The sequence below is a fragment of the Zingiber officinale genome, chromosome 2A, assembly GCF_018446385.1.
Source record: "Zingiber officinale cultivar Zhangliang chromosome 2A, Zo_v1.1, whole genome shotgun sequence".
Classification (NCBI taxonomy): domain Eukaryota; kingdom Viridiplantae; phylum Streptophyta; class Magnoliopsida; order Zingiberales; family Zingiberaceae; genus Zingiber; species Zingiber officinale.
Genome location: NC_055988.1, coordinates 146,678,459 through 146,750,547, shown reverse-complemented (window position 1 = coordinate 146,750,547; position 72,089 = coordinate 146,678,459). Strand labels below are relative to the sequence as shown.

Below are 72,089 nucleotides of genomic sequence, written 5' to 3'. Positions count from 1 at the left end.
AAGCGACCTTCGAAAATGAACCAATTATATCTTTGACATCTAAGGCTAGGTTATATTAACTTAAGTAGGATTCATTGGTAGCTGATGAACTTTTGGGTTCATTAGTAGTGGAAATCTTTCCTGTTGGTGCAATATCCCTCAGGTCAAGGTTGACCTGGGTAACCAAGCTGAGTCTTGGTTTGGGTTTAGATGTTTGACAATAAGATATTGATTGAAGAAGAGTCAAGTAGGTCAAGGTTGACTGGATACTTGACTGGGAAGTCCTAACTGGGATGTTAGGTAAAATGAAAGACCTAGTGAGTGAAGCTAGGCAGTATGAAAGTCCTGGTGAGTGAAGCCAGGCAGAAGAAAAGTCCTGGTGAGTGAAGCCAGGCAGAAGGAAGTCCTAGTGAGTGAAGCTAGGCAGATGGAAATCCTGGTGAGTGAAGCCAGGTGAAAGTCCTAGTGAGTGTAGCTAGGTAGATGGAAATCCTGGTGAGTGAAGCCAGGTGAAAGTCCTAGTGAGTGAAGCTAGGCAGATAGAAAACCCTAGTGAGTGAAGCTAGGTGAAAGTCCTGGTGAGTAAAGCCAGGCAAGGGAAAATCCAGATGGATCAAGGATGATCGGACATCCGGTCTAAGGAGGTCAAAGGTCAAAGGATTGACTGGATACTTGGCATGAAAGAAAAGTCCAAGTAGGTCAAAGGGATTGACCGGATACTTGGCACAGAGAAAAGTCCAAGTGGGTCAAAGGGATTGACCGGACACTTGGTAAGGGAGTCCTAGCAGGTCAAGGGAGTGACTAGATGCTAGGCATGACATACCAACAGGTCAAGGTTGACCGGATGTTGGTTTGGGAGGTTTGGGACTTGGTTTTGGACAAAAATCAAGTGCTGGATCGATCAGTGGATCGATCCAGGCTCTGGATCGATCAGTGGATCGATCCAGACCTGTCCCAGCGAACAGAGAGCCTCTGGATCGATCCGTGGATCGATCCAGAGGTCCCAATCGATCAGTGGATCGATTGGGACGCGGCTGCTTCGCGCGATAAGCGCTGGATCGATCCAGAGCACAGAGGCGCTCTGGATCGATCCGTGGATCGATCCAAAGCCTCCCCGATCGATTGGGAACATTCGAATCGATCGGGATCCGACCGTTGGCATCGTTTATAGCTGCAGGCGTTCGATGGCTGCGGTATCCCTTCACTGATTCACTCCAGAGCTCTCGCCAACTCCTCCACAGCGCTCACAAAGCTCAGATCGCCAGTTCTTGAAGGATCTTGGAAGCTCTCCAAGTCAAGAGGCGGATCAAAGCCAAGAAGAGAAGCTAGGGTTAGGGTTTTGTACTCATTGTAAGCTTGTAAGCTTGTATTTCTTGTATCCTTTCCCTCTCTTCTTGTATTGAGTATTGTAGGGCTTCTCCGCCCTTGGTAGTTACCATAAAGGAGAGTTTTATTTAGTGGAGGATGTGTGTGTTGGTGTGGATCCTTGGATTAGTCACCTCTTGTGAGGTGGATACCAAGTAAAACCAACCGTGTTAGCGTTGTGTGTTTGTTTCTGTATTTTCCGCTGCACATCTTTGAAGGAACAAGCAACGTCGAGCGACGAGCTATTCACCCCCCCCCCCTCTAGCTACTTTTGGTCCTAACAAGTGGTATCAGAGCGAGGCCGCTCTTCACCGGAATCATCGCCGGAAGGGTCAAGCATAACAAGAAAAGCTAGAGGGTGAAGAAGTTGGAGCAAATTCTTCAAGTTCAAGATTTTATCAAGCTCAACTTCAAGATGCAATTCCAAGATGGACTTGGATTTGACACAAGGGTGGATCCACCATATTCATCTACAAGCTTCGATTCTTGGAAATCAAGAATCAAAAATTTTCTTATGATGGAGATAGAGCAATGGTTTGCTCTCATGGAAGGTTTTGAAGCTCCCACAAATTCCAAGGGCAAAGTACTCAAAAGGAGCAAGTGGAGCAAAGACCAAATCCAAAGATGTGAGGCCAATGACAAAGTGACCAAGCTATTGGTCAATTTATTGCCTAGCCACATTTTGGCTCGAGTTGGAGAATTCGAAGATGCCAAGGAGCTTTGGAGCAAATTGGCCAAGCTTCATGAAGAGATCCCCTCCAATGTACAAGATCATGAAGAATCCAAAGAGGGTGACTCTTTGGAGCAAGACCAAAAGGAGGATTCCGAGGTTGATAGATGCTCAACCTCCGAAGAAGAGGAAATCCAAGATGCTTCATCCTCAAGGGAATGCAACGAAAGGAACAAGGAGGGAGCATACTCCTTGTTTCATATTCAAGATGATGAAGCCTCCACCTCTAGGATTGAGGGGGAGCAATCCTTGGTGACACCGGATCAAGAAGAAGGAGAAGCTTCTACATCCGGGTCAAGAGATGAAGAGGATGAAGAAGCTTCCACCTCCACAAGTCAAGAAAAATCAAATGGAGGAGCATCACTATCGGATCAAGAGGAAGCCCCTACATCCACATCACATGGAGGAGAAAGCACCACCCCTACACAAGAAGGTATAAGTGTTTCAATTAAAAATAAAAATCATATAATATGTTTTGAGTGTAGGGAAAGTGGGCACTACAAGAGCAAGTGCCCCAACTTGGCCAAGAAAAAGTGTCAAGTGACACAAAAGGGCAAGGAGAAGCCCAAGGAGACCAACCCCGGGACAAAGAAGAGCAAGGAGCACATTGTGTGTTTCTTGTGTCAACAAAAAGGGCATTACCGAAGTCAATGCCCCAAGGGGAAGAAGATGGTCAAGGCTCAAGGAGGCACTAGTCAAGGGGGAGCCTCCAAGGTAAAAAGGAAGGTAACTTTCGTTGAGCCTATTCCCTTGCAAAATGGTAAAAAGCATGCTAGGTCAAATTTTTATCATTTTAATGCGATTTACCATAAGAATAGGAAGCATGAGGGCTTTAAGGAAAAGCATGTGGCCCTACATGCCAAAACTACTATCCCTAAGGCTAGGAATGTAGGTAAAAACCTAGGCGATAACTCTAAGGATGTAAGATACAAGCCTAGAAACAAAAATACTCATGGATCAAATGAAAAACCAAAAACTAAGGACTTAGTGATAGAAAATCAAGTCTTGAGATCAAGGCTTGATAAAATGGAAAAGACCCTAAAAAGGATGGAAAATATCCTATTAGGGCAAAATGAGCATAACCTAGGTTTAGGGGTACAAAAGTCATCCAATGGCCATAGAGGTTTGGGATATAAACCAAAGGCTAAGAAGGATGTGCCCTCTTACCATAGAGTTCCATATAGTTATGGAACAAACCCTAGGTCTAGTGGTCAAGCCAAGAATACTAGGGAAGTCATCCCTAAGAGTATTTTTGCAATAAATGTGACTAAGACTTCTAAGAAGTCTAAGAAAGTCACAAACAAGGTCACAAGGGAGGTTATCCCTAGAGTTGGCCTAGAAAATGTGACCAAGGCTTCTAAGAAGCCCAACAAGGTCACTAGGAAGGTATCTAGGGAAGTTATCCCTAGTGAGTACCTAGAGCATCCAAGGAGCACCAATAGGTGTTGGGTTCCTAGGAGCATCTTCTCTACCCCATAGATGGGTTAGAGAGTGTCAACTCCGATTAGAAGGGTAGTTAACCCAACTTTGAGGAAATTGACACTCAAGGAGCATTTTCAAGGTTTTAGTTAACCTTTGAAAATGAAATGGACCTATTATTTACTCCTTGAAAGAGTAAAATGTGCCTAATGGTGGAAGAATTGATTTTAATCTTAAATGGCACATATTGAGAAATTCATAAGAACTATCAAGTTGGGATTTTGGTATGTTCTTAGGCAATTTAAGGCAATCCGGGCCTTAAATTTAAAAGTGTTACTCTTGAGGAAAAATGGAATATGCCAACATTTGAGGACATGTTTATTTTCAATTGGCATACATTAAATCAAGGAAATTAGAAATGCCAAAGTTAGGTTTTGGCATTCTCTTGTAGCACTTTAGGGCAATTTAGGTTTAAGTTGTAAGTTTAGCTAAGACTTTAAGGATACTTAGATAGTTAATCTAGGTATATTTTATTTATGCTAAATCTTGTCATGATTGTTTGCCCATAATATGCCATGACATCATGTCTAGTTTTGCATTCATGTTTTATTATGAAAAATCCAAAAATACCATGTCATGACATTCATACATCATGTAGTAATAGGATATTTTCTTTTGAAAGTTATTTTATTTTGATGTATGTCATAACATAATCATGCATTAAGTTTAATTCCTTGTAATTAAGGACAAATGGCATTTAACGACACTTATTGACAAGTGACATCCTAGGTGGATGTCTAACATTTCTAAAATGCCTAGATAAATATGCATGATCCCTAGATTAGGGCAAAAACCAAAATCTACATCTCACAAAGACTATAAGGTGACTTGTATGTGTTTTAGTGCATATTATATACAAGTGAGATGTTAGGATGATGAACAAAACTCAAGATGTTGATTTAGTGCATTCTTTTGAGTTTTAGATTCATCAAAACACATAGTTATGTGTTTTCCCATCATTGGGAAAGCTAATGTACAAGTCATGTGCATTATGCCCAAGGAACATGATGGGATATTGGTTTTGAAAATGTTTTTAAAATGCTTTTGGAAAACCTTGGTGAAGGCTATCTTTTGATAGTAATCACCATTGAATAGTTAGACACAAACTTGAAGAAAAACACTAAAGTTTTTGCAAGTTTTCAAGTTTGTGTCAATCTTTGAAAATATGATATATTTTCATAGAAAGCTATTTTTCCATGATTAAGTATGCCCTAAATAATGTCTACACGAAATTTCATAATTTTTGGATTTTTGTAGAATTTTCTAGGGGTTTCTGAAGTTGACTGAAATGGAATTTCAGCAACTATCAGAGCTCCGATCGATCCATGGATCGATTGGAGTTCCTGAATCGATCCATGGATCGATTCAAATGGCAATTCCCGCGAGCAGAAGCTCGCTGGATCGATCAGCCGATCGATCCAGGGAGTCTGAATCGATCAGTGGATCGATTCAGAAAGGTTCAATCGATTGGAACCCAACTCCAATCGATCCAAGTTGCTGATTTTGACTAGGAAGGCTTGATTTCAGCATCTTTGAACCTCTTTGAGTCTAGGTAACCATTCCAAACCCCTTTAATACATTTGTATACATACAAAGGGTGTTTTCATGTTGAAAACAAGGATGGATTGGTTAACGAAGACTAAGTAGAAGTTTAGGTTGAGGTTGTTTCAAATTTTGAATATTTGAACCTCAAAACTTCTAAATTTGGGTTTCCTAATGGTTTAGGGATTCCAAGTCATTGTTGGTGCAATGACAGAAGTTACCACCATGTCTTTAGGGGGAGGGACTCTTTAAAGACATGAAAATTATTTTTCATGAACCTTGGAAGGTGGTTAACCTTCTGTTGTGAACTTGCTCAAGGTTGAGCATTTAAACTTGAAATGGGGAGAAATGGGGAGTGGATATCCTCATTATTTCAAGTGGACACTCAAGTAGTAGATAATGCTCAAGGTTGGATAGTTGTCTACATTGAGGGAGAAGTTAAGGATAAATGAAGGGTATGGGACCTTCATTATCGTGTTGATCACAATGAGTGATGTTGTGAACAACGATGAGCAACTCTTCAGGGGGAGAGTCTTCAACAAATGGATTTGTTGAAGTGTGCCCGAATGGAGCATAGGTTGATGTGTGTCCAACGATGGGTTGATGTGTGCCAATAGGGGGAGAATGTATGGTTAAGTTTAGGCTTTCATTACCTATGGGAAGGTCATAGGGGGAGAATGAAAGGACTCATGAAAGGGAGTAAGTTAGGCTTTCATTACCTAGAGGGAGTTTGCCCTCTTAGGGGGAGAATGAAGAGCTTAATTTATGCTTTCATTACCTAGTGGCATGAAGAAGGAGGCTATGGGATTAGCCTAACTTACATATGGGATTGTAAGTGTTATTGTGGTATTGTCAAACATCAAAAGGGGAGATTGTTGGTGCAATATCCCTCAGGTCAAGGTTGACTGGGTAACCAAGGTGAGTCTTGGTTTGGGTTTAGATGTTTGACAATAAGATATTGATTGAAGAAGAGTCAAGTAGGTCAATGTTGACTTGACTGGGAAGTCCTAGCTGGGATGTTAGGCAAAATGAAAGACCTAGTGAGTGAAGCTAGGCGGTATGAAAGTCTGGTGAGTGAAGCCAGGCGGAAGAAAAGTCCGGTGAGTGAAGCCGGGAAGGGAAGTCCTAGTGAGTGAAGCTAGGCGGATGGAAATCTGGTGAGTGAAGCCGGTGAAAGTCCTAGTGAGTGTAGCTAGGCGGATGGAAAGTGAGTAAGCCGGTGAAAGTCCTAGTGGTGAAGCTAGGCGGATGGAAAACCCTAGTGAGTGAAGCTAGGTGAAAGTCCCAGTGAGTAAAGCGAGGCAAGGGAAAATCCAGATGGATCGAGGATGATCGGACATCCGGTCTTGGGAAGTCAAGTAGGTCAAAGGATTGATTGGATACTTGGCATGAAAGAAAAGTCAAGTAGGTCGAAAGGATTGACCGGATACTTGCACGAGAGAAAAGTCAAGTGGGTCAAGGATTGTGGGACACTTGGTAAGGAGTCCTAGCAGGTCAAGGGTGACTAGATGCTAGGCATGACATACCAGTAGGTCAAGGTTGACCGGATGTTGGTTTGGGAGGTTTGGGACTTGGTTTTGGACAAAATCAAGTCTGGATCGATCAGTGGATCGATCCGGACTGTCCCAGCGAGCCTGGATCGATCGGTGGATCGATTCAGAGGTCCCAATCGATCGATGGATCGATTGGGGGTTGCCAATCAATAGCTGGATCGATCCGTGGATCGATCGGCAGCTAGCAGGCGCTCTGGATCGATCCGTGGATCGATCCAAAGCCTCCCCGATCGATTGGGAACATTCGAATCGATCGGGATCCGACCGTTAGCGTCGTTTATAGCTGCAGGCGTTCGATGGCTGCGGCATCCCTTCACTGATTCACTCCAGAGCTCTCGCCAACTCCTCCACAGCGCTCACAAAGCTCAGATCGCCAGTTCTTGAAGGATCTTGGAAGCTCTCCAAGTCAAGAGGCGGATCAAAGCCAAGAAGAGAAGCTAGGGTTAGGGCTTTGTACTCATTGTAAGCTTGTAAGCTTGTATTTCTTGTATCCTTTCCCTCTCTTCTTGTATTGAGTATTGTAGGGCTTCTCCGCCCTTGGTAGTTACCATAAAGGAGAGTTTTATTTAGTGGAGGGTGTGTGTGTGTTGGTGTGGATCCTTGGATTAGTCACCTCTTGTGAGGTGGATACCAAGTAAAACCAACCGTGTTAGCGTTGTGTGTTTGTTTCTGTATTTTCCGCTGCACATCTTTGAAGGAACAAGCAACGCCGAGCGACGAGCTATTCACCCCCCCCTCTAGCTACTTTTGGTCCTAACATTTCCAACCTGCGAGTCTTACTTGGAAGGAAATTAACCAAGAAGCTTTTAAGTCTAAGGGGTATGGAGTCAAAGATATGTTGAAATCGGTTCATTCTGATTTGTGTGATCCTATGACTATCCAGACAAGAGGTAGTATTGAATATTTCATCTATTTTATAGACAACTATTCAAGATACAAATAAATTTACTTAATGTACCGCAAGACTAAGTACTTTGATTAGTTCAAAGAGTACAAGGCTGATGCGGAGAAATGTTAAAGTAAATGTCACTATGGTAATATCGTAGTGGCAAGTACCTCTTGGGAGAATTTAGGAGTCACTTATCAAAAGTAGGGATTCAATCCCAACTAACTGCACCTGGTACACCCCAACAGAATGGTGTAGTAAAAAGAAGGTAAAGGACTCTTATGAAATAATTAGATAGATGATGAGTTATTTAGAAAATTACCAAATTTGTTTTAAGGATAAACTCTGATAACGAAAGTGAACATAGTACCTTCCAAGTTAGAACTCTCTACTCATATAGAATTGCTGAATAGGTGAAAACCTATTTTGAAGCATATTCGGATTCGGGTAATCCAGCACATATGTTAAAGAGAGACAATGATAAGTTGGATAGGAGTTCACTTGTTTGTAAGTTATCCTAGATAAACAAAAGTAGGTTTATAGTCTTAAAAATCAGAAGGTCATTGTTAGCATCAATGACTGATTTTTTAGAAAAGGACTATATAATGAACCACGTGCTCATAAGTAAATTTGTTCTTAAGGAAATAATAAAGGACATGTCTAACCTAGTACCAACTGTACAAGATGAGATATCACAAGAAAACTGCAACACGTATCACAAATTAATACACAATTACAGAAAGTGTCTTATTGTAGTGGGAGGGTTGTTATGCAACCTAAATAGGTTCATGTTTTGGGAGAGTTTTTGGACTCGATCCCTGGAGGGCATGAACCTGATCTCCGGTCATATGATGAAACACTCCAAGATAAAGATGCAGCATCTTGGCAAAGAGTAATGAATAAAAGAATTAGAATATATGTATTCTAATAAAATCTGGAAGCTTGTAGAATCACCAAATGGTGTAAAAGCCGTTGGGTATAAAAAGGTCTATAATAGGAAAAGAGGGATAGACAGGAAGGTAGTAACTTTCAAAGCAAGGCTTGATGAAAAAGGAAACTTTTTCACTGGTAGTCATGCTTAAGTCTATCCGGATTCTTTTATCTATTTGGCAAGAGGATGTCAAGACATTCCTTAATGGAAGTTTTGAAGAAAGCATCCATATAAAGCAACCAGAATGGTTCATTGCAAAGGGCTAAGAGCATCTTGTGTAAGCTCAATCAGTCTATGGACTGAGGCAAAGCTTCAAGGTCTTGGAACATCCGGTTTATCAAAGTAATCCAGATCTATGGATTTATTTAGTAACTGGATAAGTCTTGTGTATACAAAAGGTGTGATGGAAGCGTGGTGGTATTTCTTGTACTATACGTAGATAACATTTTTGGTAGTTGGAAACAATATCAAAATGTTGTCAGAAGTAAGGGTATGGTTGTCCAAATAATTCGATATAAAGGACTTGGGAGAATGTATATATTTTTGAGATCAAAATAATAAGGGATCGAAAGAAAAATATATTTTACATATCCCAAGCTTGATACATCGGAAAATCCTTGTTCGTTTTAAGCATGCAAAACTCCTCGAAAGGTTTCTTACTTTTTAAGGATGGAGTAACTTTATCTAAAGATATGTCTCTGTAGACATCAAAGGAGATAAAGGAAATAAAGGCAGTTTTTTATGCTACGGCTGTTGGAAGCCTAATGTATGCTATGTACGAGATCAGAAATCTGTTTTGCCAAAGGCATAGTTAGCAGATATCAAAGTAACCCTGGACAAGGACAGTGGACTGCAGTAAAGCATATATTGTAGTACCTTAGAGGCACTAGAGATTATATGCTAGCTTACAAGACAGTTAATTTGGTCCTTGTGGGTTGCATGGATTTTGACTTCCAATCGGATAGGGACAATAATAAGTCAACCTCGGGGTTTTGTGTTTACTTTAGGAGGTAAAGTCATAACTATGGAAGAGTGATAAGCATATGTGTTTTTCTAGACTCCACCATAGAAGCTTAGAATATGGCAAGCCTCTGAGGTAGCTATAAAAGCTGAATGACTCAATAATCTCAAGATAGACTTAGATATGATTTCTGGTTTGTCCAATATTATTACAATAATATTGGTGCAGTAGCAAACTCGAAGAAACCATAAGTCTATAAAGGCAAGTAAACACAATAGAGCGCAAGTACCACCCAATACGAGAAATCGTATAAACGAGGAGAAGTTGTTGCTGCCTAGATTGCATCAGATGATGACCTATAGATCCTTCCACCGAGGTCCTTAAGGCAAGAGCTTTTAATGGACATGTTGAAGGGTTAGGAATCAGATATATGGCAGCTTAGACTTTTAGTATAAGTGGGAGATTGTTAGGGTGTATACTAAAAGTCTAGCTTTTGGTATAAACATTTATCTAGTAATAAGAATCACATTGGTCAAATGTCTACATTTATGATAAATGTAGTTGTTTAATTAATTTATATTGTAGATAACATGGTGTGTGGTGTCACACACAGAGGATCATGTTATCAGTACCTTATAAATTATAAACAGTAGCTCACGACCAAAATGGAAAGGAACAAACCATTAGAAGGTCGTAGTGTAATTAGGTATCAGTTTATCTTGACTGTATAATTACACTAGTACACTTAGAGTGTATTGAGTAGGACCATTTGAGGTCGTTTCTTTTGTACTGATTTTATAAAGAAACAAAAACCTCGGTTATTATGGAAGTGTGTGCTCTTAATCCTAATATAATAACAAGCACATATATTTGATATTTATTTCTTTAATTTATCAATGGGTGAGATTTAGTTCGATGAATCAATAAGCCCGATAAGTTGGGAAATGGTATCACTTATAGTGTGTGTTGTTGATTATAGAAGGAAACTGTGTCCTAGAGATACTAGGTTGATAATGTCCTCAAGAGGAGCTCATAAGGATTGTCATGTTAAACCCTGCAGGTGGACTTAGTCCGACATGATGATAAGGTTGAGTGGTACTACTCTTGGACTAAGATATTAATTAAATGAGTTGTCAGTAACTCACTTAATTAGTGGACATTCGATATCTTAAACACAGGGAGACTAACACACTCATGATAAGAAGGAGCCCAAAATGTAATTTGGGATTGGTGCGGTAGTTCAATAATAGTTCTCTAGTGGAATGAATTATTATTGATAAAATTAAGTTGTGTGTTCGGGCGAGCACGGGATGCTTAATTTTATCGGGAGACCAAAACCAATTCCTCCTCTCGGTCCCTATTGTAGCCTCTTGTATATAGAGATTTATACCACCACATACCCACCTTCTTACAATAGGGGCGGGCCAAGCTAAGCTTGAAGCTCGAACTTAGGCCGGCCAAGCCTAAAGGTTGGCCTTAAGGTGGTGCCAAGCTTGGAGCCCAAGCTTGGGTGGCCGGCCACATCATAAAAAGGATTTTTATTAAAATTATTTCTTATGTGGATATCATAGTTTTAAAGAGAGTTTAAAATTAAATCTTTCCTTTTAAAAGCTTTCTAAAGATTAAGAAAAGATTTGAAATCTTTCCTTATTTGTAGATTGAAAGGAGATTTTATTTTTAAGAAAACTTTCCTTTTAACCATGATAATAATTTAAAAGAGAGTTTAAAATTAAATATTCTCTTTTATTAGTTTCTACAAAAGATTAAGAAAAGATTTGATATCTTTCCTTATTTGTAGATTGAAAAGAGATTTTAATTTTAAGAGATAACTTTCCTTTTTATCCACATGTTTAAAAGAAGAATTTTAATTTATAAAATTTCCTTTTTATTAACCATCATGAAGGGAAAATTATTGGAGAAATTTTTTATAAATTTTCGAAGACAAATTAGGAAGTTTTAATTAATTAAAACTCTCCTTGTTTATAACATTGTGGTGGCCGGCCATGTAAATTGAGAATAGGAAAATTATTTTTAATTAAATAAAATTTTCTTTTTCATGGCAAAAGAATTAAGGAAGTTTTTAATTAAATTTCCTTATTTGCCAAGACCAAGGATTATAAAAGAGGGGGTAGAGGTGCCTTCAGGGGTGATCAACTCTATTATTCTTCTCCTCTCTTTTCCTCCTTGGTGGCCGGCCCTAGCTTCTTCCTCTTCTCTTCTTCTTATGGCCGGCGGCAACCTCTCTTGGAGCTCTTGATGGTGGCCGGTTCTAGCTAGGAGAAGAAGGAGAGAAAGGTGGTTTTGTTTCTTGCATCCCTTGGAGCTTGGTGGTGGTGGCCGGACCTCTACTTCTCTTGGAGAATTGTGGTGGCCGAAACTTGTAAGGAAGAAGAAGGTGCTTGGTGGTTCTCATCTCGGAAGATCGTTGTCCACACAACGTCCGAGGTTAGAAGAGGAATACGGTAGAAGATCAAGAGGTCTTTTAGAAGGTATAACTAGTAATTTTTCCTTTCCGCATCATGCTAGTTATTTATGGAAATAATACCAAATACAAGAGGCTTACGATTCTAGTATTTCGAATATGTTTTTCGAAGTTGTGTTCTTTTGTTTTTTCTTTTCCTTGTGATTTGATTGTTCTTTTCGGTTAACCTAAAGTTATTTTAGGAAATTAAATATTACCTTTCTATAAAAGGTTTTGTCTAGTCGGTGGTGGTTGCTCCCATATCCAAGAAGGCCATGTGCCTCGTCACGTCGAACCTTTTATGGAAATTAATATTTAATGGAATTAATAATTTAAGGAGACTTGGGTCGAACGTGTTAAGTTCCGCAGGAGATCCAAGTCAAAACCTAAAAGAACAAATAGATTAAGTTTTGGATCAAACGTGTTAAGTTCCGCAGGCGATCCAAAATTTAATTTAAAAGAACACATGGTAGCTAGGAAAAGGTTCAGACCTTTGTACAAAATTTTTGTACAGTGGAACCTCTAGGTTTTCCGAGTAGCAACCAACAATTGGTATCAGAGCTAGGGTTTTGCCTCTGTGTATTTGGTATTAGTTTAATTATGCACATGTCATACATAATTTAGGCAGGATAATAGTAGGATGTGCTGATTTTGTGGATGCAGGATCCAACTATTATGGCTTATAGTTTTATGTGTGATTGGACCCTTGGACATGTCAAGGGCATTTATATGTGTGTGCATGATTGTATTATAAAATACAGCAGTTGTATTTAGTTTTATTAGGATTTTATTTTGATCTAGATACATGTACATTCCTTTTATGGAATATAGGATCAAAATTGTAAAATTCTATTTATGTCATGGATCGAATCTTGCAAAGCGTGGAACCTTCTAAGGACCAGAGGCGCAGTGGAACAAGGAGCAAGATGGATGCGCTAGACCCGGTGGCGGTGGCCAAATATGGCAGCAGCTTGGGATGACAACACATGGAGGACAACTAGAGATAAAAGCCATAATAGTTGAAAATTAGATTTTCTATTTATTGCTTTTATATTGTGCTGTGTGTGCATGTTAGTTTACAAGTTTAGTAGGCTAGCATAGTTAAAATTCCTCATTAATAAATAACTAAGTGGGAGAGGGATTTTTAAGTAAATCCCATGGTCTCCATTACTGGTTTGTAAGTGACGCAAACAAGCTTGCGCGTTGGCTCTGAGTGCCTTCCTCCATAACGGATGAGCTTGTTTGCGGATCACTAGAACAGACTTCCATTTTTGGATGACTATAGGAAGTTAATTAAGAGCGTGTGATCTTCCTCAACGGAAGGGGCATAATCTTATTAATGGACTTAGTGTCAAGTAATGGTATACACTTAGACACATCTAATAATATCCTCCCCATCGGAGTCACTGCTATTATTTGTGTGACCAAATGAAACCAACTATTAATTTGTCATAAAACTAGGTTGACAAGATAATAAAATTAAAGGGTTAAAACCCCTCTTACAAATGATTGATTTTGTATACGTCCACACTAACGTGGCATACAAAATTAACGGTGTTTGAGATAATTTTATTTGTCATAAAGTTACGTTGACAAGATAGTTAATGGGTAAAACCCTCCTCTTACAAATGTTGATTTTGTATACGTCCACACTAACGTGGCATGCAAAATTCACGGTGTTTTGAGGTGTTGGTAAATTTAAATAGTATTGTTAGAGGAATCAATATTATTTTAAATTTAGAGTCTTGACCAAATATTTGATTAAAGATAGACCAACTATTAATTTTATTCGTCATAAAGTAAGGTTGACTTATGTGCTCTTAATCCTAATATAAAGTAATAAAATAACTAGACCTTAGTTATTATTGAAATATGTGCTCTTAATCCTAATATAATAACAAGCATATATATTTAGTATTTATTTCTTTGACTTATCAAAGGGTGAGATTTAGCTCGATAAATCAATAGGCCCGATAAGTTGGGAAATGATATTACTTATAGTGTGTGTTGTTGATTATAGAAGGAAATTGTGTCCTAGTAATCTAGGTTGAGAATGTCCCCAAGAGGAGCTCATAAGGATTGTCATGTTAAACCCTGCAGGTGGACGTAGTCTGACATGACCATGAGGTTGAGTGGTACTACTCTTGGACTAAGACATTAATTAAAATGAGTAGTCAATAACTCAATTAATTAGTGGACATTCGATATCTTAAACACATGGAGACTAACACACTCATGATAAGAAGGAGCTCATAATGTAATTTGGGATTGGTGTGGTAGTGCAATAATAACTCTCTAGTGGAATGAGTTATTATTGATGAAATTAAGTTGTGTGTTCAGGGCGAACACGGGATACTCAAGCTCGTCGGAAGGCCAAAACCAATTTCTCCTCTAGGTCCATGTCGTAGCCTCGTTAAAGCCTCAAGTCCATCCAAATAAAAGCCCATCTTGGTGTCCAAGAAGGGGGTCGACCCAAGGCTTGGTGACCAAGCCAAGGGTCGACCACCATCTCCTCAAGAGGGTCGGCCCTATGCTTGGTGTCCAAGCAAAGGAGGGGTCGATCACTATATTTCAAATTAGGAGGGGTGTTTTGAATTTTTAAAATCTTCTCTTTGTAGATAACTACAAGTTTAAAAGAAGGATTTTAAATGTACAAAACTTTCCTTATTTGAATTAGGCCACATGGTTTAAAAGTTTTAAAACTTTCCTTTTTTAACCATCCTCATGGTTGTTGAAAAAAAAGGAAGAGAGTTTTAAATTTGAAACTTTCTATTTTTGTAACCATGTTAAAAAAGGAAATTTTAGAAGAGAAGTTTTAAATTTTAAAACTTGGTTTTAATTTTTAAAACTTTCCTTTTTTAACATTCACATTAAGAAATTAAAGAGAGCTTGTAAAATTTTATAAGAGCTTTCCTTCTTTGCTTATAAAATTTTTACAAAGTTTTTATTCCTCTTTAAGTGGTCGGCCACCCTTGCTTGGTGCCCAAGCAAGGGGTCGGCCAATCAAAGATTGATGATTGAATTAATCAAGAGGAAAGAAAAGGAAAAATAAAAGGGGAAAAGGAAAAAACAAGAGGAAGATTTAATTTTTATAAAAAGTCTTTTCATATTTTCCTTGGGCAAGTAATATAAAAGAAGGGGAGAGGAGGCCTCATGGATTATCAATTCTTATTCTCTTGTTCAGCTCTCTATTGTGGTCGGCCCTCTCTCCCTTCCCTTTCCCCTTGCTCTCTTTGGTTTCTTGGTGGTGGTGGTGGCCGGATTTTAGAGAAGGAGGAAGAAGGCTTTGGGTGGTGTTCATCTTGGAGGATCGTCGCCCACACGACGTCCAAGGCGAGGCGAGGAATACGGCAGAAGATCTCTAGGTTATTAGCATACAAAGAAAAGGTATAACTAGTAATTGTTTTCCGCATCATGCTAGTTATTTTTCTTTGTATGAATTCCAAACACAAGAGGCATTAGATTCTAGTTTTTCGAATTTGTTATTCGAGTTTGTGTTTTTTTTTTATTTTTTGAATTTGTGATTCGATTGTTCCTTTTGGTTAAACCTAGAGTTATATAAGGAAATTAAATATTAGCTTTCCTTAAAAGGCTTTGTCTAGGCGGTGGTGGATGCTCCCATACCCAAAAAGGCCATGTGTCTCGCCATGCAGTCCTGGAAGCCAATTTTGGAAATTAATATTTAATTGAATTTATAACATAGGTTGATTTGGATCAATAGTGTTAAGTTTCGCTTGCGATCCAAATCTAAACCACTAAGAACAGATAAGTTAAATTTGGAATCAGTAATGTTAAGTTTCGTTTGCGATTTCTAATTTAACTTCTAAAGAACACAATAGGTTGTTTAGGAAAGGTTCGACACGTGTACAAAATTTTTGTACAGTGGAACCAATACGATCTTCCTAGGACCAACCAACAACTACCACACTAAGTGCCCAAGGAGAGGAGAGCTCAAGAAATTGGCGTACTTAAAAAAATGAGAAAAGAAGAGGAGCTCAAGTCAAGGAGGAGTTTCAAAGGTAAAAGGGAAGGTAATCTCTATTTTGAAGTTTAATCCAAGCTTTAATTCTTATATGCTTGTTAGAAATAATGTAGATTATTTACCTAAGCATACTCATGGATTTAGATATAATGATAGGAATAGAGTTAATGTAGGTAATAACCTAGGAGATCTATTCATGCTAAATCTAGTAAGGGTGGACCTAATAAGACTCAAACCATTTTACCTAAGGGAAGAAAAGTAGGTGAAAACCTAGACATTAATCCCAAGAAGGGGAGACATATGCCTAGGAAGGTGGGTAGGTCTAGGGATGTCCAAGGTGGACATGTTGACTCTAGGGTTAAAACCCTAGAGTTGGAAAATTAAGCCTTGAAGGCAAGGCTTGAGGAAATAGAGAAAGTCCTAGATAGGTTCATTATTGGACCTAGAGGACTTGACATGTGCTTTGGTGGTCAAAAATCCAAAAATGTTGAATTGGGTTCCTTCAAGGCCAAGAGGAGGTCAAGTGCTAAGATGACACATGACATTGTTGAACCCAATGATTGTTTTGATGTGATCAACCAAGTTGGGTTAAGTCTTGCTTGTTATTTGATCCCTATGTCTAAGTGTACAGGAGCTTTGGAGCGCAGGAAGTCGAGTGGAAGATGCAACTAGCGAGAAGGACGGCTGTTACGCAACCGCAAGTGTACGATTTCGTCGTTAGTAATAAAAATATCGAATCCACAGGGATTGTTGATTAAACACTAGAGATGTCGCAAGGTAAGTTATCTAGACGGTCGAAAGCTTACTTTGGCATTTGCAAACTAACGAGGGTGATTGAAAAGGGAAAGAGAAGGATGAGAGAAAGAGAAAGAACTGATCTTGGATGGAATGAGCTTCGGGAGATGGATTATAGGATTTTGGTTTCATTGTAATACTAGGAGATACTACATAGATTGCTTAGTTTCTACCCTCTATGTCCATGCTCTTGTAAGAAGTTAGATTGTTCAATATCCCTAAGTATCGAATAGAGACGATCCCTGTGAAATCCTATAATGGTTAACCCCCCTGTCACGAGGGCGCCTCGGTAGATCACTGTGATACACATCTAGTAAATAACAATAAGGATAAGGTTACTTACCTCCTTATGGAGGAATTGCCTCTCCCTTCAAGAGAATATCCTAGACGTCCGTGAACGGGTTACCCTTGTCACTAGGGCCCCTCGGGTATACGATCTAGAGCACTCTCTTTACGAGAGCAGCAGTTCGTAAGAGATTGTTTCTCCTTTTAAGGGAACATCTTATACGTCCGGAAAGGGTTACCCCTGTCACTAGGGTACCTTGGTCAATACGCTCTAAGGTATCCCCTTTGCGGGATCAACAATCCTCCACATCAAGCAATCAAAGCATAGAAACGTAAACAAGACACACACGCAACTCATCAAGCACGAACAAGGCATCAACAGGTCATTGAATAGAAACAAGGCGAATCTACATAGTTCTACATCTCTATCATATTACAAATACTTTCTAATCCTAGAACAAGATGTCTACTCTATTATGGGGGAAGAACAACCCCAGAACATAAAGAAAAGCATACTTACAACCCTAGAAGAAAAGGAAGAAGAGATGCTTGATGATTCCGATGTCTTGGGGATGCTTCCTTGCTCCGAAGATGGACAGATCGTCAAGGGACGGCGGTGGATGAAGCTCTAGGGTTTCCCCCGAAGGAGAAAACACTTTCCCAAGGAGAGGGACCAAGTCCCCGAACCAAAGATCCCCTTGAATAGGGTTTCTTAACCCTTTTATACACTAGGGTACGGGCACCGCGGCCCGTGGCACGACCGTGCGAGGTTGGCACGACGATGCCCATCCTCTCTTCTGGTTAGGTGGCACGGCCGTGCAATTCCGCACGGTCGTGTCTTCTTTCTGCAATGGAGTGGCCACACGGTCGTGCAAGGTTGCACGACCGTGGCCTTCTACTTCTCTGCCCAGGGTCACACGGCCGTGCGGAATCGCACGGCCATGACCCTCTCCCTCTTTGGAATGTTGGCACGGTTGTGTGTTACTTGGCCACAGTGTGATTGGCACGGTCGTGCCATTCGGCACGACCGTGACCCTCTTCAACTCTGTATTGCAAGCACGATCGTGCCATTTGGCACGGCCAGAACGTGCTCATGGGCATATGGCCGTGTGGTGCTTGCACATCCCAAGCTCCTGTGTACACTTTTGCTCCATTTTCACTCCAAATAACGTCCTGTCAACAAGAAAACAAGCAAAGAGCAGATCTTCGAACAAATATAATGGAAGTATGATATTATAAAGAAATATGGTGCAATAAACATAGAATATGATATGAAATACAAGTAGATGTGCGTCCAAATATGCATAAATGATCATAAGATCTACGCACATCAACGGCACGGGAAGGGAGCCGAAGGGCTCGGTGCGCCCGAAGGACAAGAAAGCTGCAGAAGAGTACACCGGTGGACGAGAAGAACGTGCACGACATTCGAGGGATGAGAAGCCGAGTCGAAAGCCTGCTCGAGAAGAAGGTCGAAAATTGGGTTTGGGTGATCCTTATTTCGGTTGGCCGCAATCACCCATGCATTCGGAGCCTCGGAAGAAGAAAACAAGTCAAAAGGAGCTGGAAAAGCTAGCTGGAGGCGCCTTCAACGAAGTGCTGAAGGTGTCTGCGCTGACTGCAGGCTTGGAGGTGCCTTCATTTCCTTGAAGGCGCCCTCAACCTTGTCCAGGGCACCTTCAAGGTCATTGAAGGAACCTTCGACCCAGTCTAGATGTCTGTTGCGAGTTCGGATAGAGTTTTATCTGTTGACTCGGCTGGAGGCGCCCTCAACCTCGTTGGAGGCGGCCTCAAGGCTTGAGATAAGTTTTTTAGGAGCTATATAAAGGCCCCTGGAGCTCGAAAATTATTTATTCAACTCTGTATCAACTTCCTAACAACTGTTTGAGCTTCTAGTGTGTAAAAGACTTCTCCTCCTTCAGAGAAGGAGACTTTTCTAGTGCGCTTTCCAACTGCCTTAGATTAATAACCTTCTTGGTTATAACCAAGTCAAAAATCTGAGTCCTTTCTCTTACTGTTTACTTCTGTTATTTTTTTTATTATTGTTGCTATTCTTGAGTTGAAAGAACGAGAAGAATTTGTTTTATTTGCAGGCAATTCACCCCTCCCTCTTGTCGATCCCGCTGTACCAATAAGTGGTATTAGAGCCAGACCGCCTCAGAAGGATTGACCGTCGACTGAAGCACAAAGATCAAGACGATGGCCGGAACAAGCATTCATCCCTCGAAATTCGACGGAGACTTCGCGACATGGAAACGCCGAATGAAGGTATTCTTTAAGACTGAATTTGATATACTTCTAATCATGAAATATGGTTTTTCAACCCCCAAAGACAAGGAAGAATACAACTGGACGAAGAAGGAGCAAGCCGATTTTGTGGCCAACGGAAAGGCTGAGTTCCATTTGCTCAGTATTCTACCGCCCAGGAGGTAAGTTGGACCGGAAGCTACGACTCAACCAAAAACCTCTGGGAAAATTTCCTGGAGTTCCACGAAGGCACCTCAGAAGCGAAACTAGCAAGACGCGACATCCTCCGGACTCAACTGACAAATCTCCGGATGAACAATGACGAAAAGGTAGAGCAACTCCAAGCAAGGATAAAGGAACTGATAACTCAACTGACCAATCTCGGAGAATTGGTAATGAACTGAAATTCTATCCGATATTCGCTCAACGCCTTCCCAAGAACTCCAGAGTGGGTGTCCTCAGTAGATGCTTATTATATCTCTAAGGACTTCGAGGTAAGTACTTTAAAAAACTTATTTTCTACTTTCAAACTTCACGAGTCTCAAATTGCAAAGCCGAAACAAATAGAGAAGACAAACCTCAACATTGCCCTACAAGCTGAGATGGGTGATCCCGACTCCGAAGCGTCGATCGATGGAACTGAAGTAGCATTATTGGTAAGGAAGTTAAATCAATTTATTAAAACTAATAAATTTAGATCGTAGTCGAGGAAACATCAACGCAACAAAAAGATGGTCCGATGCTACAACTGCAATGAGGAAGGACACATCAAGGATAACTGCCCGAAGATGAAGAAAAAGAACAACGAAAAGGAAAAGTACAAAAGACTGACGCCCTCGAAGCGCAAGAGTCTAAAGGCTACATGGGATGAATCGTCATCCTCGGAATCAGAAGTCGAAGCATTCTTAGGAGTAGCACTGATGACCAACCATCAAATCTTTGAAGAAACCAGTTCAGAGATGAGCATAGATGAAGGGGGAGGATCATCAGAAGAAGAAAGCTGCGATGAAGGGGAGCATCAGAAATAGAGGTAAGTCAGGTACGTAAACTAACTCCCAAGCAGTCTTTTCAATTCATCAAAGTACTCACTAAAGATTTAATTAAATTAGAAAAGGAAAATAGTGAGTTAAAGTTAAATTTAGCAAAAGCATGTCCTCTAGAAATGTACGATAATTAAAAGTTAGAAAATGAAAAATAAAAATTTGAAATTGAAAAATGATCATGCATGCTTAAATAAATTTCTAAAATCAAAACTTAGAGTTTATGGAAAATTAAATTGGTATATTAGAAAACATCAAGGACAACTTAGAGAAGTTCCCAAAAGTTATATACCCCCTAAGTTGTTAATTAATCCAGTAGGAAGGAACCTATATTGGGTTCCAAAATCCTTTTTAGATTAATTTTTTTTGAAAAAAAATTAGTGCTTTCAGCGAGAAAAATTAAATAGTTAATTTTTTTTAAGGTTTTGTCTAAGGAAGTGGTTATTGCTCCAATAACCAAGAAGACCTAGTGCCTCGCCACGACCTGTAAGCCAAAATATTAAAATAAAATGTTTAATTAACTTTCTAGTAAAAGTATTAAAATAAAATAATGCTTTAAAAATATTTTTTTAAATGTTTCAAAAATATTTTCATACTTAGAAATTCTCAAAAATAATTTTTACAAAATTCTCTAAACTAAGAATTTTTTTTTTTACTTAATAATTATCCCATTTTTTTTATGTGATCAAAGGGGGAGAGATAGGACAAATTTAGGGGGAGTTTTAGGGAGTTAATATTTTTTTAACATTTTTTCGTGTTGCAAATTCTATTATTGCAATCTCTATGCTTAAACTGTTAGTTTAGTAATTTCTTCAAATTATTGTTTGTCTATTTTTTTTCCTAACTTGAACTTGGGTTGATGCACATAAAAAATGGGGAGATTGTTGAACCCTGTGGTTGTTTTGATGTTATTAACCAAGTTGGGTTATGTCTTGCTTGTTATTTGATCCCTGTGTCTAAGTGTGCAGGAGTTTAGGAGCGCAGGAAGTTGAGCGGAAGACGCAACTAGCAAGAAGGATGGCACGGGAAGGGAGCCGACGGGCTCGGTGCGTCCGAAGGACAAGAAAGCTGCGGAAGAGTACACCGGTGGATGAGAAGAATGTGCGCGGCGTTCGAGGGATGAGAAGCCGAGTTGGAAGCCTGCTCGAGAAGAAGGCTAGAAATTGGATTCGTGTGAGCCCTATTACAGTTGCCCACAATCACCCATGCATTTGGAGCCTCGGAAGAAGAAAACAAGTCAAAAGGAGCTGGAAAAGCTAGCAGGAGGCGCCTTCAACGAAGTGCTGAAGGTGCCTTCACTGACTGCAGGCTTGGAGGTGCCTTCATTGCCTTGAAGGTGCCCTCAACCTTGTCCAGGGCACCTTCAAGGCCATTGAAGGCACCTTCGACCCAGTTTAGATGACTGTTGCGAGTTTGAATAGAGCTTTATCCGTTGACTCGGCTGGAGGCACCCTCAACCTCGTTGGAGGCGTTCTCAAGGCTCGAGATAAGTTTTCCAGGAGCTATATAAAGACCCCTGGAGCTAGAAAATTATTCATTCAACTCTGTATCAACTTCCTAGCAATTGTTTGAGCTTCTAGTGTATAAAAGGCTTCTCCGCCTTCAGAGAAGGAGACTTTTCTAGTGTGCTTTCCAACTGCCTTGGATTAACAACCTTCTTGGTTGTAACAAAGTCAAAAGTCTGGGTCTTTTCTCTTACTGTTTACTTCTGTTATTTCTTTTATTATTGTTGCTATTATTGAGTTGAAAGAACGAGGAGGGTTTTATTTTATTTACAGGCAATTCACCCCTCCCCTCTTGTCGGTCCCGCTGCACCAACAGACATTGGTAAGGGAGGAGTGACCAAGGACAAAGGAGAACCATCGAAGGCTAATGAGATGAAATATGCTAGGGTTGCATATGTTTATTGCAAGGATAATGTGCCCAAGGTTAAGGACAAGAATAAATTAACCAAATACAAGGTGTCTAAGGTTAAAAAAGTAAGTTTTGTAGACCAAATGTCACCCGAGGTGCACCGAAGTAGCCTAGCCATAGTGAATTATTGGTGCAATATTCCCTAGGTCAAGGTTGACCTGGTTGACTGAGCTTGAATTGGTTCAAGCTCGAGTCTTGATGTTTGGGTTTCAATATTTGACAATACATGGAGACAAGACATGGAGATTGCAGGTGCAATTGTTCATGTGGTGAGATTGTGAAGGAGAGTCAAGTAGGTCAAGGTTGTTGGAGCAATCTAGTGACCCTAGGTTTTGATGTTTGGGCAAAGGTTTAAGTTAGGTTTATTGTTGTATTTGATATGCAGTATGAGTGTGCAGGATACAGGTACAACAAGGAAGTCCAAGTGTGATCTTGGCAAAGGAGGAAAGTCCAAGGATGAGTCTTGGCGGTGTAAGTCCAAGCATGTAGTCTTGGCAACGTAAGTCCAAGTGTAACTTGGCAATGGATGAAGTCCCGGAGGCGCGACCTCTTGGCAAAGGAAGACCCGACAACAATGACAAGGCCGATGGAAGCTCCAGAAGGCAAGATGTGAAGGATGGGGAGGCATCCGAGGGACGCAAGGCTGATGGAGGAGGCTAGAAGGCTAGGTCTAGGTTGGTCGGGCGAGAACGAGTGCTGAGTGGATGTACTCGGGGTAAAATCCCAAAATTAGGGTTACTGTAGCAGTACTGTAGCGCTACTGTAGCAGTCGACTGCATGTTTTAGCAGTCGACTGGTGCAGTCGACTGGGGCAGTCGACTGGCAGCGAACAGAATGTGTGAAATCGAGCCGTTGGGGTGTAACGGTCGAATTTCCACAGAGGGCAGTCGAGCATGTTGACTGGTAGGCGGGGTTTTCAACCCGCGGGCTATAAAACCAAAGCTTGGGAGCTTGGTTTGAGTTGACGAAATTAGACTTGGTTAAGGTCTAATTAGTAGTCTACAAGTGCTCAAGAGTTTTCCTTGTGTCCAAGAGGTCTTGGTGAGTTTGTGGTGAGGTTTCTCCACCCACAAGGAGTTTGAGCTAGCCGGAGGTCTTCCGGGGAGTAATCCACCGACGGATAGGGATCGTCCACCTTACGGACACGCCGTGGAGTAGGAGCTTTATCTCCGAACCACGTAAATGATCGTGTAGCTTGGTTTGCATTCTTTCTTGTCTTGTATTTTGTTTAGCTTGTTTATTTTTGTATTATTCCGCTGCGCAAGCTAACAACGTAGGAAGCGAACGATTTGGGTGAGCCGCTATTCACCCCCCCTCTAGCGGACGTCAAGGTCCCAACAAAGGTTGACTGGATACTTGACTGGAAAGTCCTGGTGAGTGAAGCCAGGTGAAAGTCCTAACTAGGAGGTTAGGCAGACTAGAAAGTCCTGGTGAGTGAAGCCAGGCAAATGAGAAATCATAGTGAGTGAAGCTAGGTGAAAGTCCTGGTGAGTGAAGCCAGGCAGATGGGAAGTCCTAACTGGGAAGTTAGGCAATGGGAAGTCCTGGTGAGTGAAGCCAGACAGATGGAAATCCTGGTGAGTGAAGTCAGGTGAAAGACCTAGTGAGTGAAGTTAGGCAGAAGAAAAATCCTGGTGAGTGAAGCCAGGTGAAAGACCTAGTGAGTGAAGCTAGGCAATTGAAAATCCTGGTGAGTGAAGCTAGGTGAAAGATCTAGTGAGTGAAGCTAGGAAGTATGGAAAGTCCTGGTGAGTGAAGCCAGGCACGAGAAAATCGGACATATGGTGTTGGAAAGACTAAGTAGGTTAAAGGGATTGACTGGATACATGGCATGAGGTGGAAAGTCCAAGTAGGTCAAAGGGATTGACCGGATACTTGGCACGAGGAGAAAAGTCCAAGTGGGTCAAAGGGATTGACCGAACACTTGGTGAGCAAGTCCTAGCAGGTCAAGGGTGACCGGATGCTAGGCATAATGAACCAACAGGTCATGGTTGACCAGATGTTGGTTTAGGGGACTTTGAGCTTATTTTTGGGCAAAAACAAGAAGCTGGATCGATCAGCCAATCGATTGACACATGCCCAATCGATCGGCCGATCGATTGGGTGAGTTCCCGTGACAAGTTTTCTCCCAATCGATTAGTGGATCGATTGGGGAGAAGTGTCGCGCGAACAGAACAGCTCTGGATCGATCAGCCGATCGATCCAGAGCCCCCAATCGATCAGGCGATCGATTGGGAGGTGCGATTTCGCACAATAAGCCCTAGATCGATCAACCGATCGATCCAGGCATTTCCCAAGAGCACATAGGTGCTCTAGATCGATCGACCGATCGATCCAAAGCCTCCCCGATCGATTGGGAGCAATCCAATCGATCAGGATCCGACCGTTGACGTCGATTAAAGCCGTTGTCGAGCTCTTTCTTCGATATTGCTCGCACTGTTCATCTCCAATCTTCACAGCAGCTTCTCCACAGCGTTTTTCACTCTCACCGCCAGTTCTTGAAGGATCTTGGAGAGACATCCAAGTCAAGAGGCGTGACTACAACAAGAGGAAGAAGCTAGGGTTAGGGTTTTCATTGCATATCTTGTAAGATATTTCTTGTATTTGTCTTCCATTGCTTTCTTGTTGTATTGAGAGTATTATAGGGCTTCTCCGCCTTTGGTAGTTTCCATAAAGGAGTGCTTTTCATAGTGGAGGGTGCGTGAGTGTGTGGATCCTTGGATTAGTCACCTCCTGTGAGGTGGATACCAAGTAAATCCTTAGTGTTAGCGTTGTGGTTGCTTTCTTTGTATTTTCCGCTGCATATCCTTGAAGAAACAAGCAACGAAGAGCACGACGAGCGCACCGAGCTATTCACCCCCCTCTAGCTACATAATCGGTCCTAACATGAATGAGTTACCTAGGGAGGTGACTAAGGCTAAGAGCTCTAGGGGGAAGCTAAAAAAAAAATCTTTGGGGCATATGGTAAATGGATCTCAAGTGGATATTACTTAGGAGTCTATAAGAGCCATGAAATGTGCCAAAGGGTTTTAGAGACGAACTTGAGTTTCAAACCTAGGGAATTAACACAATTGGGTTGAGTTCTATGCATGAAAATATGAATTTGATTCATATTGCATGAAATTGGTTTTTGATGTATAGATGTCGTATAAACTAATGCTAGGGATACATTGTGGTTTAGTATAGGCAGATACATCAAGAGGAAGCTAAAACTAGGACTTTAGGTCAAAGTTCAATTGAACTATTTAGCTAGTTTTGAATTTTATGTTAATCTTGAGATCTGTGATAAATATATATATTTTATATATTTTTTCAAGTAGACATTGGTAAAATAGATCTCTCCTCAAAATTTAAGAATTTTTGGAGGTATGTGGAATTTCTGGTGCATTTCTGAAGTTGAGTCAGAAATATTTTTTTTTTGGCTAAAATAGAGTACCAGTCGACTGATGCAGATACCAGTCGACTGGTAACAATATTTTTGAGCACAGAATGTCTCTGTAAGCTCGTTTAAATAAGGGTAGCTGACTGAGACTTATGATAGTCGACTGATAAAGTCTGAAAATATTTTCAGCAATAGAAAATGATAAAAATGATGATGAACATGTGTGTAATCTTATGGAAAATTAATACATAATGTTTATGGTCATTAGAGGTTAAAGAGTCCAATAATTGAGATATTATTGGAGCTCTTTTTGATATATGGCAAAGGGGGAGAAGTTTAGGTTTAAGTTGGAAACCTATACACTTTTGCAAGAAATCCTAGATTAAGGGGGAGCTTAGGTGAAAGGGGAGCAATTACTCATTTATTAACAAAGGGGAAGAAGTTTACCTTTGCGAGAAATCCTAACTCAAGGGTGAGCTTAAGTAAAGGGGAAGCTATGATTAGTTTCCATGACGTATGCATGTGTAGATTGCATGTTTATTAACATTGTTATTGCATTTATGTTTCCCTAACTTAAACGGGTTGCTAAACATAAAAAAGGGGAGATTGTTGGAGAAATCTAGGTGCCCTAGGTTTTGATGTTTAGGCAAAGATTTAAATTATGTTTATTATTGTATTTGATATGCATTGTGAGTGTGCAGAATATAGGTACAACAAGGAAAGTCCAAGTGTGATCTTGACAAAGGAAAAGTCCAAGTGTGATATTGACAAATAAAAAGTTCAAGGGTGAGTATTGGCGGTGTAATTTCAAGTATATAGTCTTGGCAACGTAAGTTCAAGTGTGACTTGGCAAAGGATGAAGTCCTGGAGCGTGGCTCTTGGCAGTGAAGACCCGATAACGATGACAAGGCCGCTGGAAGCTCCAGAAGGCAACACGTAAAGGATGGGGAGACATTCGTGGGACGCAAGGCGGATGGAGGAGGTTAGAAGGCTAGGTCTAGGTTGTGCGAGTAAGCACGAGTGCATGAGAGATTGTACTCAGGGTAAAATCCCAAGTTTAGGGTTTACTATAGCAGTTAATGTAATAGCACTGTGGTAGTTGACTGGTACACTATAACAGTCGACTGATACACTGTAGTAGTCGACTGGTAGCCGACCGTTGGGGTGTAACGGTCGGCTTCACTTAAAGGATCAGTCGACTGGTCTATACACCAGTTGACTGGTGGCGGAAAACACAACTTGTATTTTCTCCTGAGCTCTATTTAAGAGAGCTCGGGGTGCTTGGCCATAATTGACGAAATATATTTGGTTAAAGTCTATTAGAAGTCTCCCAAGTGCTCTAAGCTTCTCTTGTGATCTAAGGGTGTTTGGATCAAGATTGTGGTGAGATTTCTCCATCGAGAAGGAGGTTTGAGCTAACCGGAGTTTTCTGGGGAGTCATCCACTAATGGATCGAAATCGTCCACCTTAAGGACAACCATGGAGTAGAAGCTTTATTTTCGAACCACGTTAAATTAACGTATTAGGTTTGCTTTATCTTGTTAGTATTTATTTTTATATTTTGCAACGATCAAATTGGGTGATCAGCTATTCACCCCTCTAGTTGGTGTCAAAGGTCCTAATATTTTTAAATATATTTAATTAAATTAATGATATTTTTCTGATCTCTTTCCTTTACACAACCTCTAATTTCTCTAATTTAGTTCAGACATAGAGTTTGAGACTCAGTTATGACATATCATTGAGAAATTTTCTTTTTAATGGATAACAGATTTGAGAGTGTTGGCTATCAAGATAGATCTTCATGTGCACTTTTTTAATTTATCCAAATGGTCGGTGAAAAACTTTAATAGAATTGGACTAGTCAACCCAGGTTCAATATTACCTAATTCATTATTTATTTCTAATTTAATTCACACATAATTATTCTTAATAATGTATTAATGTTTAAAGGAACTTTGTTATAGAATTGTATTTTATCTTTATCAAAATCATTCATACCTAAATATTGTTAGTAGTTAACTTGTGAACTATACATGTAAACTTTAATTTATCCCAACTCCCTATCTCTCTTTGTCATTCATTTTGGCATGCAAAGACATATTTCTCTTCTATTTTGATAAATATCAAAAGAGTGCCTTACTTTTTTTTACATTATTTTTTACTATCAATTTTTTTAAAAAGATTATAATAGTATTAGCGTAGTTTAACTAAAACTATATTTTGAAATGAAAAATTAGGATATAAATGTTCTTTTATATTTTTACATGATTTTTTTATATATCTATGAAAATAAAAAATAGTTGCTACCATTTATATGACAGATAAATTTTTCTTAATAGTCGTTGATTTAAAAATGCTAGATTGATGAGCCATCTGTTGTAAGTACTTCCCGATTTATTTGGATGGTCGGTGAAAAATTACTCTGAAACTAAGTTAGTCATCTTTAAAATTAGTCGACATAAGCTGAATAACTAGTATTAATTTAAAAAAAAAATACAATACTGTTATAGTATTATAAATGGCTATAAAGGAGCTTCTGTAATTTACGTAGAAGTTATAAGGATTTTGAAGTGATTTTGTTTAATTTAAAATATTTTTGATTAAATTGATAAATAATATTTTGAAAAATTTAAGATTTAGAATTGAGATTTTAGATTTTAAAATTTAGAGCTGAGGATTTATATTTTAGATAGAATTGTGAATACCGAATATTTTAAAATAATTTTGATTAACTTAATATAGTTTTAATAAAATTTAAATAATTTTAACTAAATTGATAATTAATATCTTAATTTATTAATATTTGTGTATAATAATTTTGATTAAAAGGAAATAGATGATTTTAATGTTATAATAATTATGGAATAGCTGTTACATGCCATAATTATTATGTAATTATAGTTAAATCCTAAATATTAAAATTATAAATATTATTATATTAAAATATTCTTACTAACTTAATTAAAATTATTTAAATTTTATTAAAATTATTTTAAAATAGTTATAAAGCTACTGAATACTGCTTAAATATTATAATAATATTATATTATATTTTGTATATTGTAATTATCGAAGCTGATATAACCCTGAAATAAGGTATTTTTGAGATAAAATATCTGATGAAGTATCCTTCTAGTTTATTTTTTTCAAAGATTATACATAATTTAGGATTTAGGACGCCGTTTGATTTTTGACCATTTTTTGTTACCTTTCAGTTTTACCACCCTCATTTAATAAATTTTCTTTTTCTTCGTCCCAGACAATTCTCACTGGTAGGGAATAGGTGGGCCCATTTTGGTGTACTACAAATCACGAAATTGGTAGACGATGGGGCAGACAATTTTCCGTAGTGACAGCAGGAAACGGAGCGCTCTGACTCGTCCGGATAAGCTCTTGACGTAGCGCATTGATTTCGCACTCACTCATCTTACCCGAATCATGCACCTCCATTGTCGAGAGCCAGAAGTCCTGTGGGGCTCACGGAGCATGATGTCTTTCATTTCGAGCAGCGCCAGCGAGGAATGGGTTTGCCTTCCTCCATAAATGGTGTCCGCACCGTAATGGATTCGCTCACCTGCCGCTGCGTGCTCACTCGCCTGGCCCACCGCTATGCTTCGTTCTTCGCTTCACCGAGGTAATCCCGATCGATCTCTCCCTTTCCTGAAAGCCCTTCGTCACCTTCCCTGATCTCTCTTTGCTTCCCTCGCAGCCTCCGACGCCCGGGCATGGCGGCGCCTGGCCGCCTCTGTCGGTGCCCTTCACCTCTCCACTGCCGCACAAGCATCGGCGACCCACGGCGCGCATCCTGTAAGCATCGTAATGTTTCGTCGATGTTTTGTTCAATTGGACTCGCAAAATGTAATCTTTTTGGATAAGTTTGATAATTTGATGGGGATATGCAGCCGAGGGTCCGGAATCTCATCGGCGGAGCGTTTGTGGAGTCCCAATCCAAAGATTGGATTGATGTTGTCAACCCTGTGAGTTTTTGAATACTTTTTAACATCTCTATATGTTTCATTTGAGCAACTGACGGATAAAATGCTTTCTTGTTCGATGACGATCTGATTGCCAATATTAGGCCCCTTATTTTTATCCAATTTGATTCAGAACTAGAGGATTTCATCTGTTATTCCAAGAAATATGTAGAACATGATTCGAAATCAGATACTTGTAGTTGAAACACCTAATTGCTGCAAATTGATAATCTAGTTAAGTTTGGCACAAGAACTTCTATGTAAGATCTGATTTTCATATTATTTGGCTATGCAAGGCAACACAAGAAGTAGTTTCTAGGGTTCCGATAACCACTGATGAAGAGTTCAAAGCAGCAGTGAATGCAGCCAAAGGGGCTTTTCCACATTGGAGAAATACACCAGTAACTGCTCGACAGCGGATCATGCTGAAGCTTCAGGAGCTTATCCGAAGAGATATGGTAACTCTGCTATAGAAGCCTATTTGTTAGGTGGATTTCCATTTGTTTCTAAAGGCTGTGTTTGATATCTTTGCTGTAGGATAAACTTGCCTTGAATATCACAACTGAACAGGGGAAAACTCTGAAAGATGCTCAGGGTGATGTTTTCCGTGGTCTAGGTCAGCTAAAAATCTTTTTTTTTTCTTCTATTTGTTTACTTATTTATCGGGCTCCCTTATCTGACAGACATTAGATCAGTCAAATGTTTTAGAGATAGATAGATACATAAGTGCAGTGATTGTTATTCCAGAGGTGGTGGAGCATGCTTGTGGAATGGCAACATTGCAGATGGGTGAATACATCTCCAATGTCTCAAATGGCATTGACACATATAGCATTAGAGAACCACTTGGTGTGTGTGCTGGGATATGTCCATTCAATTTCCCAGCTATGATTCCCCTATGGGTGGGTAGATATGCCTTAAAATTCTACAAGTTTCAATGTACTCTTGGTGTTGTGCATCCTTAGCACTTGGAAATTAAGTATGAATATCTATCTATTATTTGCAGATGTTTCCAATGGCTGTTACTTGTGGAAATACTTTTGTTTTAAAGCCGTCAGAGAAAGATCCAGGTAAAATATATACATACATCTAAATTTTCTTTTAACAGTCGGATACCAGTTTATCATCAACTCTTATCATAATTGTAGCATATTTTTCCTATCTATGATCAGTAAAGAAGCTCTTGGATTTCTGTTACAAGTATTAATATTTTTTGAATTTTCTATTTTATTATGAAAATATTCAATGCCTAATAGGATAGTCTAGCTTTTCTTGGGAAATAATAGCTAGAAGATTTTTTTTCTCTTCCAAGTTAAGAATATGAAATATGTGGTGAAGTGGTCCCACAAGCAAGCTAACACAATGCTGCTTCTGGTCCTATTAGTATCCATAACTTAAGTATATACACCCCATTGTAAGTTAAGTCATTCCATGTATTAGGTGGGCCAGTACAGTTTGGTTCGCTCGCCCATATTTGAAGATGTTTTAATAATAATAAAATACAAAACTGTTTTCCAAATAGCTTTAATCTTTTGGAATAAGTAGTCATTTGATCAAACTTGACAAGCTAAAACACATGGTATTATAAAACAAATAATTGGGGATTTGCCATCAGTGAGATTATCTCAATATTTTTTTACTATGATTTATTTCTCAAATTACTTCTCAATGAATTATATTATCTTGTTCTAATTTTAGTAATTCTCATATCGAGACTTCTTCCCATACCTGTATGTAATTTGCTGAAACTAGATTATGCTGATTAGCATGGTGATCTAGGACCAACGCACATGTATAAGTTTATTTCATCAGATGTGCCTTTATTTAGTGTGACATTAATGTTGATGTAGGAAATTATTTTAGGTCCAAAGTAAGAATTTGTTTGTAACTTTCTTTCCTAACAAAAAAACTACAATAGTTCCTGAAAAAGTGTATTTAGATTATGTAGTTGATAACAAAAATAGTTAGTAATTCTGATAATTCTTTCAGGGGCTTCAATGATGCTTGCTGAGCTAGCGATTGAGGCAGGGTTACCAGATGGTGTCTTGAACATTGTTCACGGAACCAATGTTAGTATTTCTAACTGATAACTAATGCACTGCTATCCTCTCTGTGGAAACGTACTAGTTAGTTACACTATGGATAATATATGTGCGCCAATAAGTGGGAAAAAAAGTCCACTTTACTCTAGAATTTTGTTATAATCAACAATTCTAGTTACTTTAAATCTACATATTTAATAAGAGGAAGAGAATAGAGGAAACTATAATATACTAGAGGAAAAATTAAGAGAATAGTGTGAATTAGAAAAGAGGAGATAAAAGTGGATTCAAGGAAATATTTAATTCAATAGTAATATTGCACTATCTAGACGATAGCTATATATAAGCGATGCTCCACAAAAAAAAAGTAATAAAAAATATATATAAGTTGAAGTTACTGGATATCATGGGACTCATCAGCTATTGACTTCTACTACAACTATTGAATAAAGTTAAAAAAAAAAATCAGAAGTAAAATTGAACAGGCCCTTGCACTCATCTTGAGAAAGCTTTGTACATTAGGCATGTTTTGTCTCTTGTATCAGACACCCGAATGACCTGGGAAAGTGAAGCATTATCATTGGCTACTGGGTTTCTTATGTGGTTTCATTGATGCTTTCCATTTATCTACAGCATTAATAGTTAACTTCTCATGTCTTTAGTTATCTAGCTACTTTGTCTATGTTATTTAACAGGATGTTGTGAACAACATTTGTGATGACGACGACATCAAAGCTATATCATTTGTTGGATCAAACACAGTAAGTCGCGCTTTTGATCATAATTTGTTATGGATTATCACATCTTGAGCTTTGTTTCTGCAAATATTTGGCAATGCCAATCTGCTAATTGGTCGTAATTGATGCATTTTTGTGCTACATTTTTCATCCCAGATCTGTTGTGTGTATTTTTGCAGTTGGTTTGTTTCTCAATGTATCTATGAGATAAGTCAATATTGAAATGATATAGCACTTGTTTGTTTACCAACATGTCTTCTTTGTATTTTCCTTTTTTTCTACCTTCTATTCTTTTGGATGATCATGTATAATGATGTTTTTTAAAAGAAAAATACATTTGCTTAATCTAAATATCCATTAGATAATCAAAACGTGCATTTCTTCTTTGATTCGTCTAAATATTCATTAGATAAATCAATAATCAAAACAGGCATTTCTTCTTTCCCTAGATATTGTGCATTTCCTATTTGTATAATTCTGAAGACTTTCAGGCCCCAAAAGTTCATGCATAGACACATGAAAAAAATTTGCAAGAAACATACATGGATGACCTACTGATAATAAGAGAATACGGAGAAGAATTTAGGCAAGTAACAAGGAATTATATTCTTTAATAAAATAACAATATTAGTTAGTAAAATGAGAAATATATATCCAGTTTCATATTAACATTAAATGTTTTATGCAGCATTGTGGTAGATGAAGAAGGATTGAGAGTGGTGATCAGCTGACCTACTCAATTTTAGTTGTGTAGACCAGGGAGGGATTGAGATCTCGTGCCGAGCTGGTCGAAACGGGCGAAACATTTCATTCCGCTTGTTGACCTGGACCACACGAACTTGGCACTAGTCCCCTGGAGTCGTCATAATGCCCGCGGTCACGTAGGAAGGGTGTTGCGAGGCTCGTGGCCAGGCAAGAAGGGCGTCGCGACACTCGCGGCCGTACAACACCCGCGACTATGTTGGAGGGGCGTCATGATGCCTGTGGCCATGCAGGAGGGGTCACGGGACCTCCGCTACCGCTTCGGAGGGGTCATACGACCACCGTTGCCGCACCGGAGGAGCCGTGTGACCACGGTCACGCATGGGCCGCGATCAGTTTTTTTAATTAAATGTTTTTTAAAATTAAAACAATTCCTAAGATGGATGGGGATAATTCAAAGAGACTTAATTAAATTCTAATAAAATTATCTAATTAATTAAATAATTTATTTATTTGAATTTTAAAATATATAATGAAAATTTTATTTATTTATTTAGTTATTTATTATTATTTTCAAAGATCTAATTATCTCTAATTTAAATAAATAATCAAATATATTTTTTAAAATCCTAATTAAATTTTCCCATTAAAAAATATAAAAATTAATTTAAAATTCTAAAAAACTTTAATAAAATATTATATATTCCTAAATCCTCCACAATGATCATGGTCTTGCAGGTCATTGCAACCGTGGTTTTTTCTAGTTTTCTATATTTAGTTTATTTTTTATTTTTTAAATATATATATTTTTATAAATAAACTATTATTGATAATAATTATAAAATATTTAAAATTATTTCAAATTTTTTAATTAATTTTAAATTTTAATAAATATTTTCTAAAATAATTTAAAATTTTAAAATAATTTTAAAATTAAACATAAATTTAAAATAATCTAAAAAAAATTAAAAAAATATAATTCTTAAACATTTCAAATAATTTTTTTTTAAATTTAAAATTTAAAATTTACAAATACATTAGAAAAATAATTTAAAATTTTCAAATAATTTTATAATTATTTTTATAATTTTAAATTTAGTTTTAAATTTTAAGAATTACTTATTTTTTAAAATATTTTTTATTAAAATTTAATAGCCATTATCTTATGAGAAAATATTAAAATATAAATTCAACATCTCAAAATATAAAACATCTTTTATAATTAAATATTAATTTACATTTATATTTATATTTAAACAATTCTGAAACTATATCAGCACGACACGATACGATACCGAATCCCTATCGTTCTCGTCCGAGACTGAAACCTTGGCACGGGTTGAGATTTTAAATCTTGGTGTAGACTGGGGATGGACTTTTTCCATTCAATACAAGAATTAGTTAAGCACAAGTAGAGTAATTTTTGTCCCCATAGATATTACTTTGATTTCTATTTGATTCAGCACATATGCCCATCTAGCTGTGAACTCAATAGTTAGTAGCATAGTTTATAGAATCGTGATCCTATGTAGGATCAATTTGGGGTAAGGATCGAATTAGCCAGGCTCGAATTGTAGAATCATATGATCTTATCAAAAACCCTTGAAATTTTATGGTATACGATTAATAATTAGAACAAATGTCTAAAAACATCATTTACATATAAATAGATTAATAATTGTGCATATACATGCAATTGTGACACTTGACATTATAGATGACATTATTACATGTACAAATTTAAATTAATTAGTAATTTAATTACTATTCTAGCATAATAACACTTAATAATATTTATATTTTCATATTACAAAAATAAAAGAGTATAAAATTCTACTAATACAATAACAATAATCACATTTAACGTCAAGAATGTTCCCTTGGTTCACAAGATGACTCAGTTTAAAGACCAACAAAGCAGCTGACATAGCATAAGCTATTGAAATCTTTGATTCGAACACGAATGTGGAAAATAATTTTTAAAGATCAGTTGATTCCGCAGAATAAGACCCACTCATCGTTTTGAGGAAAAGAAACGGTAGAATATTATTGATAAAAAACTAACTCAAAAATAACTAATTAGATGTTTAAATAGTCTTAGAACCCTAACCCTAATTCTGCAAAAGATGAAAATAACCTAAATTATAAAATAGTCCAAAAGATAATAAAAAAGACAAAATCTTTCTGGTTTTCAAAAAGATTTTAAATGATATTTTTTGGATATGAAATTGGGCGGTTACGGGTTTCACCCAATACTAGACTCTAGATTTCTGAACATGCTTAGATTTGAGATATTATAGGTCCCCTAGTTCAATCCGAGTCAAAAGTTACGACCTCTCAAAGATTCCACTCCGATCTTGCTACGATCCCACCGATCTTGCTCAAATTTCACTAAAAAATCGATCCGATTCGATGTCCTATGATCTAGAATCGCTATTTTGCAAACATGGGTTAGTAGTATATAGTTTCAAACAAGATTCCCAGTTTTTAAAAATATAAGCTTTTAATGGGTATCTTAACGTTTTTTAGAAATTTGTTTATCGTCTAATGATGCTTATGTTCCAAAATCATTAGATAAAGGGTGCATGATTTAGCTATTTGTATTAGATCCTTATGTAATCATAAAAAATAAATGGATGTTCCTATACATCATCGGTCATAATTTTGGATTTCGGTCTTGCAGTGCGCAATAATTTCAATTGTTCACAGTTTTGGTTGATGTTTTCTTTTGTTAACATAAGATTGTTTAAAAATGATGACACGAGAAGCATAATTAGGCTAACTAGTTTCTTTGAGGAGATGTCAGCTAAATGTTTAGCTAAGAACATCCATATCAGATTCTCTAAACAAATATTTTATCTTAAATTTTACATTTTATACAAAAAAAAAAAAAAAAAAATCTTTGCATCAGCTACTCTAAATTTAGATTTTATAAATAGTACTTTAAATTTGGGGAATGAAATCCATTACCTAAACATTAAACTGTTATTTCCTCTAATTCTCACTTTCCACTTCCACGTTTGCCATTTCATAGATACTAATAAAACAATATAGAGAGATAAAAAATAAAGATATAATAAATTATAGGGAAGTTGATGTGGATGCTCTAACATGATTTATCCAAATTTAATAAAGTAGTTTTTCTATCCTAAATTTTAAATTTTGGATAGGGATGTGGATGCTCTAACATGGTTTATCACCATGGGGAAATGGGTCTTGCCTTGACCAATTACTAAGAAACTAGAATTCTTTCTAGTACTGAAATTTCTTCATCCATATCCTTGAAGATTACATGAATAATGCTTGTGCCAATATCTTCACAAGTATTCATGAGATTCGAGTACAAAAGAAAGAAAATGTGTGATACATTTTGATGTTCTAGTAACTTCAGCTATTGAGATCTTAGTTTAATGAAAACTAAACTAGTCTGAGTTCTATCATACTAGCTGCTTTGTCATATCAAAATCACGGTCTTTCAGTATAATGTGGTAAAGTGTTTCTCACATCCAACAGAAACTGAACTCGCAGGACCAACTACGAAGAGATTGCAATTAATGGCTAAATGTATACTTGATGAATAAATAGAGCGACTAGGTTCACCATACGGTCAATGACCCAAACCTCGCAGATCCTGAATTTTCTATTTTGTGTAAATTTTTGTTAAATAGAGACATAAGATCCATATAACTGGCCCCAAATTGATAGGACTCAACTTCTTGTTCTTGTATTAAATATTACTAGTGAAATACTTTGATAGCTCCAAAATATTTGCCTTTTTATTTTTGAAATTTGTCTGGAGATATTTTAGATATCACCTTGTTGATTCTTAGTTTCCAGGTGGCAATAAGTTAATTTATCCAGGTGACAGTTGTATATCTATGTTTCCTAATGGATTTGGTTAAATGAGCTTCAAAATTTTTACTTTGTAGACCTGATTGTGTATTCTTTTAACCTTTACTGACTATTATCTTTAATTTTATGTCTTGCGTGTTTGTGTAGGCTGGCATGCACATATATGCTAGGGCAGCTGCCAAAGGAAAACGGGTTCAGGTAAACAACCTTTAATTCTGCATTATGTTTATTATTGGTCATTTTGTTCTCTTATATATATATATATATATATATAAAATTTATTTGCATCGATGATGGAAATGCCATTCTATTTTTCACTCTTCAGTCAAACATGGGTGCAAAAAATCATGCAATTATCATGCCTGATGCCAGTCCAGATGCAACTTTGAATTCTTTGATTGCTGCTGGATTTGGTGCTGCAGGTCAAAGGTGCATGGCACTGAGCACTGCTGTGTTTGTTGGAGGCTCAAAATCATGGTATCGATGTGATTGTTGATCTAGTAGTTATGCGTATTTATCTATTTTTATAAGAGGGGCGTGCTAGTGATTTTTATTTTTACCAGGGAGGATGAACTAACTAGACGTGCCGCAGAACTGAAGGTAAATGCAGGAACTGAGCCAGGGACAGACCTTGGTCCTGTGATCAGTCGACAGGTATACAACAATTATGCAGATTCCTCCTAGTAATTCTTATGCCAAGCATTCACATTGAACTAATTTTAGTCATTCACTGATATCACTAGACCAGATAATAATTACTAATTAGTTTTTAGTAAATTTGTTGGAAGTTTGATTTATTTTTTGAACAACTGTATGGAAATAGAGATTGGTGATGGAGATGATCCAGAACTCTTCACTCTGTTTTTTTTTTCTTTCAATTCTTGAATGTGTTCCCCTTAATTGAAACCACAATTTTACATTTTTAGTTAGAAGTTTAGTACAACCAATTTAGTGGTTGAAAGTAAGATGGTACACCCATACTGATCAACGTGAAGTTGGTTTTCCCCGTCGTAAGATTCTAATCAAATAATCCAAGTAATGATTAAGTGCCACAAGTAGTTGATTTATGATGATTATTTTCTTTGCCTGTAGGTGATATGCTATTATATTATTTGGCTAAACATTTCCTAATGCAAGAAGAATAGGTGGGATGGAATTTTTTAGTTACTATTTTGGGTATAAAATTTGACTACATGTTTTGAATGCACTAGTGCAGGCATGTTCACATAAGTGGGGTTTTCTTCATTGAGTCCCAGTTATGTGCCTATGTACATTCTATAATCGCTGATTGCAAATTAAAGAAGAAATAGGGTTTTGACTTGTATGAGCTGTGCAATTTGCCAACAAAACAATGACAGCAGACACCCAGACCAGACTAAATTGATCTGAAATTGTTGTGCGAGGTTATATTAGTTGGCTCTAGATTTTCATAAACAGAAGCATTAATAAACTGATTTTATAATAATTAGAAAGTCTCTCTGGCTCATACATGTATTATTTATTAGTGTGGGCCTTCAGATACTGGTATATCTTTTGGAGAAACTCAGAAACTTACAGTTTGGACCTGGCATTGGACTTGCAACTCAGATCTTGTATATTTTTATGACGATTAATCAAGGATTTGGGAATTTTTTAAATTATTTGCAAGCTTTCTCAAACTCACTAATCCAACAATGTGGAATTTAGGAGTTTATTCATAAAGTTTGGTTCCTATTTTGCTCATCAGGTTTGATGTTTTAGCTAGTTTCTTGTATGACTTTAGCATGCTGCTTCTAGTTCAATGTTTCACTTAAATTGTTATAGATATTTGATATGATTGACATAGTACTTTCCCCTTAAACTTCTTGTCTAATTTTGTTGGGCTATCCATGTTATTTGGCAGGCAAAGGATCGCATCAGCAAATTGATTCAAAGTGGCATAGAAAGTGGTGCGAGGGTTGTGCTTGATGGCAGAGGCATTATAGTGAGCATGCCACCTCATATTTTTAAAATTTTATCTTTATTATTCTTTTTTTTTTACTTATTATTGTTTAATAGCATCACATCAATAATGAACTTTTTCCAATTTAGGTGTCTCGTTTTTATTGTGATGAACTTGGCCTTGATATACTGTTATATTTGTATCTTTATTAATACAACATGAGCACACAAAAGTCACCTTTATGAAGACCTATAAAGTAACATTTAAGGATTGGGTTTACTGCAGGTGAGAGAACCTCTTTAAAGAAGTACGAGTAATTTTGCTAACAAGCATGGTATAAATGAATGAAATCAGTTGCTATTTTGTCTGCAAGAGAGACAGTTCTCATGCCAATTGTAGATAAGCATCTCAGCTAAACGATTATACTGCAAATGAAGTGACTATTTCACAACACTTATGCTGCATTTGATTCATTGAATGGAATTGATAGGCAATGAAATATGGCTATCTACTCTCAGTTGGGTTCATGCAATAGAATTTGATGAATCATTTTCATTTTTGATTTGTAGCAACGTTTCAAGTAATAGACAAGCAAAAAATCTTCACTAAGATAAAGTAGTCCTCCAATTAATAGAAAATTGTTTCCTCAACCTACGCAGCCCCTCCACCTTGATCTCTTCTTAGTCTGCTCACATGGCTTGGTTGGTCAGTTTGATCCATCTGGCCCAACTTACCTGACCCGGCTCGTCCAGCTCTCTCGACCCATTTGGCCAATGTGACCCAGCTCACCTAGTTCAGATGGGTCACTTGGTGAATGGAATAGAGGGGGAATAGGTAGTGTTTTCAAATGGAGTGGGAATAACTAAGAAGAATGATTAGTTAATAATAATTTCATGGAAATTAATAATTCTTATTCATTTTTGTAATAAAACATAGCAGTAATAATTTCATGGAAAGTTTTTAGGGAACTTTGCCCTGTGAACCAAAATGACTATAGTTTTATATGCCTAGTTACCTACTGCTCTTGAAGTCGTTGCCTAACTATGTGAATTAGAATTACCAAAAAGTCGCTTGTTTGTGTTGTTATTCATGAAAATATAGTAAATTTATTTTGTCCATTTAGGTTCCTGGTCATGAGCATGGAAACTTTGTTGGCCCTACCATTTTAGCTGATATTACAGGGGACATGGAGTGCTACAAGGTATCTTTATCTTCCCTTCCGTGCTTCTTTTCTGGTTTGGCAACTATGCCATGCTGTTGTAATCATGGTAGCATTTTAACACTAAGACATCAAACTTTAAAGCAAGTATTAGAGTAATGTGTTCTTTAGACATGAACATCTTTTTTTGAATTGGTAGGATACCCACCAACTATTTACAGTTAGGTTTTTTTATAAAATGTAATTGCACTACTGGAATATGTATTACCCTACAATGTTGGAAACTTGCAAATATTTTTAGTTGTTTCCTTTTGCTGTTAGGTGAATAAAAATTGATTAGATTACATGCCAACCTGAAATGGTTTTGACTATTCTACTCAGTTCAAGGATTAAAACTCCAATAAAGGTGAGTAAAAAGTGTGACAGTCAAGTACTAGGAGCTTCATTGTTACCTAAATCTATATTCTTTCCATATCTGTCATAGGGGAAGATGGCTGAATTGGGAAGTAACTGGTTCAGCAATACAATATCATAAGGGTTTTTTTTTTCCTTTTTTTTTTTGTTTTTTGTTTTTGATTCATGATTGAGTAGTATATCCTATACCATGATAATGGGTAACAGTGAGAATGACATGCTGTTTGTTCATCATAAAATAGTTCTGTTTAACTCATATCAGGCAACAATTATATTGCCCGCTAGGTTATTCTTGCAATATCTATTAGTTTCAGTCACTAGGTGTGACATTGTTCATTTTTTTTCCACTTATATAATATCGAATTTGATGCTTTTTTTATCTGAGCAGGAGGAGATATTTGGTCCAGTTCTCCTTTTGATGACGGTGAACCAAATATCATATAACGTTCAAAGTTTTTTTCTTTCTTGTGTCTATTTCCGATAATTAATTTTTGTTGTTCTGACAGGCTGACAACCTCGATGAGGCTATCCAAATTGTGAATAGTAACAAGTAGTGTCTCACCTCATTTCCATGCTTAGGTTTTGTAAGTTCTGCTGATTTAACTGAACTGTGCCTTGCTATCACAGATATGGCAATGGGGCATCCATATTTACGACATCAGGTGCTTCTGCAAGAAAATTTCAAACTGAAATTGAGGCTGGTCAGGTTTGTTATTCCCGATCCCATTCCGACCTCCATATGTGGACATATAGAAAAACTCCTAATTCCCCATCTGAGATACTTCGTAGATATTATGTTCTAGTAGAATTTTCCAGCTATTTCAGTCTGTTTTATCTTATTCTTTTCCCTTTTTTCATGAATCCTTCTCTGCATTCCCAGTACCTACGTTGTATGTATATTCATGAATCTCGATTTGAATGGTGAATACATTTTGTATAAATAGCCGGAAGAAGAATGAAGAATAACCGTCATCGCCTTCCGAGTCTAGGAATCTCGGATGCAACTGAAAACACCTTGTTTAATATCGCCCGGCATACTCTTAGTATTCCATTTATCTTCTTGAAATAGTCAGAACGATTGCATTTCACCTCCTTTTTGTTTCCTGGATGATCGATAGGTTGGCATCAATGTGCCGATTCCTGTACCATTGCCGTTCTTCTCATTCACTGGCTCCAAGGCTTCTTTTGCTGGGGATCTAAATTTCTACGGTACACTTTGTACACATTTGCTAATCGGTCGACCTCTATAATGTAAAACTCACTGCTCTTTGATCCGATTATTGTTGCGCAGGCAAAGCTGGTGTGCAATTCAATACTCAGATCAAGACCGTGACGCAGCAATGGAAGGACACCTCCGGCCAAGGGATCTCGCTAGCAATGCCCACATCTCATAAATCATGAATACACATCTGCCCTTGCCATTGTGACTCTTTTAACAGTGAATTTATTAGGACTTCTTTCCAAAATAGTAAGAATAATGTTTTGTAGATCTCTTCTGCTCCTAAACAAAAGTAAAGATATATTTGGTGCTTTATTTTCAGTCAACATTCTTTTGCTTTTGGACAATGAACTTGGTAAAGTTGCCAGATAATTTCGTTGTTTTATCTCCTTGGCGACTAAGGGAAGTTTTGACACAATGGTCATGAATTTGAGTCACAGAAATAGTTTATCCGCGGGACATAACATACATTACATTATGGAGCCTATCGAACAACATGACATATACCTACTAAGGAACCGAAAGCAGAGTCAGCTCGATCGATTTGAGCTCTCGACCTTGAGCTTTCATTTGTGTTTGGATAGTTCTTGGCTAAATTTAAGTTAAAAGAAAGACCGAAAGGATCCTTTCAGAAACGCTGATGAGGAATTCCATCTCAAAGAAACTCAATTATTAAACCTTCTGCCTAATCTTGAACAGCATGATCATTCCAAAGTGATCAATTTTTCAAAAGATACCAATCTTGAAAATGACCACTGAGTCAAGATAGTGACGTTGAAATGTCACCTACACTTGCAAATAAAAATAAAATGATAGATCTTGAAAAGTTAAGAAGATATAGTTACTTTTCAATTTGATCATTGTATTTGAATCTGCCTTTCTTGTGTGTAGCAATCAAACTTTTATCTTTTTTTTTTTTTAAAAAAAACAAATTATAAAAATTCGAAAAGTTACAAGTGGGAATAAATAAATTAGCTTGGCCTTTTCGAATCACATGGTGGACATAATTATTGTTCTCTCAAATGTAGGAAAGGCGCAACAATCATTCTGTGAAAATTAATGCACCAACAGAGCTTAAATGTTATCGTGTATTGTCTACAAGAGGATGAAAACTAAAAACAAAGTTCATCATTCTTTTGAGAAATTTAATGTAATTTTTTTTTCCAAAAAAATCTAATCTTAGCACAAAAATTATATAAAAAAAATCGAATAAAAATTCGAGAGCCGCACAATATTTTTTCTTCATTCAAAAATATCTTGAATCTACGTTCCTATCGCCGTCGTCTTTATCTTAAAAATATAATTATAAGGCAGGTTAAAATTTGTCGGTCAACATAAAATTTGGGACCTACTTCTTTAATTTTTTTCTCTTGCACTGTCAATGTTATACATTTGCATCCTTCTCCTTCATAGATTGATGTTGAGTTAACGTTTGAGACCAAATTCATGCCTCCCATCCATCATCTTAGTTGTCGTATGCATTCGTTGCATTCGCATCTAGGGTGGTAATAAACCCAGCCGAGTCCAATTTCGTGGTGTTCAACTTTATTTGATGAAAAAATCGAGTTTGATTTATTTAAATGTTATCGAATTCTGTGTTCAAGTTATTTTGATTGGTTATTAAACTTATATTATTTTGAAAGTATTTTTTTAAAATTTATTTATCATGTTAATGAGAATTTTATTGATGAAAATGGTTCATAAACTTTGTTCGTGAACATTATTCACGCACAATCCTTGTTTATGAATATTAATGAGCCGAACATATATATATATATGTGTGTTCAAACTTATTCATTTAATTAAATTTATATATATTGAATGAACATAAACAAACTTTTATCATACTGAACACTAAACTTACTCATGAATGTTTTGATTATTTACCTGTAGGATTAAGTCCACATAGGTGGACTAGATCCAATTGAGTCCACATGAGTGGACTTAATCTTCATAAGGTTGGACTTATACTTGATTAACACACACAACTAATTGTTATTAAAGTAACTAACCCAATTAAGTGATCTAATGCTTTAAGCATATAAAGAGGGTTTGGATTAAATGGATGTGGATTTAATGTGTAGATCTAATAATTCAGTTCATTAATATTGATGAGCTATTAATGAGACATGAGCTTTTATGGTGGATAGTCCCCATAGGTTGGGCTAGGTATAAGAAAGAAGAGATAAGGTTCATTAGGGCATGCTGAACCTTGCTCTCTTCTTCTAGCTTCTTTTCCCCCATTGAGAAGGAATGTGTTCGCCAGCTCAATCCTGCGGAAGACATCCGCTGCGCTTGCGGAATACTACAACGACAAGTAAGAGGTCATAACATAGTAATGGATTCAGGTCAGCGATTCATGAGCTATTGTCTCATTTTCTATTGTGCTTTAGAGATTGATAGAAGTTAGATCTTATTGTAGATATATCCTTTAGTTTGCATAAGAAGTATTGCAATTCTAACATTACTGCCCTATTCGTATCCTGTGTTAGGACTTGTGTAAGTTAGGGGGGAATAGAGATCCAATCATTTCATCTCAATTTTGTGCTCATCGTTTGAGTGTGCAGTGAAAAGCTTGATTCAAACTATTCTTCACATGCACAACTCCGAAATTTACTTGGTATCTGCCTCTTGAGGTGACTAATCTAAGGGTCCACTCCTAGCGATCTTCTTCTACTATGTACTCTCTCATTCTCGGAAATTTTTCGGAGGTGGAGAAACCTCTTACAAGCTTGATTAAACAAAAACACAACAAAAAGAGCAAACACAAATACAATCGAAAGCGAAAATACCTTTACAATGAAAACTTGCTTTGCTTGCTATCTTATTACTTGGAAATACATCTTGTTGACTTGAAAATGCACCAACACTTCACCTCAAACTCTCCAAGAACCAGTAGCATGACATCTCCATGAAACCTCCTTTATAAGGTTGCTGTCCGAGCTAATTTCTGCCTATCAATCGATTGACCTTACTCACAAATTGATTGACTCTTTATACCTAACCAATCAATTGTTGAGGCACACCAATCGATTGTTGGCTTCCAATCGATTGCTTCAAATGATTTTGAAGCCTTCTGTTAGTTGATCATGTTGGGACCGAAAAGTAACTAGAGGGGGGGGGTGAATAGCTCGTCGCGTGTTTCGTGGTTGGCGTTGCTTGTTTCTTCAAAGATGTGCAGCAGAAATGTACAAGAAACAAAATATAACGCTAACAAATGGATTTTACTTGATATCCACCTCACAAGAAGTGACTAATCCAAGGATCCACACACTCACGCACCCTCCACTATGAAACACACTCCTCTACGGTAACTACCAAAGGCGGAGAAGCCTTTACAAACTCTCAATATAAGAAGAAAGGAAAGGATATGAAATACAAGCAAAAGCTTACAATAAACCCTAATCCTAACTTCTCTTCTTACTTTTGATCTGTCTCTTGACTTGGAAGAACCTCCAAGAATCTTCAAGAACTGGCGATCTGAACTTGAGAGAGAGCTGTGGAGTCGCTGGTGAAGATCGGAGATGAATCGTGTAAGCACTGCTGAAGGAAACGCTCGCCTGCAGCTAAATACGACGCCAACGGTCGGATCCCGATTGATTGGATTGCTCCCAATCGATCGGGGAGGCTTTGGATCGATCAATCGATGGATCCAGAGTGCCTCTGTGCTCTCTAGAATAGCCTGGATCGATCGGCTGATCGATCCAGGGCTTATCGCGCACAAACAGCAGCTCCCAATCGATCCACTGATCGATTTGGACCTCTGGATCGATCCAAAGGGGTTCTGTTCGTGGGGACTCACCCAATCGATCAGCTGATCGATTGGGCATGATCCAATCGATTGACTGATCGATCCAGATCTGCTGGATCGATCGGCTGATCGATCCAGATCTTGGTTTTTGCCCAAAAGCAAGTCCAAAGCCCCCTAAACCAACATCCAGTCAACCATAACTTGTTGGTACATAAAACCTAGCATTCGGTCACCCTTGACCAGCTAGGACTCTCTCACCAAGTGTCTGGTTAATCCCTTTGACCCACTTGGACTTTTCTCCTCTTGCCAAGTATCCGGTCAATCCCTTTGACCTACTTGGACTTTCACCAGATGTCTGGTCAACCTTGACCCATCTGGATTTCCCCGTGCCTGGCTTCACTCACCAGGACTTCCCTTCTACCTAGCTTCACTTACTAGGATTTCTCTTCTGCTTGGCTTCACTCACCAGGACTTTCACCTAGCTTCACTCACTAAGATTTCCTTCTGCATGACTTCATTCACCAGGACTTTCACCTAGCTTCACTCACTAGGATTTTCAGTCAAGTATCCAGTCAACCTTGACCTACTTAACTCTCCTTCACAATCTCCCCACATAAACAATTGCACCTGCAATGTTCATGTATTGTCTACAAGTATTGTCAAACATCAAAACCAAATCATCAAGACTCGTGCTTGACTCACTTCAAGCCCAGTCAAACAGGTTAACCTTGACCTAGGGAATATTGCACCAACAATATCCCCCTTTTTGATGTTTGACAATACCATATGTTAAGTTAGGAAATTAGGCTAATCCCATAGCCTCAACTCCCTTCATGCCAATATCTGAATGATGGTTTCCTCCATTCTTCTCCTTTTCTAGAGGGCAAACTTCTCCTTTAGGTACTGAAGGCCTAACTTAACCATGCATTCTCCCCCTATTGGCACACATCATAAACATGCCCCCATCTTTGGGCACACATCAACCACAACCTCTTCCCCTGAAGAGTTGCTTATCGTTGTTCACAACTTCACTCGTTGTGATCAACACGATAATAAAGATCTCATACCCTTCATTATCATCAATGCTCACTCTTGAGCATTAACCACTTGAATAACCCAAATGAAGGTCCCATACCCTTCATTTTTATCAAATGCTCATCCATGAGCAAACTCCACTTAAACAATGAGGATATCCACTCCCCATTAATTTCGATGCCCAACCTTGAGCATTTTCTGAAAAAAAGGTTAACCACCTTCCAAGGTTAATGAAAAATAGTTTTCATGTCTTTAAAGAGTCCTTCCCCCTGAAGACATGGTGGTAACTTTTGTCATTACACTAACAATGACTTGGAATCCTTAAACCTTTAGGAAACCCAAATTTAGAAGTTTTGAGGTTCAAACATTAAATATTGAAACTAAACCTCAACCTAAACTTCAATTTAGTCTTCCCCAACTAATCCATCTTTGTTTTCAACATGAAAACACCCTTTTTAAGTATACAAATGTATTTTGATGGATTTGGAATGGTTATCTCGACTAAACCTGGTTTGGAATGCTGAAATCAGGCTTTCCCAGCCAAAATCAGCTTCCTCAATCGATTGGAGTTGGGTCCCAATCGATTGAACTGCTTTGAATAGATCCACTGATCGATTCAGCCAGTCTGGATCGATCAACTGATCGATCCAGCGAGCTTCTGCTCGCGAGAATAGCCTTCTCAATCGATCGGCCGATCGATTGAGACACTCCAATCGATCGGGTGATCGATTGGAGTTCTGATAGTTGCTGAAATTTCATCTCAATCAACTTCAGAAACCCCTAGAAAAATCTACAAAAAATCCAAAAATTATGAAAATTTGTGTAGACATTATTTAGGGCATATATTATCATGGAAAAATAATTTTATAATAAAATATTTCATATTTTCAAAAATTGACACAAACTTGAAAACTTGCAAAAACTTTAGTGTTTTCTTCAAGTTTATGTCTAACTATTCAATGGTGATTACCATCAAAAGATAGCCTTCACCAAAGTTTTCTAAAATCATTTCAAAAATATTTTCAAAACCAATATCCCACCATATTCCTTGGGCTTAATGCACATGACTTGTACATTAGCTTTCCCAATGATGGGAAAACACATACCTATGTGTTTTGATGAACTTAGAACTCAAAAGAATCCACTAAATCAACATCTTGAGTTTTGTTCATCATCCTAACATCTCACTTGTATCTAATGTGCACTAAACCACATACAAGTCACCTTATGGGTCTTTGTGAGATGTAAAGTTTGGTTTTGCCCTAATCTAGGGATCATGCATATCTATCTAGGCATTTTTGAATACTAAACATCCATCAAGGATGTTACTTGTTAATTAATACCATTAGTCCTTAATAAATAAGGAATTCAAATGATGCATGATGATGTTATGACATACATCAAAAAGAAATAATTTTCAAAAGAAAATTTCTTATAACTATATGAAGTATGGATGACATGACATGGTATTTTTGTGTTTTTCATAATAAGGCATGAGTGCAAACACAAATAAATAAATATGATGTCATGGCATTTGATGGGCAAACAAAGCATGTCAAGTTAGCATAGATAAAATACCTACATTACCTACCTAAGTATTCTTAACACCATAGCTAATTTTAAATCTAGCATAGATTGCCAAAAGTGCTTCAAGACAATGCCAAAGTCTAAATTGGCATTTCTAATTCTCTTGATTAATTTATGCCAATTGAAATTAATCATATTCCTCAAGTGTTGGCATATTTCATTTTTCCACAAGAGTAGCACTTTAAATTAAGTCCCGGATTGCCTTTAATCTCTTAAGAACATACCAAACTCCCAACTTGGTAGTTCTTATAATTTTTCTAAATTGTGCCAATTAAGATTAAAATCACTATTTCCAAAATTTGGTACATTTTACTCTTCCAAGGAGTAAATGATATATCTATTTCATTTTCAAAGGTTAATAATAACCTTGAAAATGCTCCTTGAGTGTCAACTTCAATATGATTAGGTTAACTACCCTTTCACTTAGAGTTGACACTCTCTAACCCATCTATGGGGTAGAGAAGATGCTCCTAGGAACCCAAAACCTATTGGTGCTCCTTGGATGCTCTAGGTACTCACTAGGGATAACCTCCCTAGATACCTTCTTAGTGACCTTGTTTGGCTTCTTAGAAGCCTTTGTCACATTTTCTAGGTCAACCTTAGGAATTGCTTCCCTTGTGACATTCTTTATGACTTTCTTGGACTCCTTAGAAGTCTTAGTCACATTTGTTACAAAAATACTCTTAGGGATGACCTCCCTAGTATTCTTTACTTGACCACTAGACCTAGGGTTTGTTCCATAACTATATTGAACTCTATGATAAGTAGGTACATCCTTTTTGGTTTTAGGTTTGTATCCCAAACCTCTATGACCCTTGGATGACCCTTGTTGTCCTAAACCTAGATTTTGACTCTTGGACCCTTGTGTCATATTTGTTATTTTTCGAAGAGTCCTCTCTAATTTGTCAAGTCTTGACCTCAAGACTTGATTTTCCTTCTATAATTCTTCACCCTTAGGTTTTTCACTAAAACCTTGATTTTTCTTCTTCTTAGGCAAATACCTAGAATCCTTAGGGTTCTTGACTAAATTCCTATCTACCTTTCTAGGCCTAGGTTGAGAGGTTTTAGCATGATAAGGTACATGATTTTCCTTAATATTATCATGCCTTCTATTTTTATGGTAAATAGCATTAAAATGATATATATTAGAACTATCATGCTTTTTACCATTATTAAAGGAGGTAGGTTCAATGAACGATACCTTCCTTTTTACCTTGGAGGCTCCCCCTTTAATTTTGCTTCCTCCTTGAGCCTTGATCACCTTCTTCCGCTTAGGGCATTGACTTCGGTAATGCCCCTTTTGATTGCAAGAGAAGCACACAATGTGCTCCTTCCTCTTCTTTGTTCTAGGAGTGGTCTCCTTAGGCTTCTCCTTACCCTTTTGTGTCACTTGGCCCTTCTTCTTGACCAATTTAGGGCATTTGCTCTTGTAATGTCCATGTTCCCTACATTCAAAGCGTATGATATGATTTTTATTATTAAATGAACTATTTATACCTTCTTGTGTAGGGGTGGCTTCTTCTCCTTTGGATCCGGATGCGGAGGCTTCCTCTTGATCCGATGATGATTCTCCTCCAATAGATATGTCTTGATTTGTGGAGGTGGAAGCTTCTTCATCCTCTTCTCTTCTTTACCCGGATGTGGAGACTTCTCCCTCTACTTGATCCGGTGTCACCAAAAGTTGCCCCCCTCAATCCTAGAGGTGGAGATTTCTTCATCTTCATCTTGTACATGGAACAAGGAGTATGCTCCCTCCTTGCCCCTTTCATTGCATCCCTTTAAAGATGAAGCTTCTTCTTGGACTTCTTCATCTGAAGTTGAGCATCTCTCAACTTCGGAGTCCTCCTCTTGGTCTTGATCCAATGAGTCACCCTCTTTGGATTCCTCTTGATTCGGTACAATGGAGGGGATCTCATGGATTGATGCCAATTTGCTCCAAAGTTCCTTGGCATCCTTGAACTCTCCAATTTTTCCAAGAATGTGGCTAGGCAATAGATTGACCAAGAGCTTGGTCACTTTATCATTGGCCTCACATCTTTGGATTTGCTCTTGACTCCAATTGCTTTTCTTGAGGACTTTGCCATTTGAATTTCTTGGAGCCTCGAAGCCTTCCATTAGAGCAAACCATTGCTCTATCTCCACCATTAAGAACTTTTCGATCCTTGATTTCCAAAGATCAAAGCTAGTAGATGTGTACGATGGAGCCACCCTTGTGTCAAATCCAAGTCCATCTTGGAATTGCATCTTGAAGTTGAGCTTCTTGAATTCTCTGACTTTGATGAATTTGCTCCAACTTCTTCACCCTCTAGCTTTGCTTGTTTTGTTTGCCCCTTCCGGCGATGATTCTGGTGAAGAGCAACCTTGCTCTGATACCACTTGTTGGGACCGAAAAGTAGCTAGAGGGGGGGGTGAATAGCTCGTCGCGTGCTTCGTGGTTGACGTTGCTTGTTTCTTCAAAGATGTGCAGCGGAAATGTACAAGAAACAAAATACAACGCTAACAAATGGATTTTACTTGGTATCCACCTCACAAGAAGTGACTAATCCAAGGATCCACACACTCACACACCCTCCACTATGAAACACACTCCTCTACGGTAACTACCGAAGGCGGAGAAGCCTTTACAAACTCTCAATACAAGAGGAAAAGAAAGGATATGAAATACAAGCAAAAGCTTACAATAAACCCTAACCCTAACTTCTCTTCTTACTTTTGATCCGCCTCTTGACTTGGAAGAACCTCCAAGAATCTTCAAGAACTGGCGATCTGAACTTGAGAGAGAGCTGTAGAGTCGTTGGTGAAGATCGGAGATGAATCGTGTAAGCACTGCTGAAGGAAACGCTTGCCTGCAGCTAAATACGATGCCAACGGTCGGATCCCGATTGATTGGATTGCTCCCAATCGATCGGGGAGGCTTTGGATCGATCAACCGATCGATCCAGAGTGCCTCTGTGCTCTCTGGAATAGCCTGGATCGATCGGTTGATCGATCTAGGGCTTATCGCGCACAAACAGCAGCTCCCAATCGATCCACTGATCGATTTGGACCTCTGGATCGATCCACGGATCGATCCAAAGGGGTTCTGTTCGTGGGGACTCACCCAATCGATCAGCTGATCGATTGTGCATGATCCAATCGATCTACTGATCGATCCAGATCTGCTGGATCAATCGGCTGATCAATCAAGATCTTGGTTTTTGCCCAAAAGCAAGTCCAAAGCCCCCTAAACCAACATCCAGTCAACCATGACTTGTTGGTACATAAAACCTAGCATCCGGTCACCCTTGACCAGATAGGACTCTCTCACCAAGTGTCTGGTCAATCCCTTTGACCCACTTGGACTTTTCTCCTCTTGCCAAGTATCCGGTCAATCCCTTTGACTTACTTGGACTTTCACCAGATGTCTGGTCAACCTTGACCCATCTGGATTTCCCCGTGCCTGGCTTCACTCACCAGGACTTCCCTTCTACCTAGCTTCATTCACTAGGATTTCTCTTCTGCATGGCTTCACTCACCAGGACTTTCACCTAGCTTCACTCACTAGGATTTCCTTCTGCATGACTTCACTCACCAGGACTTTCACTTAGCTTCACTCACTAGGATTTCTCTTCTACCTAGCTTCACTCACCAGGATTTTCACCTAGCTTCACTCACCAGGACTTTCACCTAGTTTCACTCACCAAGACTTTCACCTAGCTTCACTCACTAGGATTTTCAGTCAAGTATCCAGTCAACCTTGACCTACTTGACTCTCCTTCACAATCTCCCCACATAAACAATTGCACCTGCAATGTTCATGTGTTGTCTACAAGTATTGTCAAACATCGAAACCAAATCATCAAGACTCGAGCTTGACTCACTTCAAGCCCAGTCAAACAGGTCAACCTTGACCTAGGGAATATTGCACCAACAAATCACAGTCGAGCAATCGATTGCATCAAACGATTTCGAAGCCTTCTATTAGCCGATCACAACCTCAATCAATTGTTGTAAGCCAATCGATTGTTGTAAGCTAATTGATTGTCTCAATTGATTGTTGTAAGACAATCGATTGCCTCAATCAATTCCGAAGCATTCTGTTTGTTGGCCACCTCTACCAATTGATTAATTGCACCAATCAATTGCTTCAGGCCAATCGATTGCACCAATTGATTGCCCAATCCTAAATCATGAATTTCGGATTTAGAGTTTACCAATCGATTGGTAATTCTTGTCAATCTATTACTAACCCTAATTTGAACCTTTTCAAGGCTAAAATCATATTTTGCTCGGTATCCGACTGACTTCAACCTATAAGGACTTCCTCTACCCAATATTCAATCATCTTTGACCTATTGAGATTTCATAGTTGCCTAATATCCGATTGACCTCAACTTACCAGAACTTCACTATTCTCTAATATTCAGTCAAGCTTGATCTGTCAATACTTCTATCACCAAGTATCCAGTCCTCCTTGATCTACTTAGACTTTTCTCTCACCAATTTTCCATTGGACTTTAGATCATCAAGTGTCCGGTCCTTCTCGACTTACTTGAACTTTCCTCTTGCCAATTTCCCATTGGACTTTCGATCACTAAGTGTTTGGCCCTCCTCGACCCACTTTGACTTTCCACTTATCAGTTTTTCGTTGGACTTTCAATCACCAAATGTCTGGTTCTCCTTGACCCATTTCGACTTTCCTCTCGCTAACTTCCCATTGGACTTTCAAGTACCAAGTGTTTGGTCCTCCTTGACCTATTTTGATTTTCCACTTCTAATCAAGTATTCGATTAATTTTGGCCTACTTGACTCCTTATTCACATATTGATCAAATATCAAAACTCAAACTTGAGTCAACCTGAACTTAATAAACCTTAACTTGAGGTCGTTAATACCAACACTAAGTTAGCCACCTCTTTCGCCAACCTCATCTCGCCTCTTATCACTAAGGTGGTGTTTAGTGGGGGTTATTGTTGATAACCTTGGTAGATTATCAACAAAAACTTTGTTTGATTTAGATAATGAGCAATTCCTAGTAATGAGCGATTCACACTATGTCAGTAATTTGGGAATACAAATTGGAATTAGAAAACCTTGGAAGCCTAAGGTTTTTCACGATTTCAAGATTATTAATTTTTTTTTTCCAAAATTGCCCTCCACACACCTAACATCTACCCTGCGACTGACTCCTCCTCCCCTCCCCCACCTCCCGCCCATGCTCCCTGTGCCTCTGCCATTGGATGAACTCTCGCGGCCGCCCCTCGTCGGAGCCCCTCTGCCTCCACTATCGGCTGAGTATATGCGTGGAGAGATCTGAAGCGACAAGAGGAATGTGCCTCCTGAGAGTGCTCTTGATCTTCTTCTCAGCCACTGTGGCCGGTTTCTTTCTCATCAGAAACCTCAAGACCCAACCTAGCCTCGATGAGGAAGAAGAATCCCAAAAAGGGAAGTTGACCCTTTCCAACGAGGTGACCTTTACTTTGGAAGAAGGATCACATTTTTAGTTACCAAAATTCCTTTTTGATAATGATTTTGGGTGAAACTATAGGTCCGTCGGACGATTTTCTCGAGCTTCTGGACGTGCGTTGACATGGCGAGTGGGAGGTACCTATGGAGGATAATGGTGTCTGCTGTTGCCGCCTAGGAGAAGAAAGCTATCACGTTGTGTACGTGGGGGTGAGGTTGTTATTTTTTCCCCTCTTTGTTAGGAAACGAAAAGATCAGTATAAGATGATTTTCCATACGACGATTATCCACAATGTAACAAATTGCAGCTTAGGCATATTCCTCTTGTTACGAGAATAAATGAAGACAGAAGAAGAGGAGGCCCCAGAAGGTGAAGGGATTGTAGGGGAACAGATGCTTCGGCTTGGTGTCACAGTGAAAGGTGGTTAAATTAGTAAATGTTAAATTAGGTTGTTGTATAACCTAAGTTGAACAAAATAATATTAAGATTATATTTTATTCCTTATAATCTTGATTATATGATTATCCGATAGTCATATAACTAAGATTATATACAATAACTTCAATTAAAACATATCCTAAAGATTATACTATTGTTGTGGGAGTGAGAGAGATACATAGCGATGTGCATTAGCAAGATAACGATAGCAAATTGAGATAATTTTAAGATGCCTTTTCATAAAAAATAAAAAAATAAAAATAAATCCCTTTCATATTTTTGTCCTAATTATTCCAATCATGTAAATTGAAATCCCTCTCACAATGCAAAGATAGATCGCACGAGGGCCTCACGAGGTACAGTACGATGGTAAAGAGCAAAGATAATTTACATATAACGAGAGTTCAACATTTCTAAACATCTATGAAATTTGAACCACTGGTGATGCTAGTGCAATGTCAGGAGCCATTTGTATTTCTTAAATTTACCTAATGAATAGTCTGTGAGGCCAAATCATCTATCTTCTAGATTAATTTGGCCAACTTGGATTAGGAAAAAATAAAAGATGGAAGATAGATCTACCCTAAAAGCCACGACCAATTAATATTAACTCAACTAAAAGGTGCACATTCATCCAACCAAAAAAAAGGTCGTACACATTTATCTTGTTGCCACCGTTAATCAATCATTAAAGTAGCACTTGGAGAATTATGCGATAAGCCACTAAATTATTGGCCAAACTCATCGACTTCATAAAGTTAATCTTTGGCTTTTAATGCAATAATACTACTCCTAAACATGATGATTAGGACAAATTAGCAGGTGATTGACTTTAAGCACATGGCCATAATTAATCACCTGGCCAGGTGGGTGGTCAAATCACCCTTGGTCCACATCTATAAATACATTCTCAATAGACTCACAAAAGTTGTGTGCCATATTCTCCCTTCTCTTTAAATTTAATATTCACTTCCCTTGTTCCCACAAAAAAAATACTTTTAAATTGAAATAAGTAAAGAGCTTGATTCTCTCATAAGTAAAGATGCATTGATTTATTTTATTTTTGTTGGTCCAACACGAATGGTAAGTTTTGCCGAACGCCGCGCGGAGAGAATTAAAAAGAGTGTCATAGGACCAAACATGATGCATGCATATATACTTAAGCAATCAATAAATATCTCAGTTAAATAATGTAAAATCATGATTCATAGAATAAAATCCTTATTTATTTCCTCTCATTGTCGCAATGAATTTGTTCCCCTCTCTTGCAAATCCATAATTGAGGAGACTCTCCTCACTAGTCCACATCACTAGGGTGTGGTAGAGTAGGCTGTTGTGCTGTGTTCATGGCGATTAACACAGAGATGATACATAATGCATAATGAAGATGTCACTAGAAGTGAAGTGTGAATACTAAACAAAAAGGATAAATAATGATAAATAAATAAATATATATATGATAATAGGGACTCGCATGATCCTACAAAATGGCAACCATGGCTCACTTCTCCACCATTTTCATTTACTTTATTTTCAAGTTGGAAGAGAAATCACTTGTTTATTAAGGAAAAGAGATTGGAGTAGTCTCCCCACCATGTGTCCATGCAATCCCAAAGCATGTTAGGAGGTGTAGGCTTGTTGGACCAATGCATGCCTGTTGGATTGCTATGCAAAATCCTATTGGACCATTTTGGTTTCTACTCTTTTAGCTCAATTTCCTCTATTCAATCAAATATATATCACATCTCCTCATTCTCATCTCTCAGTCACTAATATTATATAGGAAAGAAATCAAAATAGCTCTTTTTTTATAAAAAAAAAAATATCATCCTCTTTCAAAATTTATTAAAATAACACTATCTATTATTTAATTTTTGCCTTTAGAGCAACTCTATTTAATTTTCACTTTTAGAGTTGCTTCGTACAAAATAATACTATTTTGAAGCTTCAAGAGATTAGACGAGCCCTATAGACAATGAGAGTTTAAATTTTATCTATGATGTATTACATTTGAAGAATTTAAAAAATTTGTGATGTTAAGTTGTCGGCTAAGACAATTTGTCCTTCTTCTAGGATTAAAAAAAACTATGAGATGATACTATTTTAATCAAAATTAAGTTATCTTAGAGCAATTTTATCCCAAATTAGATCAGAATAGTTCGACAATTTTATACAAAGTAATTTTATTGAGCTACACACTCTTTAAAAGAGAATAAACTATAACGATATTTGTCTTAATATAATGGTCCTCTTTATATAGGAAGATTAGACATCTAGTAAAATATTTTTCATCCATTAAAAGTTATAACTGACTAGGTAAATGTATTATATATTTGCTTAGTAAGTGTATTTTAGATAGAATATTATAAATGAAGTATTATTTTAATAATATTTTAAAAAGATATATATATATATATATATATCCTTTTGACTAAATACGAATGGTCTTTGGATTATATTATATAGTTAGTGGTGAATGGAATGATTAGCAAAAGCTTGCTTGCCCACGACTGATCACGAGGGCAGCGAGCAAAAGCTTTGGCGCTGCCCCGCCCCTCGCGTGCGGTGTGCCCGGTCCAAGAGGTTGACTGACTGATGCTATAATGCAGATCGATCGAGATATGCCCATCCAAACACAATCAGTAACAACAAATAGAAATTAACCATCAAAATAACTAAAAGTTAAATCATCATTAATTCATTGACGAGCTCACCATTAACATCCTATCTATAGTTCTGATGTTATCTTTTCTTCTTGCCACATGAGATCGTGGAGTCGAAATTCAGGATAGTCGGGGTGTAAATTTTCGGTCTCTGTGTAACTCACCCCACCTGTCACATGCTAGCTCAGGATGCTGTGATTTACTTCCCTCGTGATGACCTTGAGTCGGATGTGACGGGGGCACTGGAGGCAAATAATTTCGCCTTTTGGCACATGATGTTATCTTTTCTTAATATTAATACGATTTAACTCTTTCATATTAATTTTAAGATAAATTGACGGAGATACTTAACTCTAACTTCCCAATTTGTGGGCAATATGGGAATTCAGTGCGTTATAATTATCCCCAAACTCGAGAAAGCTTCGAAAAGTGATTGTAAATGTTCTATAAATGTTTACAGCGTGGCGTACAAATCGCCATCACTCCTCTGCAGTAGCTCCGTCCTACATAAACCAAAAGGACTGACCGCTGATCGATCGCCAGACAATTGACAGAAGAGGCCGAGATCGATCGGATGGAGAGATCGTCCTTGAGCAAGCTCTCCGACTGCTTCACTTGCGACTCTCTGCTTCACCAGGGCAATGTGCACTCCGGCGACGCCGCCCGTGGCGGCGGCGGCGGTGGCAGCGGCGGAGACAAGACCAAGCCGGAGAAGAGGGAGCCGCAAGGGTGGAAGTGCATGCCTTACATTATCGGTATCTGTTGCCTCGTTCGATTTCCGTAAAAATGCTTTCTTCGGGACCCCGATGGCTCGGCGGCGACGATCTGAAGCTGTTTTGCTTGCGCGCAGGAAACGAGAGCTTCGAGAGGGTGGCGTCGTACGGGCTGACGGCCAACTTGACGGTGTACCTGGTGAAGCGCTTCCACGTCCAGCAAGTGGCGGCGGCCAACATCGTCAACATCTTCTCCGGCACCACCAACTTCGCTCCGCTCGTCGGCGCCTTCGTCTCCGACGCCTACTGCGGCCGCTTCCGCACCCTCGCCTACTCCTCCATCGCCACCTTCCTGGTACGCTCCTCTCTCCTCCTCCTTCTTCTTCTTCACTTGAGAAAGCTCCATTTCCTCCTCTAATTACCCCCAATTTTACCAATTCTACGATTGCAACAGATCTAATCATGCTGTAGCTAAATCAAAGAAATTCAATTCATTTTTCTTCATCGTAATTATCATCTTCTTCATTTCACTGTTGGCCTGCAAAACACTTTCATGAAATGACAGCACTCCATATTTCCCCATGAAAACGATCAATAATTGGGAGGGAGGGGCTCATGCTGTCCACGATTACAGTCTCGAGATAACACAATTAATTAGACGTATAAAAAGCCACCTCTGTTTCAGGTCAAATCTTTTAACAGTAGCGGCGTTTTCCCACTCCATCATCTATCTTCCTGTTTTGCTCAAGTGTCTGCGTCTGCGTCTGCGTCTGCAAAAGGGAAAGAAGAGTAGCTTGGCATTAATGACAACACTTCCAAAACTTAAAGGGAGGGCCTGCCCTATTACACTTGTAGATGGGAACATTAATGGGAACATACATCCTTAGTAGTTTTTCTTTCCTTTTTTTCCTCAGAACAGAAGAAAAATTGAATGAGATGCAACACTTGACATTGAATTTAGATTTGAGGACTCACTACTCTGCTTAAGCTCTCTCTCTCTTTCTCTCTTTCTGTGAGAGAAACTTAAGATGGAGGGCATGATCTCCTCGTGAACTAAAACAAGGCAAACAGCATGCATCACATGACCCCTGTACTATTTTAACTTTAGGAACTGGCTAGGGACTTTATCTGTTTGTACTGATATATATAATGGTGCATGGGGGGTTCATAATTTGCTACCCCTCCTCCCACATGGCATGTGCATCTATCTTCTTTTCTGAATTTGTGATTTTCCATCCCTTTGATCAAATTTCTCTTGGTTTAATGAGCTTAAGTCATCCTTTCATTGAGTGAGAGACTTTGTTATTGATGTTAATTATTGATCCTTTGATTGAGCAGCAAGCTAAGGAATTTCCATTAAGTTATTTTCTTTGTAGTTTTGGTTGATACATCCTTTAAAAGATGATTCTTCGTCTTCTTTCAAAATGTTATTTAGAAAGGGCAAAAGAAGAAAATACTAAGAAAGGGAAAAGAGGGAAGGAAGGAAAGAGTTATTTAGCTCTTAAAAAGAAGAGGGAAAAAAAGGGGGAGAAAAACTAAACTTGCCTTGTTACTTTTCATTCTTGTCCTCTCCCTCTAGAAATGGTTAGCTATGATAGTCGCATCCAATTCTTACCACCTTTCTACCATCTCCACCAAGACCGTCAAGGTTGAAAATGAGGATGGCAATGGGATCGTCTCAAAGGTGACACTGAATAGTATGACGTAGCAAGGGGAGTGCCAATTGGTGACGAAGATGACAAGAGCCCACACAGTGTTGATTGGTCCTCAATTAAGGCAAAATAAGTAATTCGTTATCCCTTAAGTCGGGTTTAGATGGAAGCAATTTGGCCAACCAAAAGATCTACCAAAAACTCATATGTCTCTACAACCTTTGAGAGTAAGTGACCATTAAACTCTTAAGTCAAGCTTCATGGTGTTCAGGTTTGTTTGATAAGATAACCGAGACAAGCCAAGTCAAGTTTAAAATGAACCAAGCGGTTGAATGGTTGTTCAAACTTGGCTTAATTTTTTTTTTTTACAAGTTTGAGATTAGTTTATTTAGATATTATCGAACTCTAAGTTCAAACTTATTTGATTATTTGAAATTTTTGATGATTTTAAACTTATTTGATTGATTATTAAGGTTGATAATACAAACTTGTTCATTTTGAAAGTTTCTTTATTTATTTACCATATTGATGAGAGTTTTATTAATGAACATGATTCACAAGCTTTGTTTGTGAATATTATTTATGAACAATTTACAATGAACAACATTAACGAATTGAACACATGTGTGCAAACTTGTTTATTTAGTTTAAAAAATTGTTCAAGCTTTTTCATTTAATTGACTTTATGTATATTGAACGAACATAAACAACCCTTTAACAAGTCAATACCAAACTTGTCATGAAAGTTTGGTTCATTTACAACCCAAGGCATGCCATCATATAGAAGGCATAGAAGAGTGGTTAACAAAGAATATGGTTGATACATTGGATTACATAATTGAACTAGCTATCTAATAAAATGAGCCATCAACTTTTCCTCTAGATGTCATAAGGACTAAAGTCATCCTCTTTAGATTATAAATGAGTATCTGAACATGAAGAAACTAACAAAGAATTCAGGTACCAGAGATCAAAGGACTATCTGAACATGTAGAAGTTGTTCCTCGAAGTTAATAGAACTCTGTTTGTTTTTTATCACTAGTTCAAATATGATGAACTCTAGTCCTTGGTTTTTTTGAGGTTTTGTGTTTGGAAAATAGATAAAGCTCTCTAAAGGATGACTCTATTCCATGTGAAGATGTTGATGTTATTGCTGTATGTAGCAAAACCTCAAGGTCCTCAGTTGCAGGGATGAATGGAGGATTTATAATTGTGATCGTTAGTGTAATGAATTATGTTTTCTTTGTTGTCTTATTGGTTCAGGGCATGGTGATCCTCACGCTCACTGCTGTAATTCCCCAACTCCGGCCGCCGAGCTGCTCCACGGCGGCCGAGCAAGTAGGTGGATGCATAGGCCCCTCCCACGTCCAGCTGGCTGTCCTCTTCCTCTCCCTTGCCTTACTCATCGTCGGCTCCGGTGGAGTCCGTCCCTGCAGCCTCCCCTTCGGCGTCGACCAATTCAGCCGCGACACCGAGCAGGGGCGGCGCGGCCTGAACAGCTTCTTCAACTGGTACTATTGCACCTCCACCGTGGCGGTGGTCGTGGCGATGACGGCGGTAGTGTACGTGCAGGACAGCATCAGCTGGCCCCTCGGCTTTAGCATCCCCACCGGGCTGATGCTGCTGTCCATCGCCTTATTCTTCGCCGGCGTCAGGTACTACGTCTACGTTCCGCCGGAGGGCAGCGTCTTCTCCGGCATCGCGCAGGTCTTCGTGGCCGCCGTCCGGAAGCGGAACCTTCCGCTCCCGGCGCCGGACGATGCAGCGGCGCAGGAGAAGCTCTTGTTCAACAACACGGGGAGGAAGAATGCCAGGGCCATGAATCTTCCACTCACACTGCAGTTCAGGTACGACCTTCTTTTAATATAAAAGTGCTTTATATATAAATATTTTTAATTAAATTAAATTAAATTATTTTCTTTTAACACTATTCTACAGTTGTTTTTTTTTTAAAATTTATTCAATAATAATAATAGGGATAATATTTTAAATGATGGAGGGTCGAAATGAAAAGTAAAATAAAGTATGGGGTGAAAACTGAAATTTGTCTGCTTCGAGTGATACGTGTTCCGTCTTCAGGTGCTTGAACAGAGCTGCGATCATATGCGAGGGCGAAGTGAAGGAGGACGGCGGCGCCGCCAACACGTGGCGCCTCTGCAGCGTGCAGCAGATCGAAGAGGTGAAATGCCTGATCCGCATCGTCCCCGTTTGGGCCTCCGGCATCATCTGCTTCCTCGCCCTGACGCAGCAATGGACCTTCGCGGTGCTCCAGTCCCTCACAATGGACCGCCACCTCGGCCGCAGCTTTCAGATCCCTCCCGGCTCCATCCCCATCATCGCCCTCGTCGCCCTCGCCCTCTTCATCCCCGTCTATGACCGCCTCCTCGTCCCCGTCGCCCGCCGGATCACCGGCATCGACAGCGGCATCACCCTCCTCCAGCGCCAGGGAACAGGGATGGTCATCGGCGTCGCATCGATGGCGGTGGCCGGGATAGTGGAGAAGAAGAGGAGAGACTCCGCGCTGGCCCACGGCGGCGTCTTCTCGCCCCTGTCGGCCATGTTGCTGGCGCCGCAGCTGTGCCTCGTCGGCGTGGCGGAGGCGTTCAACGCGGTGGGACAGATCGAGTTCTACAACCGGCAGTTCCCGGAGCACATGCAGACCCTCGCCGGATCCCTCTTCTACTGCACCCTCGCCGGCGCCAACTACCTCAGCGCGGTACTCATCGCCGTCGTCCAGAAGAGAACCAGTTGGCTGGACAACAACCTCAACCAGGGGCGAGTGGACTACTACTACTACATCATCGGCGTCTTGGGCGCCATCAATTTCCTATACTTCTTAGTGTGCGCTCATTACTATCGCTACAAGGGAACTCCGGAGGCGGCTGCAAGCGACAAGGACGGCCATGGCGGTGCCGCCGAAGGCAGCAACAGCACTGTGTGAATCGAGAAGCCTACTATACTTGAGTCCTGGAGGAGGAAGATCAAGGTGTAATTGTTTGCTATATTTATAGACAGATTGAAGCTTGTAAGTCGTTCAAACCGAAGAAAAAGTAACCCAATTCGTGTGTATTTGTGTGCGACTCCACCCAAGGCAACAAGGAGGGAAAAAAACATGAGAAGAGTGTTGTTCTGTGTTGTATAAAATACAGTATATGGTTATGAAGGAAACAAATGAGTATATTATTGTTTTTCTCTACTTAAATACATCAATTGACTATGGACTTTGACTATTAGTTGACTTTTGAGTAGGTGACTGTTGCTTCATTGTTCATCACTGATGTAGCGGCGATAGCATGCAACAGGGATCAGGTGACAGGTTCGGGACTTATCAATGCAGAGTCAGACTAGCTCGACTTCAAATTGAGTCAGCTTAGCCGAATTAGGATCAAGGTATGTGACTCATGATCGAGCTCGATTCGAATGTGTCCAAGTCACGTTTGAGTTATAAATCCAAGCAGCCAGACCTAAAACTGGGCTCGCAAGCCACTCCCAAGCACGGACATGACACGGCAGTTATGATGGTGCTAGTTACAGACGGGTGCGCTCTTTGGTGAAGAGGAAAGAGGTACGTTCTTTAAGAATTCTGATCATCTTTTGTTCTTTCTATATGGCAACGATGATAACATGAAAAGGGATAAGCCTCCTAAATATGTTAATAAAAATCAAAACAAGTTTTTACTTGTTTGGTATAAATTATTTTCTAATTGGTTGGAATATTTTCTAGCAAAAAGTGCCGCTTCTTGTCTTTCATATTTTCTTTTTTTAAGCCAAATACACATTTTGGGTCAAATATATTCATTGTTGATGGATTTCAATTTAGAAAAGAGTAAATGATGGTAAAAATTATTCATATTTAATTCATCAAGAGATTGGTTCTAATTCATCACACAAAAAGCCATGAAAAATTCTAACGATTTGATGAACTCATTGGTAATGCTAAGTATTGTCTTATGTGGATAAATCTCGAGATGAGTAAAAAGAGGGAGCAGATTACTATTATTTTAAGATTGGTCTATAAACAAAGATTTATTAGAGAAAGATTCTTTGACATTGTCTATATGGAAGATATAAACTAATCTACTTTGAAAAAAAAATTTGTGGTACTCTCTGTATATAATTAAATATATATTTAATATATGAGATAATAAGAATTTAAAATGATTAAAATCTTGACTTAATTAGATTTATTTAGGAAAATAGTAGTAATGTATGAGGGAATATGTTTATATGAATATATATAAATTATTAGATTTTCTTTTTTAAAATTTAAAATGAATTTATAGATATTGAAAGGGTATAATTTGGTTAGGATTTTAGAAAACTCGTTTAAGCTATCCTACTTAACTTAGAAGTTGTTTGAAGTTAAATCTAACTTTTAGTTAATTAAACCTTAAGTTTTAATTTACATGTTCCTTTATGGCTACATAAAGAATTACAATTCAAATTCGACTTCTAGTGGGAGATTACATTGAACACGCCGAAAAAAAAGGGCCAATAGAAATGTTTACTAACCGTTGCTAAACCTACTGCACTGATTTTTCAGCCGTTGCAAATGTTGAGATCACTAGCATTCGAAGCGATAAAAAGAACAGGTGGTTTAAACTATTTAATCACTTCTAATGCCTATCTTTAGACGTGATTAATAATCGCTTCTGATTGTTTATCATTAGAAGCGGTTCGGCTTGTGAATAGATTTTACAGAAACGGTTTAAAACTGCTTCTAATATCAAATTTATGTAAGATCGCTGTGCGCGTGATAGAGGGAGGGGTGAATCACATGTATTTTAAAAACAATAATCTTTTTGAAGTACAAGTGTGAAGCGGAAAAATAAAAATAATTAAGTAGAGAAAAATAGAACTCGAACACTAGGAGTTAATTAGTTCGGAGCCTTCAATGACTCATACTCTAAGATTCATGATACCTTAGATCGTATAGATAGGTAATCCGTTATAAACCTCTTCCGGAACCGTCGGAAGAGGGTATCGAATACAAGTACGAAAAAATGAGAAAGTGTAATAGCGTACATTTTCTTTTGCAAGTATGAAAGATGTATAAAAATATTAAATTGTTACCAACACTATAGAAATATAGAATCTGAATGAGCTTGTGTGTCGGTGTTGGACTGCCAACAGTGGTCAGATGTCTTGGAGCAGTAGTGCAGCAGCAGAGTGTAGACAAAGCAGCAGAAGAATTGTTGAAGCTCGTAATTAAGTTGTATTTAAGTTCTGGTCAAATAGTTCTTTTAAAGAGTGTTGGAGGTGCCTCTAGCCTAAATAATGAACCTTTAAAGGTTCGGCCTAGGTATAAAATTGGGTGGCCGGCCCTAGCTTGAACCCAAGCTAGTAGGGCTGGCCAAATTAAATTAAAAAAGAAATTTAATTTTAATTTTTATTATTATGTGAAAGATATAATTTAAAGAGAATTAAAATTAAAATATCCCTCTTGTAAAAGATCTACAAAAGATTAAAGAAAGAGATTAGATCTCTTTCGTTATTTGTAGATTGGAGAGATGTTTTATTTTCTCTTTAAAAATTATTCACATGTTAATAAAATTAAAATTATAGAAATTTCCTTTCATCAACCATGAAGAGATTTTAAAGAGAAATTTTATTTTTTAAATTTCCGGAAACAAATTAGGAAGTTTTAATTGTTGATTAAAACTTGTCTAATTTTTTCCTTCATTGATGTGGCCGGCCATTGGTTTTAATTTGGGAAATTTTATTTTATTTTTCTCAATAAAATCATGTCAAGGAAATTGAGGAAATTTTATTGTAATTAAATTTCCTAATTTGCCTAGGCCAAGGAATATAAAAGAAGGGGTGAGGGTGCCTTCATGAGACACAACATCTATTATTCCTCTCCCTCTTTTGTTCCTTGGTGTGGCCGACCATCCTCTCCCTCTCTTCCTCTTGTGGTGGCCGAACCTCTCTCCCTTCCTTGGAGCTCTTGTGGTGGCCGGATACTACTTGGAGAAGAAGAAGAAGAAGGAGAGAAAGCTAGCATCTCTTGGAGCTTGGTTAGTATTTTGGTTTTTCTCCTTGGTGAAGTTTTCCTTTTGTGGCCGAACCTTGCTTGGAGGAGAAGAAGGTGGTTGGTGGTTTCTCATCTCGGTAGATCGTTGCCCACACAACATCCGAGGTTAGAAGAGGAATACGGTAGAAGATCAAGAGGTTTTTCTACAAGGTATAACTAGTAATTTTTATTTCCGCATCATGCTAGTTATTTATGGAAATAATACCAAATACAAGAGGCTTACGTTCTAGAATTTCGAATATGTTTTTTCGATGCTGTGTTCTTTTATTTTTTTTTTCTTGTGATTTGATTGTTCTCTTTGGTTAACCTAAAGTTATTTTAGGAAATTAAATATTAGCTTTCTATAAAAGGTTTTGTCTAGTCGGTGGTGGTTGCTCCCATATCCAAGAAGGCCATGTGCCTCGCCACGTCAGTACTGGGAACCAATTATGGAAATTAATATTTAATGGAATTAATAACTTAAGGAGACTTGGGTTGAATGTGTAAAGTTCCGCAGGAGATCCAAGTCAAAACCTAAAAGAACAAATAAATTAAGTTTTGGATCAAACATGTTAAGTTCCGCAGGCGATCCAAAATTTAATTTAAAAGAACACATGGTAGCTAGGAAAAGGTTCAGACCTTTGTACAAAATTTTTGTACAGTGGAACCTATAGGTTTTCCGAGTAGCAACCAACACCTTGGTCTAGTCGACCATGCGCAGTTGACCGAAAATCAATCTATCATACATGCTTAGAGTTTACTCCTCTAAGACTTCTCATTACTTAGGGTTTCCTCCCTCTAAGATAGCCTAGCTTCACTCACTAGGACTTTCATTACCTAACTTCACTCACTAGGACTTCCACCACCTAGCTTCACATACTAGGACTTAGTTTCACTTACTAGGACTTCATCGTCTGACTTTACTCACCAGGACTTTCACTACCTAGCTTCACATGCTAGGGTCTGACTTCACTCATTAGGATTTTCACCACCTAGCTTCACTCACTAAGGTCTGACTTTATTTACCAGAACTTTTACCACCTAGCTTTACTCACCAGGACTTCAACCACCTAGGTTCACTCACTAAGGTCTGACTTTATTTACCAGAACTTTTACCACCTAGCTTTACTCACCAGGACTTCAACCACCTAGGTTCACTCACTAGGACCTGACTTCATTCACCAGTGTTGGATTTTAAAGATGCTAGAGGAGGATAGCGATCGTTGTTTTTTTCAAAAATCGAGAGTATGCAGCAGAAAAGAAACACAAAAGTATAAACACTAACACAAGTAATATTTTACTTAGTTCGAAGCTTTCGATGACTCCTACTCTAAGGCCTGTACTCGTTGAGTGTTTTCGTTGGGCAATCACTATCAGTTCGAAAATGAGTTACAAAGATTTGAGTACAAGAACTGAAAAAATAAAAGGTTACTCAATAAGAAAGAAAGAACAGAGTTCCTTGATCGTTGATTGTTAGAGCAACTTTTCAGTATCATCAGAGCCTTCTCGAAGCAACGCGTAAGAATGAAACTTGTAACAAATGTTGTTCTGAAGCTACTGGTCAAAGACAACTTTTATAGGCCCGTCTGGGAGCCTAGATCCCTTCCTGGGCGTCTGGACTATGTTGATGTGGTGAACTCTCATCGAAACTTCATCCACGAAGTTTATCCACCTCCGGGCACTCGGACCCCCTCTAGGCGCCTGGACCATTGACGTGGGCTCGACTAGACCTGACCACGGTTCGGAACCGACGGTTCGACGGTTCGGAACCGCCTGTTCGACGGTTCCAGGCAGGTCGACCCTTAACCTTAACCGCCCAAGACGGTTACGGTTCACGGTTCAGAACCGCCGGTTCACGGTTCGGTTCACGGTTCGTCACGGTTCAAGATTAATATGTTAAAAAAATTAAAAATTAAAAATTAAACATTAAACATTAAAAATTAGAAATTAAAATTTATTAAACAAAGGGCTTGCACTTATTTAAGTTGCCTACGTATCCCTTTAGGGGAATCAAAGCCCACGTAGTTCTTTTACATTTTTTATCCTTTTACATTTTCATTCACTTCCATTTCCTGTTCCTGTCGTATTTGTTCCTTCAGTATCAAAATCTTCAACTTCGTCATCTGAAAGTTGCATTCCTTGGATTCTTTTCTCCGCTCTGGTCCAATCGTCCAATAATGCTTGGGCTTCCAAGGAGTCGGGAGACAAAGTTGATCGTCGTTCATCTAATATGTTGCCGCCGACACGTCTGCTCCACAGCAACAGTTGACACCGGACAAGCTAAAATTTCTTTTGCGATCACGGAGAGAACGGAAAGCTTTGAGCCTTCTGTGACCACCACTTTAAGATATCGAACTTTTCGCTATCTGCTTCATTAAAATCAAAAGAATTCTCAAGTTCCTGTGTGGAACTTGAGGATCCCCGTGGACATTTTGTCCGTTCTTTTAATAAGAGTTGTGCTTTTATAAGTTTTAAATTACTACTAGTAGTTTGTTGAATTTCAGAAATATTAATTTGTGTTCCATATTTTGCATAATATTGATTATAAATATCATATAAATAAATTCTAACATTATATATAATATTAGCTGGATCAGGGGAAGAAGAATTTTTAATTGGAATTAAAGCATCATAATATAAAGTTAACATTTCTTGTAAAACTTCTAATTTAAATCTAGGATATAAAGCAAATGCAATTAAATAAATTTCAGGAATTAAATAAAAATATTTTTCCCATTAGTTTTCATAGCTAAGATGCAAGGAGATAAAGATTCATTATTAATATGTTCATTTAAAACTAATACTATATTAGAAAAATTTTCTAAAACTAATTGAGCAGTGGGATAATAAACACCGGAAAGTTGTTCGGTTGCATCATTAAATACTTTTAAAATTTCACAAATACTACTACAAATATTCCATTGTTGTGAAAATAAATATATATTAGTATTAGTGTTTTGTGCAAAAAATGAACATAATAATTCTTTATATTGAAATGAATCTTGTAATAATTGGTATGTTGAATTCCAACGTGTTGGTACATCACGTGGAAATTTTTTAGGTCTCATTCTATTAATTTTACAAAACCTACCCCATTGTTTCATTATAGATGGATGAGACCATAAATAAGAAATTGCAATTCTAATTGGTTTAATATAACTTTCTAAAATTTTTAAACCATCTTGAACACATAAATTTAAAACATGGCATACACAACGAATATGAAAAAATAAACCTCCAATAATAGGTTGACAAACAAATTTTAGATCATCTATACAAGCGGTATTAGAACTAGCATTATCTAATGATATTGAAAATATTTTATGAGTTAAACCATATTCTTCTAAAATTAAACATAATAATTGTGCGATATTATGAGCATTATGTGATTCATCAAAAACTCTATAAGCTAATAATCTTTTTTGGAGGTTCCAAGAGTTATCGATCCAATGGCAAGTCACACCCATATACGAATGTGTTTGCCAATGATCACTCCAAATATCGGAACATAATGAAACTTTATTATCTAATTTACTAAATTCATCAATTAAAATTTTTTTTCCTTGTTTTACTAATTTTTTAATTGTACGAGTAAGTGTAGTCCTAGGAACACGTTTAGCACATGGATTAAGAGATTCTTTACAAAAATCTTCAAATGTGCATTTAGATCCAAAACTAAAAGAAAGATGTTCTACGGAAATAAATTTAGCTAATGATTCTCTTAATTTATTATCCGAATATAAAAATAAACCGGAATCGGTACTACCGCTAGTTGAAGAAAATCTTGATAATTGTGTTTGAGAACGGTCGAGTCCATATTCCGTCGGGTGCTTCGTTTCTACATGTCGTTTCAACGACCCATAGCCGCCGCCGGCTTGGAATTTGTAGGAAGCATTGCAGTGCTTATATTTTGCACGCATTTCTCCCGACGGAAGAGTGACCTTCTCAAAATGTTTAGTAAAAATAGAAGACTTTAGAGGAGGAAGTTCCCGAACCTTAGAAGTAATTGCATCGGTACTTGTGTTTCGGTGTCGGATTCGGAAGATGCTCGATCTCATCATCGGTAGATTGAATGTTGGGGTCCTCCTCCCGCGGATTCATTATTTGCTTTCCCTTCCGAGCTCGAGATGATGCACCTCCGCGGCCTCCTTCCATTGTAATTGAAAACGAAAGCGCGTAGAGATTAGAGAATACGAAAATGAGATTAAGAGTAGAGAAGATGTGTGTGAAAAATGATGAAATGAGCTCTCTATTTATAGAGTTTTGATGGTAACGGACATTAAATCATAGCCATTGATCAAAAAACGGTCAAATGATCCTAACCGTTGAAAAAAAATACCTAAAAAATCCTCCCAACGGCTACGAACCGCCGGTTAACCGGCGGTTCCAACGGCTATGAACCGCCGGTTAACCGGCGGTTCAAGCCGTTTAAAAAAAAAAAAAAAAATTTTGCGGCTGAACCGCCGGTTCAACCCGCCGGTTAACCGACGGTTCGCCGGTTTTTACATCTAATGAACTGGAACCGGCCCGGCAACTTGCCGGGCCGGTTCCGGTTCGGCCCGGCAACCGGGTCAACGGGCAACCGGCCCGTTGACCCGGTTACGGGCCCGGGCCGGGTCCGGGCCAGACCCGGCCCGGGGTCGGGTCTAGGCTCGACCAGTCGACGCACTTTAACTTAGATTTTGGATAAATTTTCTAGTCTGGGCACACGGATCAACTCCGGGCGTCCGGAGTTTGGGTGCCCGGATCCCTTCTGGGTGCTCGGACACTCTTTTTTAGCCACTTCTTCCCTACAAAAAAGAGTTAGTCCAGACAACCAAAATATATTTATCCTGTAAAATAAAGTTAGCACTGTTAGGATGTATACTAAAAGCCTAGCTTTTTGTATGAACATTTATTTTGAAATGAGAATCACATTGGTCAAATGCCTGCATTTAGTTAAATACAGTTATCCATTTAATTTATATTGTAGATAACATGGTGTGTAGTGTCACACAGAAGATAATATTATCAGTTCCTTATAAATTATAAATAGTAGCTCATAACCAAGATGGATTGGGACAAACCATTGGAATGGTTGTAGTGTGATTTGATATTAGTTTATCTCGACTATAAAATTACACTAGTACATTATGTGTGTATTGAGTAGGATCATTTGAGGTTGTTTCTTTTTATACTGACTGCATAAAAGAGCAAAACCTCTGTTATTATGGATGTGCGTACTTTTAATCCCAATATAATAACAAACACATATACTTAGTATTTATTTCTTTAATTTATCAAAGGGTGAGATTTATTCAGTTAAATCAATAGGCCCGATTAGTTTGGAAATAATATTATTTATATGGTGTGTTGTTGATTATAAAAGGAAACTGTGTCCTAGTGATCTAGGTTGATGATGTCCCCTTGAGGAGCCCATAAGGATTATCATATAAACCCTGCAGGTGGACTTAGTTTGACATGATAATAAGGTTGAGTGGTACTACTCTTGGAGCTAGATGTTAATTAAGTGAGTTGTCAGTAACTCATTTAATTAACAGACATACGATATCATAAATACAGGGAGACTAACACATGATAAGAAGGAGCTCATATTGTAATATAGGATTGGTGCGGTAGTTCAATAATAACTCTTTAGTGGTATGAGTTATTATTGATGAACTTGAGTTGGGTGTGTTGGTGCAGCGGAGACCGGCAAGAGGGGGTGAATTGCTGAAAACAAAACTAAAAATACGCTCATCGGATTTCAACTCAGAATTTAAATCAGCAATAAAAATAACAGCAACTAAATTAATAAAACAGAAAAAGAAATAGGAACATAAAAGACTCAGGGATTTAACCTGGTTACAACCAAGGAGGTTGTTAATCCAGGACAGTAGAAAAGAGCGCAGTAAGAAAATTCTCCTTTTCTGAAGGTGGAGAAGCCTTTTACACTTTTGGAGCTCACTAGTTGCTTAGGAATTGCTTACAGATTGATTGCTTGAGTTGTTATTGAATTCCTAGCTCCATGGGCCTTTATATAGCTCCTAGAAAGTCTATCCCGAGGGTCCAAGGCGCCTCCAACAAGTTTCAAGGCGCCTCCAGCTCGGTCAGCGGATAAAACTTTATCCGCAACGCAAACGGTCAAATCTGACCTGTTGAAGGCGCCTTCAACAGGGTTGAAGGCGCCTTCATGATGGAGGCGCCTCCAAGCCTGCTGGAGGCGCCTCCAAGCTGGCAGCATATTTTCCAGCTTGGTTTTTCCAGCTTCCGATGCTCCGTTCTTTTGGGTGATTGCGACCAACCAGAATAGGGCTCACCCGAACCCAATTCCCGGCCTTTTCCTCGAGCAGTCTTCCGTCCCGGCTTCACGTCGCGCACGCTCTTCACGCCCACCGGAGTACTCTTCTGCAGCTCTCTCGTCCCTCGGACGCACCGAGCCCGTTGGCTCCCTTCCCGTGCCGTCCTTCTCGCTAGCTGCGTCTTCCGCTCGACTTCCTGTGTTCCTAAGCTCTTGCACACTCAGACACAGAGATCAAATACAGCAGGACCTAACCAACTTGGTTGATCACATCAAAAGTACCACGGGGTCCAACAATCTCCCCCTTTTTGATGTGCATCAACCCAAGTTCAAGTTAGGGTTAAAAATAGACATAAACAGTAATTTTAAAGAAAAAAATTACTAAACTAACAAGTGAAGAATAATTTTTGTAATTAGTAAAATTACAACACAAAAAAAAAAAAAATTTAGGTTTTCTCAAAAAAAAATTAAGTTTTTCTCTAACTCCCTCTAAACTTGTACTTTTCTCTCCCCCTTTGATCACAGCAAAAATGGGGTCATAATAATTTTCAAGTAAGATTGAAGTTTTGAAAAATTTCTAAGTTAAAAATGAAGTTTTGAAAAAATTGCTAAGTTAAAATAGATTTTCCAAAAAAAAGTAAAAAAAACTAAGTAAATGTTCAAATGTTCCCAAAAAAAATTTCTATGTCAAGTGAATGAACTTTTAGAATTTTCCAGAAGAAAATTTCTAATCCAAAAAAAAAGTTAGAATTAAAAAAAAAATTAAGGAATTTTTATTTATTTTAACAAATTTTTGATAAACTTTCAAAGCATTATTTAATTCTTGTTTAATGCTTTTTCAGAAAGTTAATTAAACATTTTCTTTCAATATTTTAGCTTCCTGGTCGTGGCGAGGCATTAGACCTTCTTGGTTATTGGAGCAACAACCACTTCCTTAGACAAAGCTTCCATAAAGA

At 38.2% G+C, this 72,089-nt stretch overlaps 2 protein-coding genes and 1 long non-coding RNA gene across 4 annotated transcripts; 2 read left to right on the top strand and 1 right to left on the bottom strand.

Moving 5' to 3' along the window:
* The first annotated feature begins 29,056 nt into the window (after positions 1 to 29,056).
* Positions 29,057 to 41,876, top strand: LOC122042558 (methylmalonate-semialdehyde dehydrogenase [acylating], mitochondrial-like). 2 transcript variants are annotated; one of them, XM_042602727.1, is made up of 19 exons: positions 29,057 to 29,169; positions 29,245 to 29,342; positions 29,438 to 29,512; positions 29,806 to 29,967; positions 30,047 to 30,125; positions 30,257 to 30,411; positions 30,516 to 30,579; positions 31,499 to 31,578; positions 32,247 to 32,312; positions 36,990 to 37,040; positions 37,168 to 37,319; positions 37,406 to 37,496; positions 38,725 to 38,805; positions 39,887 to 39,964; positions 40,725 to 40,760; positions 40,843 to 40,879; positions 40,964 to 41,042; positions 41,455 to 41,545; positions 41,628 to 41,876. In XM_042602727.1, the coding sequence occupies exons 1-18, from the start codon at positions 29,145 to 29,147 to the stop codon at positions 41,534 to 41,536; spliced, it is 1,491 nt and encodes a 496-aa protein (XP_042458661.1). In that variant the 5' UTR covers positions 29,057 to 29,144; the 3' UTR covers positions 41,537 to 41,545; positions 41,628 to 41,876. The 2 variants fall into 2 exon arrangements, with proteins under 2 accessions (XP_042458661.1, XP_042458660.1); XM_042602726.1 differs by having other exon boundaries at positions 40,843 to 40,886.
* A 15,029-nt stretch (positions 41,877 to 56,905) lies between these two features.
* On the bottom strand, positions 56,906 to 58,930 carry LOC122042557. Its single transcript, XR_006129295.1, has 2 exons — positions 58,068 to 58,930; positions 56,906 to 57,958 (listed from the first exon to the last, which is right to left on the bottom strand). It is a non-coding gene; the product is annotated as an uncharacterized LOC122042557 (long non-coding RNA).
* LOC122042556 (protein NRT1/ PTR FAMILY 2.13-like) lies at positions 56,922 to 62,036 on the top strand. The gene is made up of 4 exons (XM_042602725.1): positions 56,922 to 57,230; positions 57,326 to 57,543; positions 60,104 to 60,687; positions 60,920 to 62,036. The coding sequence occupies exons 1-4, from the start codon at positions 57,050 to 57,052 to the stop codon at positions 61,779 to 61,781; spliced, it is 1,845 nt and encodes a 614-aa protein (XP_042458659.1). The 5' UTR covers positions 56,922 to 57,049; the 3' UTR covers positions 61,782 to 62,036.
* Positions 62,037 to 72,089: the final 10,053 nt, after the last annotated feature.

Excerpts from the sequence above, each read along its gene's own strand:
- LOC122042558 (XM_042602726.1), top strand. The coding sequence starts at position 29,145 with ATGCTTCGTTCTTCGCTTCACCGAG. Across the intron at positions 30,412-30,515 it reads CAGCTATGATTCCCCTATGG|ATGTTTCCAATGGCTGTTAC; the intron begins GTGGGTAGATAT and ends TATTATTTGCAG. Across the intron at positions 40,887-40,963 it reads CAAATTGTGAATAGTAACAA|ATATGGCAATGGGGCATCCA; the intron begins GTAGTGTCTCAC and ends TTGCTATCACAG.
- LOC122042556 (XM_042602725.1), top strand. The coding sequence starts at position 57,050 with ATGGAGAGATCGTCCTTGAGCAAGCTCTCCGACTGCTTCACTTGCGAC. Across the intron at positions 57,231-57,325 it reads GTGCATGCCTTACATTATCG|GAAACGAGAGCTTCGAGAGG; the intron begins GTATCTGTTGCC and ends GCTTGCGCGCAG. Across the intron at positions 57,544-60,103 it reads CCTCCATCGCCACCTTCCTG|GGCATGGTGATCCTCACGCT; the intron begins GTACGCTCCTCT and ends TTATTGGTTCAG.